The sequence below is a fragment of the Onychostoma macrolepis genome, chromosome 15 (assembly GCF_012432095.1).
Source record: "Onychostoma macrolepis isolate SWU-2019 chromosome 15, ASM1243209v1, whole genome shotgun sequence".
In the NCBI taxonomy this organism is placed as follows: domain Eukaryota; kingdom Metazoa; phylum Chordata; class Actinopteri; order Cypriniformes; family Cyprinidae; genus Onychostoma; species Onychostoma macrolepis.
This window is the reverse complement of record NC_081169.1, coordinates 21,775,832-21,847,920: the sequence shown is the minus strand read 5'-3', so window position 1 is coordinate 21,847,920 and position 72,089 is coordinate 21,775,832. Positions and strand designations below refer to the sequence as shown.

The 72,089-nt window shown below is 36.6% G+C and overlaps 1 protein-coding gene and 3 long non-coding RNA genes across 10 annotated transcripts; 2 read left to right on the top strand and 2 right to left on the bottom strand.

Moving 5' to 3' along the window:
* Positions 1-12,385: 12,385 nt before the first annotated feature.
* Positions 12,386-32,615, bottom strand: LOC131520445 (NXPE family member 3-like). 4 transcript variants are annotated; one of them, XM_058744686.1, is made up of 9 exons: positions 32,474-32,609; positions 28,873-28,943; positions 24,991-25,061; positions 16,352-16,756; positions 15,828-16,243; positions 15,662-15,738; positions 15,293-15,496; positions 13,257-13,594; positions 12,386-13,163 (listed from the first exon to the last, which is right to left on the bottom strand). In XM_058744686.1, the coding sequence occupies exons 2-9, from the start codon at positions 28,925-28,927 to the stop codon at positions 12,969-12,971; spliced, it is 1,761 nt and encodes a 586-aa protein (XP_058600669.1). In that variant the 5' UTR covers positions 28,928-28,943; positions 32,474-32,609; the 3' UTR covers positions 12,386-12,968. The 4 variants fall into 4 exon arrangements, with proteins under 4 accessions (XP_058600669.1, XP_058600668.1, XP_058600670.1 ...); XM_058744685.1 differs by lacking the exon at positions 32,474-32,609 and adding an exon at positions 29,478-29,615; XM_058744687.1 differs by lacking the exons at positions 24,991-25,061; positions 28,873-28,943 and having other exon boundaries at positions 32,474-32,615.
* A 12,628-nt stretch (positions 32,616-45,243) lies between these two features.
* Positions 45,244-46,281, top strand: LOC131520447 (uncharacterized). Its single transcript, XR_009266063.1, has 3 exons — positions 45,244-45,340; positions 45,461-45,511; positions 46,129-46,281. It is a non-coding gene; the product is annotated as an uncharacterized LOC131520447 (long non-coding RNA).
* A 2,402-nt stretch (positions 46,282-48,683) lies between these two features.
* On the bottom strand, positions 48,684-56,792 carry LOC131520446 (uncharacterized). Of its 4 annotated transcripts, XR_009266061.1 has the most exons (6): positions 56,681-56,740; positions 56,116-56,148; positions 55,863-56,015; positions 55,635-55,777; positions 53,128-53,209; positions 48,684-49,694 (listed from the first exon to the last, which is right to left on the bottom strand). It is a non-coding gene; the product is annotated as an uncharacterized LOC131520446 (long non-coding RNA). The 4 variants fall into 4 exon arrangements; XR_009266062.1 differs by lacking the exon at positions 56,116-56,148 and having other exon boundaries at positions 56,681-56,792; XR_009266060.1 differs by lacking the exon at positions 56,681-56,740 and having other exon boundaries at positions 55,635-55,794; positions 56,116-56,384.
* An 11,529-nt stretch (positions 56,793-68,321) lies between these two features.
* Positions 68,322-71,206, top strand: LOC131520449 (uncharacterized). The gene is made up of 3 exons (XR_009266064.1): positions 68,322-68,357; positions 70,701-70,810; positions 71,138-71,206. It is a non-coding gene; the product is annotated as an uncharacterized LOC131520449 (long non-coding RNA).
* Positions 71,207-72,089: the final 883 nt, after the last annotated feature.

Here is a 72,089-nt window from a genome sequence, read left to right as displayed (position 1 = left end):
TTCATTCAGCTTTGCCCCTCCTATTATTTTTGCCAGCAACGCTTTAATGTCTCCCGCAGCCAAAAGTTTATCAGTTGTTTCTTCCTCAAACACCTTAATCCATTTACCAGCCCCCTCGTTAATTTCTGGAAGGCGTGTCACCAGTCCTTCGAGGTCTTGAGAAGCCTAAGGAACATATTTTCCCTGCGCACCCTTAATTAAAATCGGAAGTTGAGCAGCCAGTGGTCTAAGTGTTCCTTTTTCTCTTCCCTGTTGCCATTTTCTTGTATCAAATATCTCTCCTTCAACATTAATTAACTCATTGCTGTCGAACAGCTTACTTCTCTGTCTCTCCATCTCATTTTCCTTTTGAATTTTTTTGCCTGATTCCCTAATTTTCTGCCCCAACTCTTGTTCAATCATTTCTACTTGTGCTTTAATTTCACGATCTTTTCTCCTTAATCTTTCTAACACTTCGTCATATCGTGTTTTATCTTCCTGGTCTGATTTCATCTGGTTTAAAGCTATATGGCTTGTTTATAACAATCCATGAGTAAATACCCCTCCCTTTCCTTTTTCTGTTCTCTGCTCTCTGTATTTACATCTGGTTCAAATTCAACTTGACCTTTCATCTCCATCTCGCCCATCAGTTATACCCTTCCCTGGAGAATCGGTAATTGTTTTTCTCCTGACGGATAAGGAGGGGGTTGAGAAAATAGCATCTCTTTTTTGCATGTTTCTCTGTCTGCCTCCTTCAAAATCTTCCTGGCCTGCTTTATATTTTTTAACGTGTTCTCACCTTCCTTCTTAAACATAGCCAACACTTCTTGTTCTTTCTCTCTCTTACTCTCTCTTTTCACGCATTTTACTGACACATTTTGGTTTGTAGTTTTTTATCAAAGTTTCCATTTCCTCACACAACTTCTTTATTGACCCTATTCTCCTAGAAACATTCATATCACTAAGTCCCTTTATTTTTATTTACCTTTTATTTATTTATTAAGGGCTCATAAATTCATACAGCATCCTTTTATTTATAAGGATTTCCTTGCATAAATTATCCCTTTATTTTATTAGGGCTTATCAATCATTCATCCCTTTTGGGTGTGTCAAGAGCTGCGGCCCCTCTCCACTTGGGAAAAAGGCACACTTCTCTCCCCAAACCCAATCGGAATTTATTCGCTTTCTCATTCACTCTCAGTCTTTCACACCCACACGCATTCGGACACGGACACAGTTTCAAACATTCTCCAAAACAAAACAACAAAACAAAGCCTTTTTTCTCTCGAGTATTCACCTGCTCCAGAACACTGGCTCTCTCACTGTAACCCCTCCTTTCTCTTTCTCTAAATGAAAGAACAAGGCTCTTTTTCATGCCTACCAAAGCTGACCGTTGTAACCTTACAATTTTTATTTATTTTTTTTTGCAAACAACACAATATTATATAAGCAAAAATGCTTACCTGATTAAAAGGTGGCCACCCTTTCACGTGTTGTTCGTCAAAATCTGTTCAAAACGGTGGTCCACTCTGTGGCTCTTTTCCAGATCCTGTTCGTGACGCCAAATGAAGTGTCAACCCTACAGCTCAAAGAACGAGACGCAGACTTGGAATTTTGATGCCAGAAAAAAATAGATTTTACTCAACAGGAATAAAATTGAAGCTCTCTCTGCAGAAAAGAGCCTCCTGAATGTCCTTTGTTTCTGGTATATATACAAGATTTTAAGGCGGGTTCTATACATTATGCCATATGTATACAATCCTACCTTTCTCTTGCGTATGTAATTCTATCTGTCCCAGAGGAGAAGAGACCATCTAGACTTTGTTATGGTATAAGGGAGAAAGCCCACTCTTAATTTTTTCCAGATGTGTCTGCCACGTATACATTTTGACACAAAGGCCTTAGGATATAATGATAGATTCAATAGATATATTTTTGGCAAAATTCACCTTGATTATGTCTAATTAATTTTGATTAATATCAATAAAAATCTTCTACAAACTCAGCCGCCTGAGAGAAAGATTTAGCAGTTAATCCTGAGGAGATTTCGGTGGGCACAGTTCTCAAGAGGAATACTTCAGCTGCAAAAAGGTAAGTTAAGTTATTTAATGATCAATCTAGTGTTGTTTGATGTTTAAATGCCACGAAGAGTATAGTTTTTAGATGGTTTCTGTTAGGTTTGCAATGATAACATAGCGTCAGAAAAACCGTTCGGTCCCGGATATATTGAGTGTTGATGAGTAACGTTAGGCCTAACTGTCAGGCGCGGTCTCTTTAGGAAAACAATATGTAATTTTTTAATATGAAAAACCGATGAGCTGTATCCAGTGCACGATAATGTTAGGTAATTAAATTTTAATGAGTTAAATTCTATTTTGTTTGCTAGAATTCATTCGATTTGTCTTTTTCAACGAGTGATTGCTATTGAATCAAAGGAGTCGGACTGCGCTGGTGGCGCCATAAACATCTATACGAGTGACTCTGTCTGATTCTATTCACTTAACCATTCAAATGAGTCATTTGTTTGTGAATCAAACTGAGCACGCTGTTGTAGCATTACACCTGCTAAGACAATTCAATATGTGCAATCTGAATTTAATAATAATATTTATTTTGTGGTAACACTGCCGTGTGGGAAGCTCTGACAGAGAAAAACACTATAGATACGTAAGAGAGAGCCGTAAAATGTAAGTGCATCATCCTTTGTGCTTGAATGGAGGCCTAATCTGTCTGCTTGACACACACTGCATGAAAGGTCATTTTCAAAAATCCATAATAGGGGCAATTTAATTTACATTTAATTTAGTGATTCCTCTGCGTACCACTAGTGGCGCTCGTACCACACTTTGAGAACCACTGCTCTACCGTGAAGTGCTGCACACAGTTTAAGCATGCTATGCAATGGGGAATAAAGAACTGGCTCTTTAATCTATAATAACATGAAATTATGTCCAAATGACACACAAAAACTATTTGAATACGTTCTTTTCAGAGAACTGGAAAAACTGGCCCTCAAATAAATATTTGTTTCATGATTCAGTGGAATTGAACTGGAAACACAATGAGCAAACAGCATTAAAAAAATAGACAACTGAAAAGACTGACTTATTAAACTGTAATTCTGATAAGTGCTGTAAAAGGCCATTCACATTGAATGCTGGTTTTGCAGTGTCTAGTAACCTATGCTGTCAAGTTACTATCTGTAACGGGGCAAACAAGATGTGAGACATGCGGATCCATTTGCAGGCTTTTATTAGACAGAGACCTGGTCATAACAGGCATAGTTCAAACAGTGGCAAACAGATATGTTGAGGACAAGACACAAGAGAATTCCGAGGGCATGCGTGGGTCGTAGATCAGCGAACAATATCCAAAGGGTTTAGACAAGAGGGGTAATCCGAGAACACGAGCAATAGTCCAAGCAGGGGCGAACAGAGTCCAAACGGAAAGACGAAGGGTTAATCCAATATACACAGGCAGGAGTCAACCGACACAGCCGACGCATCTGATCGAAATCATAACGTCTGATACAGGTGATACAGAGTGGAACAGGCCTGTAACTGTACCCGGGTAACTAAAATAGATTTTTATTCATTATTTTATATTTATCCGTCTGTCTAAATATTAGCTGAAGATGAAAGTTTTAAAAACAATGAATGACAAAACATTTTAACCTTTTGAGCGGTACGGTCCCACATATGGGATTTTCATTTCTGTGCCACTGGGAGTACGGTCCCACATATGGGATTTAGAACGTTCGGTGACGTGGCATAACTGCCAAATTCAAACTGCGTTTTCGCGCTTTGTCTGACGCTGAGATGCAGCTGCAGTTGTCATATAATCGCATCTATGCAGTGTTTTTAACCACATAATGTTTATTTTATGCTTTAGACATTTAAATACACATAAGTACTAGTAAAACAATACATTAGAGTTCGTAAAATACACTCAGATGTTTATGGAAGCAGCAATAGGCTTTCCTGTAGCTCAAATAGTAGAGCATGGCGCTAGCAACGCCGAGATCATGGGTTCAATTCCCAGGGAAAGCAAGAGCTGATAAAATGTAAAAACTGTAACTTGAATGCAATGTAAGTCGCTTTGGATAAAAGCGTCTGCTAAATGCATAAATGTAAATGTAAATGTAAATCAATAACAATCCATTCAAATATAATTTTCAGACGTGTTTTATTAAGATCAAATACACATAGTGTAAGTAACTATAAAGTTATCTCTATTCTTCTCCCATCTCACCCGCCACTTACTTGCATGTATTTTGCGAGAAATTGATGAATTTACGTGATGTAAATCCGACTGACAGGACTCTGAACTGCAGCGCGAACAAACATGGCGGCGCCCTTCTCACATTACAGATCACGATCAAGATCATTTAGAACTGTTTTTAAACGATAAAACACACTCATTTGCACATATTTGTGAATCGGAATATCAGATAGTTGATTATATGGTAAGCAAGTTTATGAATATTTTGAATAAAAAAGGAAAAACGAAATAAAAGCGATACATTTGTCATACAGTGTTATTGTGGGCGCGGTGTGTCACGTGACAATCATGACGCGTCGCCATGGAAACATTAAGGGGAAACGTTCTAAAATAACGGTCGCCTAAAAAAAACTCACTCTGGGGGGACTGCTGGAATATTTTAAACTCACCACTGAAAAGGTTAACTCAAGCTTTGTCGAATGTTTTGTTATTTTTTTCTGCAGACATTTTTTACACCGCTGGCATACAGGCTATATGCTATACTCTATAAATTATAAAAATGAATTTCTTTTTCCTTATTTTTGTCTAAATATTTTTCTTCATTACACCTCTTGTTTGGTTTTATTTCATATAGGCTAATTGCACGTTAAAAATAATTTACTTTGTTATGCAGACACAAAACGTGAAACTGCAGTCTTATTCGTAGCTCTAGGCTATTTATAGCATTTATATAAATATTTGTAAGATATAATCAGCATATTTTCAACCTTTTGTATCTTAATTATTGAATCCATGAATTAAAACAAGTTTTTATAACGACATAATCTTGATCAACAACAACTAATGATAAATTTGTAGCGGCATCGGTCCATTATCATTTTAAAACTAAAATAGCTTCAGTTTTAAGTTATAACTGCATCTGTCTCGGCTGTAGACTGGTGAATTATGTTAATAAACCTATGTTCTTACTGGCCCATATTCAGATGTTTGTGCGGAGTGTGGGATGCATGACAGGGCGCTCGCGTGATCACTTGCATTTTTTTTTTCTTTCTAATAATGAAACAACATCAGTTCAAAACTCATTATAGGCCCAACTCATATTAATAAATAATTAAAATTATTACTTTTTTTTCCCGACACATTCATAATCATTTGGCGACTTTTTCCTGTGCTTTGTGGCAAACTTTATGCGTGTGCTTGAGCGAGGAATTAAGACTCACTGTGGATTATAAACTTTGGATAAACATGCGATTAGGCCTAGTTGGTTTAAATGAACGACTAGTTAAATTGTTGGGGGCAGCTCTATTCTCCGCTCTTAGAACAGTCAAGTCCGTAACGGAGAGATCACGTTGAGCTACATTGATTTTCCCTCTGAAACACACACACACACAAAAAAATTAAAAAATAAAAATAAAAACCTTTTTTTTTTTAATGAGTAGACAACCTTTCTACATCCGGCAGATATTGCTGCTTATGGCTTGTGCATTGTAAATCGTACAAAATAGCCTATATCTCCCCAAAAACTCGTATATGAACAACTAATATAAAACACGTTTATAGACTGATTCTTTTTTGAAGTCTGGACTCTATTTTCGGGAATTTAGAAAAATATAAAGAGATGGTTCAACACAGGTCTAATGAATAGCCTATTTATATGAGAATTTATGTTTTGACTGCGAATGTCACGTCAATAACGCTGGAATTGCTCTAATGTGATGCTGGTCTTTGAAATACAGGTACTTGCTTTTTTTGTCCAAAGTTGTGATGCTAGTTTTTTAAACACTGCAAAAAAAAAAAAAAAGAAAAGAAAAAAAAAGCACAATTTCCAAATTCTTTTTGTGAACGTTCATAAAATATTGTGCTTCACATTTTCATTCATTTACTGTTTTTTTTTTTTTGTTATTTATTTATTTATTATAAAGAAGAGGGTTAATCTGGCCCTCTTAACTGCCCAAGTTTCTCTTGGACCCTTAGGGAAATTAATTGCCCACCCCTGGTCTACATGCAAGCAGGCTTTCTAATAAAATAAGGTGGTTGAGTGTTCATTAAAAAATAAATAAATAAATAAATATATATAAAAGTGCTGCTTTATCCGACAATAAGGTGCAGGGTGTCATAGAACTACATTTAAATAAATTAAATGTATGATTTAATAATTTAGTTAGATTTAAGTTATTTATTTATGTAATGTTCTAATTTTATATGATTATTTATGTAAATTCTGCGTGACTCCCAGATAGCAAAATTTGTCTGGCCCACCTCTGGGCCACAACCTTGCTTAGCTTCTGGCCCAGTTCCGGCTGGGTCCCCGGCCCAAAACTGGCACACACACTGAAAACCGACTCAAACAATTTCCTCTGGCCCAGATGCAGCCCACGCCTCGTAAAATGACTCTTATTTATTGACGTGGCCCAGATCTGACCCGCATACTGTAGAGTGACTTCTATTATTTTATGTGGCCCAGGTCTGGCCCAGACACTTTAAGCCAGATCTGGCTGAGATTCGGCTCGGTCCCCGGGCCAAATGTGGCCCAGAAACTGCTAAATGTAATTCAGCAGTGAAACACAAATACAACCATTTAAAAACATTAAAAAGGCTTTAATTATAAAATTACCAAATACTTTAATATAAATATATATGAACAAATGCACTACAATATAAACATTCACACTTTTTAAACCACAAAGTAACAAGTAAATTATATTTACTGATATATATATATATATATATATATATGTGTGTGTGAATGAAGCGTTCATTTGCAGAAACAGAACTTCATCTTTAACAATTTTTAAAAATCATGTTTTTTCATTGTGCATTCCAATTAATCTCAATCAAACTGCATTCAGGTTATTTTGATTAGGTAAAGAATAACTAATAAATACTAGCTGACTAACACAATAAAAACATAACAAAAAACATGATTTTTAAAAATATTTAAAAAAAAAGTTTTTGCAAATAAACTCTTCATATATAAAACATTGTGTGTCATAATTCAGTTCTTATCAAATGGTGTCAGTGCAGTCAAGTCAATAATATTGCTGAATATTATGTGTCTTCAACGAAGCAAGACAAAAGGCAACAGTGACAAGGAACCCAAACAAGACCCGGCTCAGTCAGGAAACCGTCTCGTCTGGCCAAACGAATGAACGTGGTGTGATTATTCCAGGCTGTATATAGCAATAGCAATCACAAGTCAGATTGTGGATTGATATCATTCAAAATATTTCATCCAACTTCTTCTGCATGAAGAAACATCACGCTAGCAGGTGAAGCTGGTAAAAAGGGTCTGCGTAGAGGGCTTGTCTGGTTCTCGTAGTCTTTGCTGAGGATCTGTGCTGGGGCCATCAACGAGGTCCTCACAGGGATCTGTCATCTAGCTGACATGGTCTCCACTGACAGTCAGGGATGTGTTGTTGTCGTTCCTGGGTGCAGGTCCACTGTCTGGGCTGGATACCGACTGGATCAGCTGATTACTGTAACCTAGGGATAAGGGTGAGACAGTATATAAGCAACTAATATAAGCATTGATGTCATTCTTCTTACAAATTAACAAGTACATTAGATATTATAGGAAGTGTTGCTGCTTACCCTAATTGGTGCAGCATAAAGATCCTTTAAGAGATTTGAATTATACAAATGTGATAGTGTGTCACGTGTATGGAAGATTAAAGAGATGGGTCTTTTAAACTCACAGTGTGTCTGCCTCCTGAAGTCCTCCCTTCTGATCAGCTGGAGCCACCTTAGTCCCCTTGAACTCCATTTCAGCAGCATTAGCTTGAAAGTTTTTTCCAAATTGCAGCCTTGAAATACGTACAAATATATATTGTAAGGTAATCATTTAATCTTAAGCATTGCAGCTTTTTACAACCATTAGGACCAGACCCAGAATTCACACCTTATGTTTGATGAATGTTCATGCAGCAGCTCAGAATTTCTGTAAAAATAAAAAATAAAAAAAAAGTCAGATTATACATGTATATAGTGTTCAGATTAAATTTTTAAGTTTGTTTGCTCATAATAATCCCCACCAGAGTAAAATAAGTATGATTTTAAATCACATCATATGGCATATATATGCTTCAGATGTTTTCATTCACTCTAAAAACTGAACCTGCTCAAGTGCAGCAGACAGATTAGGCCTCCATTCAAGAACAAAAGATGATGCACTTACGTTTTATGGCTTTCTCTTACGTATCTATAGTGTTTTTCTCTGTCAGAGCTTCCCACACGACAGTGTTACCACAAAATAAATATTATTATTAAATTCAGATTGCACATATTGAATTGTCTTAGCAGGTGTAATGCTACAACAGCGTGCTCAGTTTGATTCACAAACAAATGACTAATTTGAATGGTTAAGTGAATCGAATCAGACAGAGTCACTCGTATGTTTATGGCACCTGCAGCGCAGTCCGACTCCTTTGATTCAATAGCAATCACTCGTTGAAAAAGACGAATCGAATGAATTCAAGCAAACAAAATAGAATTTAACTCATTAAAATTTAATCACCTAACATTATCGTGCACTGGATACAGCTCATCGGTTTTTCATATTAAAACATTACATATTGTTTTCCTAAAGAGCCCGCGCCTGACAGTTAGGCCTAACGTTACTCATCAACACTCAATATAACGTTATCCGGACCGAACGGTTTTTCTGACGCTATGTTATCATCACAAACCTAACAGAAAACATCTAAAAACTATACTCTTCGTGGCATTTAAACATCAAACAACACAAGACTGATCATTAAATAACTTAACTTCTTTTTCCTCTTGAGAACTGTGCCCGCCGAAATCTCCTCAGGATTAACCGCCAAATCTTTCTCTCAGGCGGCTGAGTTCCTTCATTCTAGCAGCGGCAGAGACAAAACCAACTCGGGCCGAAGATAAATTCACGCAACTACACCGAGTGTGGACCTGCCGCACGTACAACAGCTTTCAGCCGAGATCGGCCCAGAGAGAAAAAGCCGTCTGTCAGCCAGAAGTGTTTTGTAGAGTCGGCGCGGCTCTGGCCCATTATCTTCTCACCGACGTCGTGACTGAGCCGACAGTGCCGCTGTTATGGATCAACTGGGGATCGTGTTAACTGGGGATGTGCGCGTGCACGCAAGTATGTTTACCTGGATTTCCAGCAGATGTTAGACGGCGACAGATTCGTCACTGCGATATTCCGCGGGTCATAGATTAAAAAACGTTTTTCACCAGTTGTATACATTGGCATCATGCATAATAAAGCGTTTTGATCCTGCGGTGTCCATACCTGTGTATGTCACGCGGTTTTAGGGAAGTTTACCATGCTCCGATCTCACGCTCACAACCACGCCCACGTTAACACGGGACATTGTTTCAATGGATGATCAAACCCTTCAACGAACTGAAGTAAAAATGTAAGTATTTTCTTTTCAATATTACTGTATCACATTGTGTCTGTAGTGTCCTGTCATGTGTTCTAATTAACAGATATAGATTGTTAAAATTAGCAGTAGCTAGGCTACCTAAAGCAAACATGAATTGCAAAGTCCTTTAATTTTTTATTGACAAGCCTGTTCATTGAGTTTACTATTGTTCTTAATCAAATTATTTATTTTCTGAGTGATTTATTTATATATATATAGAGAGAGAGAGAGAGATCATGAAAAAAACCCAGAGATGGGCTACTTTGGCTTAACTTGAGTTTGTGTGATTTTACTCTGCTAATTTTATTATCTGAGATCTCTTGCTTGTACAGTCAACTCTGGTGACTCTCTATCCTCTTCCCTGGAAATAAAGTTTCATCCTGGATTTATGACTGATATGAAATCAACATTTTGCATTGATTTAGAACAATTCTGTACTCAGTTTCTTATAATCATATAATCAATTAAATTAACTTAATTTCATATATGGTTAATAGTGTGTCTGTACTGTACTGTACATTATGCTCAGTTAGGTGCTTGACTATAAATGTTGTGAATCTGCTGTCTTTCATTGAACATGTAGAGAACACTTTGTCTAAAGTAAATTCTAAGTTCATGACTCCAGCTTTTCATTTTACATATAGGCCTACTGGTCTCTTGCCAGACTACTTGTGTTTCCGACCGTAGAAAACATGTTATGAGCAGTGCATCAAAGTCAAACTCTTTAAGTATGTGTGATGAACACAGGAAGGCATTTGTCCACAATTTGAATGAGCGATATATGTCATATGTATGGCATGTTTATATTTTTAAGGTGACAAAGTGTTTGACAGGTGTTTATTAAAAGTTAGCCATGCTGTAGGATCTTTCTTACTGCCTCATAGCTTCTTTTTCTAGTTTCCATTGTCTTTTTTATGTCCCTGTCAATTTAAGTCCTGTGACAATTACTCAGCACCCACAACTTTTTCATGACTGACATAGGCAGAACATATGATGCTGTGATGATGAATTATTACATATATGGCTAATATTGCAAAAGACAGTATACATCACTAACCTCATTTGACATCTTACACAAATATGATATCTCTCTCCCAAACATTAATTAGAATAGGAAAACCTTCAATATTTACTTTATTGCAGACTTCTTGATCTAAAAATATGACACAAAAGTCTGTCAGTTTCATAAATAATGAGTGTGGGCCTCTTTATATATATATAACTTTGAATTATGCCAGTTATCTTCATTTCAGTCCAAACAACCTCACTAACATTTGGATTCAGCCTTTGTGACGATTTTAGATGACCCTGTGAAGAGATAACAACCCCTGCAAAAAACTTACAATCCCAACTCTGAATCAACATGCAAAACTGCAAAATTATCCTTATATTGTAATCATTATAATCACAATATGTAAATAATTGCCTAAACATGTTTGTGCATAACTGAATGATGTTAACTACCCAGATCCAGCCCGTTTCCAGTCCAGATGGTGGATCAGCACCTAGAGAAGACCACAACAGCTCTGAATGTCAGTGGAGAGGTGGAGACCATGCCAACTAGATGTGCCTACAGACAGATCCCCTGTGAAGATTTTGTCACCTAGACAGCCATCAGCACAACTGAACTGAGTTGGACAATCACATCGCTGCATGAGTTGGACAGTGCATCGCTGCAACGATGAACTGACTTTAACTGAGAAACTGACTGTTTACTGTTGTTCTCATTTTAGAGCTGCTTTACAGTTAAATTGAACTTTGTTTGCATTATTGACACACTATTTCAGTATTTAACACTGTGAAGCTCCTTTGACACATTCTGTATTGTATAAAGCACTATATAAATAAAGGTGACCTCACTTGACTTGACAGACCTCTATTATAAAACTGTACATTTCTGCAGTATGATCATTACATCGACAGTCATTTCTGACAGCAGATTTCTCTTCATAGTAAAAAAAAAAATGCTGCTTTGAAGTTATGTATTGTTAAAAGTGTTTGTATGTGTGTGATTTTGCTTCAACACCTAACTATATACGTTTGTTGCACATTCCCTATTCAGGATAATTCACTGCATCTTATCGGTGTCACTAATTCGAAATTATATGCCTAATGCAAAACTATAGTTTCTTTATCACTCATTCTTTAGCAATATAAAAAAAAAAGAAAGAAAATGAAATGCTTGACATTCCTTTGATCACAGCAATATTGCTGCTCAAATTTATTTACACAAATTAAGTAATATTTTTGACCAGCCTACACAGGTGTTGCAAAGAAACAAAGTAAACACCTTATTTAATGCATTTACAATTGTCATTAGAAAAAAAAAAATCTATTGAAACGAATGTAGCCTAAACAAATTAATCTGGGCGTGGTCTGAGACCCCACATGAAAACGCATTAAAACCTCCCTTAAACCGCCTCAGATACATTGGAACATCGACAGGGGAAACAACAGAGTCTAATAATGATGCAAATATTCACAAATAATGTGGAAAGCTTTGAAATCTGTTCCGTTGAAAATTCCCTGTGACGAATCTGTGGAGGTCTAACATCTGCTGGAAACTCAGGTAAAACTATTAGCGTGCACGCGCACGTCCCCAGTTGATCCATAACACCGCATTTCAGCCAGAATCGGCCCGAGTGTGCTTGCTATCTGGGCTGTGACGTGCTGAACTTTCGAGCCGCGTTCAAACACTGGAGCGGAGGGAATTGCCATGGAAACGGAGCGGCAACACAACGACTGACAAGCAGGAAGCTCCGTTTCTCGCTGCTGTTTTTACTGTTTTCGGTAAGTTTAGTCCCTAAAATCTCACAAATATTAAATACAGCTATTCCTGACACCTCTCTTGCTTGTATTTGACTCGTTTATGGTGAAATTAGTTCATAGAAATGGTTTAGTGTCTTCGAACAAGTCCGTTAGCATCTTAGCCTTTTTCAGAGGACGTAACGATAGGCTAACTCCATAGACAGCAGCTCTTTTTGAAAGTTTGGGATTTTATTCACATCTTTATGTGTAGATGAGAGATTTTGACAGTTCTGTAAAAGTTTTACTGGTAATATTTCAGTGGGTGATTGGACATAGGCTTATTTATTTAACCTAAACATATAGCCTACACTGTACCGTTAATCGGTGACGTCACTTACATCAGCGGGACAATTAACTGAATCTAGCTCAAATGTATTTTGATCTCTCATGGTAAACAAATATTGATAACTGTTCTGTGATTTCAGAAGAAAAACAAAAGCACGGCAAGATGGGAGGCTCCAAGATTTCACAATTTCTGAAGGGAGCCGCAGACGGAGAAGTAAGGAACACAAGTGAACAGGTGAAGCTTCTTAAAATTTTAAGAGGGCTTTGACATCCTTATTTAGGGCAAGTAAAAGAGAGTAAAATGTCAATCTCATTTTTGATGATGACAGGGCCTGGATGAATGTTCTCTTTGCTGTAGTGACAGGCCGTCATTTGCCACACATCCAGAATATAAACACCAACATCCTGAAAAGCCCAACGCAGAATTCTGTCCAACTGTAGAGAATACCAGTCACTGCCAAAGATATCCTATTATATAAACAGAAAAACAATATCAATCTTAAACTCATAAGAACAGAGTGGTATTCTTGTATTTGAACACATGATACTGTATAAGCTTACCTTATAGCCAGTGTTGACAGTCTTGATTATAATGGTAGTATCAGGCGCCCGCTGTAACAATGCTAGAACAGCTTTGCGGATCCTCAAAACTCTATGGGTGTAGAAATTCAGAGGGTACGTGGTGAAATGGGGTCCCAGATTGAATATAATGACTGTGTGGGGTCCTCCAGCCTGGTCATCGATCTCATTACTGATGTAGTGCAAATCAGCAACTGCTGTTTTTCGAGTGCGCAGAGGAATGCCGTGAGCCCTCCAGTGTAAGTCAATGTTGTTCTTAACATCCACTGCTATGAGCGGCCCTGACTGATATTGGACATGCAGGTTCATCTGCTCCAGGGCTGAAAAACATTGAGCACGTTTACATGCACACTTAAGCTGATTATGCTTAAGCCGAAAACGCACTTGGTCATGTAAATGTGGTAACCAGTTTTCTTTTGTTGGAGTAAGGTCATAAACGGCGTAAGCATAAACTGGTCACAACAGGTAGTTTTTTTGCCTCTGATTTTGCGCGGCATGTAAACGCATTAACCCGCTTTCTGTCGGCTTACTGAAGTACGCATGTGTGATACATGACAGGAACGCATTGGTAGTGCAGATTTAAGAGCATCTAGACAGAGCAAACGTCTGGCAGTAAAGAAAGAAGGAAATATAGGCCATCACAAAAGCAGACACTTTCATGACTCAGAAAATGATAAAAATGTGTTCTCATCTCGTGCAGCAGAAGTAGAAGTGCTTCAGTCACAATGCTGCATTTATAAATGCATGAGAGGGTAATATGAGCTGTAAGTTTCCCACTGACATGTTGCAAGCTTAATTTAACATCACAACTGACAAATGTATGGAACACTCAGAGTCAGATACGCAAATGATTGTATTTTGACGTCACTACAGGCAAATAACCTGATTTATTAATGAAGTCATGTTTACACAGGTTACTTGCGTTGTGAGGTTACTGATGTGCATGTAAACCGGGAAAACTGGTTATTTTAATAAGCTGATATTTGAGAGTTATCAGCTTACTGGTGTGCATGTAAATGTGCTCAGTGAACCCAAGGAAGCTGATTACTCCCAAATATCAGCTTATTAAAATAACCAATTTTCCCTGTTTACATGCACATCAGTAACCTGACAATGCAAGTAGGCCACTTTTACACAACTTTATTAATAAATCAGGATATTTCCCTGTAGTGACTTCAAAATATAATTATTTGCGTATCTGACTCGTACTCGGTTACTAACATAACCTCGGTTCCCTGAGATACGGGAACGAGTACTGTGTCTGCTTAAGATGCTATGGGGAAAAAACTCCTTTTTCTAACTGAAGCCTTTTCAATAACGCAGTGTAACTGAACGGTAATTGGTTCATGCAGTGAATTAAAAGCAAACCAATGGAGCTGCATGAACCTATGGCGACAAAGCCCACCAGAGCCTGCCAGAATGGGTGGGGCCATCTGCCTATATAAGTGGGCATTTTGCCATAGGATCCTTCGACTTCGGTTACTGATGCTGATGCAAGTATCGATAGGGAACTTACAGCTCACACTGTATATTATCCTCTCATGCAGTTACAAATGCAGTGTTTTGACTGAACCACTTCCTACATCTAATGCACAATAAGAGAACACATTTTTATCATTTTCTGAATCATGAAAGAGTCTATGTTTGTGATATATTTCCTTTCTTTAATGCAAAATGTTTGCTCTGTCTAGATTCACTTAAATCTGCACTAACGATGCATTGTCGTCACGCATCACACATGCGCACTTCAATAAGCAGACAGAAAGTGTTTACATGCTGCGCGAAATCAGGATAAGGGGCAAAAAAAACTACCCGTGTCGACCAGTTTGTGCTTACGCCATTTTTGACCTTACTCCGATAAAAGAAAACGGGTTACCATGTTTACATGACATATTGAGCATAATCGGCTTAAGAACGTGCATGTAAATACACTCATTGAGTGAGAGCAAAAAATATGATCCCACAATTACACTGGATATATAATATATAATTAACCAGTAAGCAGCTTCCTATCTCACTTGGTACTGCTTTCACAAAGAACTCAAACCACTGTCTCATAGTAGAGTCTCCCATCATGTAGATGTGTTTGTTTTTCAGGCACTCTGTTGTCTTTTGTGTTGTAAAATGTTGGGTGCTACAGACAAAAGACGTCCACACATCATTCAGGTAAAAGCCGGCTGGAACTGGAGTGTGTAAACCAGGACGACACTTCTCTGTTACATCTGGAAGATGAGAAAATGGAGACTGCAACATCTTTAAGAAAGTTTTCCAAAATTTGCCTAAACTGTAGTTATTTTTATTTTGAAATTAATTCCTTTTTTTGCATCACATTTCCCAACATCTCTGTACTGTACTATTCCTCTGGGTTCAACTATTGACCAACATACCAATAGTTTCATTTCCATGGAAATAAAACACTTTGATGATGCTCTTATCTCCATTGATACCTTTGTTAGTTTGTGTCCTGCCAAAGAGAACATGTTTATCTGTCATACTGTCTTCCATCAATGCATTAAATAAATTAATAAATTAAATAAGTACATTTAATCTCACATGAACATCTTCTCTTTATTTGTCAGACGGTTTCTATAACCGCCCATAGAGTGGTACACAAGGGCACTGCATGGCAGTGATTTGGGTCTCTGGCAGCGCCATGTTTCTCCGGTACGGGGATCGTTGTATTCACAGCAACAGTCTCCGGTTCCCATACTCTCTAGTCCATTCTTGTCCCACTTCACATTACACATCACCGTTTCACTCAACCTGGTCTTATTTGGTCCTGGTCCCTCATAATATCCATTAAAGTACACTCTGTCAGAGTCAGTATCTCTGTGACGCTTCAGGACCTGCACAGCTTCACTGGAGTGAATTAGACGTACAGCAACCTGAGCCTCACCGACCCACGGCAGGAGGAAAGGCACAGAGTAGGAGCCATTGAGCAGGTCCACCACCTCCCCAAACACACTGGCCTGTGACAGAGGAACATTCTCAGTACAACTCTCTCTCTCGGACCCAGGTGCAGAGTTTAAATACAACAACTAAGTAGTTCTAGTAAATTAATGTGTACAATCACTGACCTTAGTTTTAGACCAGAACAGCTTGGCTTGAAAAAAGTCACCCCCGTAATGTTTGGATTTATTATCAAAATCCTTTGCATGCACCGTAACAAAAAGCTCCTCTCCAATTTGGTAGCTCTCTTTCAGGTTCTCTATGATGAATGTGGTGTGAGCTGGACTAGTACTCATGGACACACTTGTGATTGATCTGTCAGGCTCTGCCCAGTAAACAGCCTGCTGTAACCTGGAGTAGGCATCTAAACTGATTCCAAATTCAGAGTAAAATGAGCTTATAATTGACTCATCTGAACTGAGTGCTGAAGGAGAAGTAGAGTTTGGAGAGTAAGAGAGTCCTGCAAAGTGCTGAGACAAAAAGTTTGGTGGAGGGTGTTTCGTCCTTTCATTACCCATATACGACCATACAACCTACAAATACATAATAAATTATTATTAATCAAAAGTTCTGTCTGTGTGGGAATCATGCAGATTAGTCAGTTCAGTTCACTATGGACACTAAATAGTAGAAGGTATAATTTGTACAGAGTAATATACCACAAGGCTGTTAAATGCTTGAATTTAAAGTGCCCCTATTATGGGTTATGAAAGGTTCATATTTTGGTTTTGGGAGTCCCCAACAACAGGTTGACATCCATGCAAAGTCAAAAAAAAAAAAACTTTCATTGTCTTAAAATATGCATTTATTTTTTTCCTTTTCCTTTTTTTACTCCCAAACGGTTCCTTCAACGATTCATTTTTCCAAACCCCTCCTTTGCGTGACGCTAATCTGCGGTGATTGGTCCGATGACCCAATCTGTTGTGATTGGTCTTCTGTGTGCAGCGCATGTGAAAAACGGAATGCCCATCGCCACTTAGCCTACAGCTCGGTGGTAAACAAGCAAACAGCCATGGTATATGCGTTAGCCCAATGCAGAAACAAATTGATAAAGCACTGCAGTATGTACACCAACATATTGCTCTATTCTTTATCAGAACTCCAAATAATAACAACGACAAACATTGACCATTCATCGACACATTTCTAGACAATTGCGAGCGAGCAGATATTGCTGTTAGACGGAGACCTACAAGCTGCACGAAGCGAACACAACACACACAACTAAATGCATATCTTGCATGCTACAGTACAGAGTACATGACAGCAACAGTTTTTAAAAGAATTGCTTCACTTTCATAATAAAAATTTCCTGATAATTTACTCACCCCCATGTCATCGAAGATGTTCATGTCTCCCTTTCTCCAGTCGCAAATAATTTATCAGTCACAACTTATCTAGCGAAATCATCTGTAATTTTCTTTCAAAAAAAAATAAAAAAGTGTTTATACACTTTTTAACCACAAATGCTCGTCTTGTCTAGCTCTGAGAGGCGCATGCGTACTTTGTCTGTGTACAACGGTTCAAGACAGTATGTCTAAAAACTCCCAGCACTTTTCACCTCCAACTTCAAAATCGTACTACATCGTTGTTTTACCAATTACTTTTTATTTATTTTTTGTAAAGGGTGTTTAGCCCTCCTTGCACGTTCACTTTGTAAACATTGCTTCGGTGCTTCTACGGGGATGTAGGATGGTTTTGAAGTTGGAGGAGAAAATGAGTTGGGAGTTTTTCGACATACCCTAACTGTACCCTAACGGATTTACCCTCCCAGTGCAGAGCACAGCGTCTTCTCCACAGGAATCCGTTACAGTGTTTGAGGGAGGGGACGTTCAGGTTTCCCCGGGTCTGCGTGCACAACAAGTGGGCGGGCATAAATATGCTAATGTTTCATGTTGACATCACCTTGAAACAGCTAAAGATTCGTTTTAAAAACGACTCTTTCTTTTGAAAGACAATAACTTCATACACGGTGCAGTTTTAGATTTAAAACTTTGCAGGATGTTTTCATTCATTTCATTTAGCTGTGTTACACACTGCATGAAAGGTAATTTTCAAAAATCCATAATAGGGGCACTTTAAATTTCCATTAAAAGCATAACTGTGAAGTAGTTCCAGGTCTTGTCAATTACAGTTCCGTAACACTTCACCAAAATATTTCAGTTATTTCAAAGGTCCTTACAGCCAACAGCAAATGAACCAAAACCCACAAAGACACCAAGCAAAATATGAATTATTTAATATTTAAGCTTAGCATTCAGATTCTTGAGAAAGGATTGTGATGACGGTTCGGATCGGGGACCAGTGAGTAACCAGGTATTACTCAGATTATACAAAACAAAAATAATAAAATTATGTATTTATATTATAATTGTTTTAAACCAGAAACCATGTGATGTCCATTCTAATGAACACAGGTCTGGAGAGGCTTATTATAACAGGGTGGACATTAAAAGAGTGGATGATCTGAGCAGGGCTGGACTGGGTCAAAAAATCGGCCCTGGCATTTTTTGGTCCTGGTGGCCCACCACTATATATATATATATATATATATAATATGATATACACTACCATTCAAAAGTTTTTGAAAAGTAAGATTTTTCATTATTTTTTTTGAAAGAAGTCTCTTCTGCTAACCAAGTCTGAATACAGCAAAAACAGTAATATTGTGAAATATTTTTACTATTTAAAATAACTGTTTTCTATTTGAATATATTTTAAAATGTAATTTATTCCTGTGATCAAAGCTGAATTTTCAGCATCATTACTCCAGTCTTCAGTGTCACATGATTCTTCAGAAATCATTCTAATATTCTGATTTGCTGCTCAAAATACATTTATTATTATGTTGAAAACAGCTGAGTATAATGTTTTTTCAGGTTTCTTTGATGAATAGAACGTTCAGAAGAACAGCATTTATCTGAAATAGAAATCCTTTGTCTTTATCATCATTTTTGATCAATTTAAAGCATCCTTGCTAAATAAAAGTATTAATTTCCATAATTTCTTTCCCAAAAACAAAACAAAATTATACTGACTCCAATCTTTTGAATGGTGTATTAATGTTACAAAAGCTTTATTTCAGATAAATGCTGATCTTTGGATCTTTCTATTCATCAAAGAATCCATTAATAATAATAAATATTTCTTGAGCAGCAAATCAGCATATTAGAATGATTTCTGAAGGATTATGTGACACTGAAGACTGGAGTAATGATGCTGAAAATTCAGCTTTGATCACAGGAATAAATTACGTTTTAAAATATATTCAAATAGAAAGCAGTTATTTTAAATAGTAAAAATATTTCACAATATTACTGCTTTTGCTGTATTTTGGATAAAATAAATGCAGGCCTGGTGAGCAGAAGAGAATTCTTTAAAAAAAAACATTCAAAATCTTACTGTTCAATAACTTTTGACTGGTAGTGTAGATATGTATCATTGCATCGAGTTGTTTTGGATAATAAAAAAACGTCAGGTCTGACAATATCGTGTCTTTTCGAATTTAAATCTAGATTTATTCGCATTGGCCCATGGAAACCTCTATGAACACACTTGACATGACTTGGCCAGAAAATCGCGGTGGACGAATTTACGTTTTATTAAAAAGTGTTTGTGTATTCTGCGCTAATGGCGCGCGTACACAGGATAGATGCCTGACTCCGTTGCGAGTCCCGATCAAGCCGATTCAACTGCTCTCCCCTCCTCCTCCTGCTGGCTCTTTACGCCGCATCACTCACCGCAGGGCAAGCCTGTTCTTGATAAAGCTGCTGTGAAAACGTGGGAAAAGCCGACGAGGAAGAAGTTGGGGTGAAGCGTTCTTTATATAAGCGGAGCAAAACACTTCGTGGCTCCGTCTATAGCGCATTGTCATTGGGTGGATTACGCTGTCAATAGAGGAGACAAACCAATGGGCCACTGGCTGCTCGTGATGGTCCTTGGCAACAACAACAAAAAAAAATTCTGTCGGCCCCCTCAGTGCGTCGGCCCACCGGGAAAATGCCCGGTATGCCAGATTACCAGTCCAGCCCTGGATCTGAGCTAAAGTCAGTTTTATCAAATAAAGAATGGCATGGTTTTTAACATTTTAATTTTAAAAATATGAATTTCTGCTGACTTTCTATTTCCCATAACAGAGTGGAATATATTGATGTTGACCGGAAGGATAAAATAAATAAAATAAGACAATTTAAATAACAGAGGACTCGCATTACAAAGTTATTTTCCTTCCAAGGAAGTGATGTCAGCTATACGATTTAATGGTTTAATTTTGCCAGCTTTGATTTGAGGATATTCAAAATAACAGAGTGGACAATAACTTAAGGTACACACTAAAACATTTATAATTTTTAAATTAAATGTAGTAATTGACACACACACACACCTTTTCTTTCTTGGTGGTTTAAAATGCTGAACAATATATGTTTCAAATTATTATTATTATTATTATTATTATTATTATCATCATCATCATCATCAATTTCTGTATGCCTAAAGTTCAAATGGTTTTGAGTATGTCTTTTTTAGGCGGCTTTCAAATTTACGCTGTTCAGCGTTTTAAGGCATATTTTCTTATCTACTGGGCAGGGGCATAAATTTCATCTAACAGTAAGGGGGGACAATAAACGTAAAATTTCTCAAGAGCAATTTTTGAAGGGGACACAAATAATACAGCAAAAATTGTACTTGTAAGGATAATATGAGTTCCATGGTTCACCACGCCGGTCATATTATAATTATTATTTTGCCTCATCCATATTTTAGGTTTCGTCTGAAACCTACGTCTCTTTCGCATCAATTCAACCGCATTAAACCCACTGATCTGCCACTTAACATAATATTGAACGAAACCCAACAGGTCTACAATATTAGCCTAATATCAGTTCACACACAGGTTTATCATGTCAGTTGTAGTGGGTGACAAGCTACGGTATTAAGCTTGTTAACCTTATAATCGCTCATAGAAAATACATCGGATGTCATAATTTTTTGTCATGACTAATTTATTAATAATCCAGCATCATCTGTATTAAAGAGAAATAATAATTTCACCCGATGTTTAAAAAGAATAAAATAGCCTTGACAGCCTAACCCTACTAACAATTCTTGGTTCCCAGAACGTTAGTTATTGGTTCCCAGAACGTTATTTTTTATGGTTTGTTTTTGGTTAGCCAGGAAAGTTTTCTTAACGGAAATAGAACGTTCCCATAACGTTATCCTAACGTTCCCAGAGCGTTAGTTTTTTTGTTTGTATAACGTTATTATAACGTTTCCCTAACCTGTTTACTCCATCACTCCACTGTAGGTCAGTAATCATTCAGCACACACGACCCAGTGTAACAAATTGCATGGAAATTATCCGTATGGACGCCTAATCAGCATTATAAAGCCATATCTTGTTTTTATCTATTGTTTAATTAATAAAAAATAATCTGAGCACATCAACTATCATATGTAAGATTAAATATGACCATTACGGGGTAGCTAAGTTACCAATATTTTATTTCTTCAGCACCAAATAAAAATTACTTCACACAATGTATGGTTTATAAAATATGACGTTTATTCACAGATATTAAACAAATAAGAAAAAATTACTTGACTTAAAGTAGGATATCAGTACATTCATTTCTTACCGCTAGTATACAGTTTGTACAGCGGGACACTCCTCTTTTGATCCATAAACAAAAAAATTCTCGCTTAACATCATGTTCTCTTCCGTTAGGCATGTCAGATCCCTCCGAAATCATATTTACTGTCATAACTCATAACTATATTCATTTTAAGTAATCATTCAATAAATAGATCGATAATCGAGCGAGTACGAGTAAACAAGTAAAATGAAATGACCGTTAATTTTTAAATTACTCGAGCGCTCGGCTCTCTTCAGATGAAAGCGCGTCATGGAGCAGCGCGTGGCCGCGTGCGGATCAGAGGCGCGCACGTAGTATATGAAGATGAAACAAACGAAGTTATGATTTCTGTTATCACTCCCTGCTTAATCCTGGCTTAATATTGTAAATTAAAACTTGTTTTAATTGATATAATTTCTGTATTTTAATAAATGCTGCCTTAAACGAATTTCAGGGCTCTGTATAGGTCATTACACAAAAAACATCTGAAACGTTTTCATTGGAAAGATAGTTTTACAGGGTTATAAAAATAACCTAAAACTAACCATTGATCTCTATAAGTTATTTTTGTTTTAAGTTATTTTAAAAATAACCACCCTGCAACGTTCTGGGAACGTTATTTTATGGTTGCAAAAAAATAACCTAAAACTAACCATTAGGGAACGTTCTCCCCAAGTTATTTTCAGGTTATTTTAAAAATAACCACCCTGCAAACGTTCTGGGAACGTTATTTTATGGTTGCAAAAAAATAACCTAAAACTAACCATTAGGGAACGTTCTCCCCAAGTTATTTTCAGGTTATTTAAAAAATAACCACCCTGCAACGTTCTGGGAACGTTATTTTATGGTTACCAAAAAAAACCTAAAAATAACGTTTCCCTAACGTTAGTATTTGGTTCCCAAAAAAATAACCAAACGGGAACCAAAAACTAACGTTAGGGGAACGTTCTGTGTTTGCTGGGAAGTTACTTACACATAACTTGCTCTCTCCCACCGGGACTCGTGTGTGTGTGTGTGTGTGTGTGTATCGGTAAAGAAGGAAAGCAGGCAGTGGACCAAACCACTGTGAGGAAAGGGAGGGGGGAATCAAAACATTTCTGAATTTAAAACGGTTTTTTGCGTTTGTTTTACTCACACAATTATTTTAAGTATATGTCCATTATGTTATTTTCAATACACAGAGTCGCTTGTAATTATATTTTTAGGGGGGACAAGCCTCAGATGAGGGGGATCCTGTCCCCCCGTCCCCCCCGGGATTTACGCCTATGCTACTGGGGACATACCGAATAGAATGTCATTTTTACTAGATGTTGCAACGATCGTCTCTGCTGTATTTCTATTTATCTTTACAAATGTCACATGAAGGCATTATTTCGTTTGGAATGCAGTCAACGCCTATAGCCTATTCAATACGCGACACTCATTGTCAGACAGGCACTTGTGTTCCTTCTGAAGAGAGCTCGCGCTACTGCGCTAGAATTGTATTGGCAATAGGTAGACTTAGTACATTTGAGACATGTGTACAGTTGAAACACCTTAAATATCTTGCGTACACAAGAATCCCGAGCCGTGCTTTTTTGCTCCACACGTGTATTAGTGTTCTCTTTGATCGTGGGAAATCTGAAATGTGTGCGTCTTTCCACTCTGAAGATATCTGCAAAAGTTTTTTTTTTTTCCCCCAAGGTGAGATTTTCATTTCACCATGTCCCTTCCACAATGAATAGCTTATTATTATTTTATGATCGTTAACATTAACATATATCATAGCAAACGTTACTCTGTGCTCTAAAAATAGACATATTTATGACATTGTGCCATGCAAGTTCTTTTCATAATCTGGAGAAACGTGCAAGCATGTCAGTGGGGTACGGTTGAGACACAGTGTATCAACTGTACCCGGATTGGTGTCCTATTGCTTCACATGCTGTTTAGTTGTACAGTGTTGTGATAACAGGATAACAGTTGAAATATCACAAATATAATTTTTTAACAGAATTTGCGTAGCATATGTGTAAATGTGACTTAAGAGTCACATTTACACATATGCTACGCAAATTCTGTTAAAAAAATTATATTTGTGATATTTCAACTGTCTATTATTAATGGACACAGTTTCTAATATGAATGTTAAAAGGTTTACATAGCATTTTAAGAAATATACTAGGTGGTAAAGTGGGTACAGTTGATACACCCCTTATAGGTCGCTATGTATGCAGTAACAGTTCAGTCATATAAAATAAAATGCATATTCAGAGGCTGTGTGTGTTTGTGTACTGGTATTACCTACGTTATGGGGACCAAATGTCACCGTAAGTATAATACCAGTAAATTCTAAGCTTATGGGAATATTTTTTAGGTCCCCATGATAAAACAAGCTTATAAATCATACATAATGATTGAAAATGTAAAAATGCAGAAAGTTTCGAGTGATGCGTAGGTTTAGGTGTAGGGTTATAGAATATACAGGTGTGTATTATTATTTTTACTAGTTTACATTTGTACTGTGTGCCATATCTTTTCTAGTGTTAAATATTTGTTCTTATTTTGTTTAAATGAATCTGAATTAAAGCAAACAAATACATTTATTTTTAAACTGTAATTTTGTAATTTATTACATTTGCAATAACTGGTTAGCCAGCTTTAGAGCATTAAGAATGGGTGTCTCAACTGTACCATGGTATTGTTTCAACTGTACACCATATGGGTACAGTTGAAACAAAAATGCACCTTATGTTTATGAGCTAATTGTGGAAACACCTTATGTTTATGAGCTACTTATAAAATCTGCAGAATATATAACAAGACGCTAAAAAAGCAAATTGTGAAGGATCTGAGACAAACAAGTAGCTATCTTTCTAATATCTGCGACTACAAATATATTATAGACAACACTGAGAAGTTCAAAATGAGCTACAGTACAATAACTTACACACTAGTGCATGTAGCGCAATGGATGCTTGTTGTTGTCAAATTATTTACACAATTTTACATTAGCAATATGATATTTTGTAGCCTACATCTCATTTAATTTGATTAATGTATTGCATTATTAATTTCTTAATGAGATTTATAGAACAAAATACAGCCATATTAAAAGATACAGATATGACGAACATTTCTTTTAATGAACTTACCAGAAAACACGTGATTACCAGTAGACACAGGCCAGTAAAAAACCTCCGTAAACATGATCTTTCCCTGTGAACTGTAAAAGCAGTATGTTGTCATTTTTATATTTAATTACACACAATTAAATTTATATGGTTGTGAACAAATTAGCATACTCAAGACGGGGACTTTTGTATTTCAGTAAAAATCAATGCTGAATTGGAGAAAAAAAAAAAGTGAACAAATGAACAACAAAATTATTATTTTTTTTCTTGTTCTGTTTCTTCCTTTTTTCCTTTCTTTCCTTCTTTTGCTGAGACTATTAAAGGTTAAAACGGCTCATGTGTTCTGATCCGATTATTTGCTTTCTGCAATTGTTTTCATATGTCATCTGAAACGTTTTCATTGGAAAGATAGTTTTACAGGGTTATAAAAATAACCTAAAACTAACCATTGATCTCTATAAGTTATTTTTGTTTTAAGTTATTTTAAAAATAACCACCCTGCAACGTTCTGGGAACGTTATTTTATGGTTGCAAAAAAATAACCTAAAACTAACCATTGATCTCTATAAGTTATTTTTGTTTTAAGTTATTTTAAAAATAACCACCCTGCAACGTTCTGGGAACGTTATTTTATGGTTGCAAAAAAATAACCTAAAACTAACCATTAGGGAACGTTCTCCCCAAGTTATTTTCAGGTTATTTTAAAAATAACCACCCTGCAAACGTTCTGGGAACGTTATTTTATGGTTACCAAAAAAACCCTAAAAATAACGTTTCCCTAACGTTAGTATTTGGTTCCCAAAAAAATAACCAAACGGGAACCAAAAACTAACGTTAGGGGAACGTTCTGTGTTTGCTGGGAAGTTACTTACACATAACTTGCTCTCTCCCACCGGGACTCGTGTGTGTGTGTGTGTTTTTGTGTGTGTGTGTGTGTGTGTGTGTGTGTGTATCGGTAAAGAAGGAAAGCAGGCAGTGGACCAAACCACTGTGAGGAAAGGGAGGGGGGAATCAAAACATTTCTGAATTTAAAACGTTTTTTTGCGTTTGTTTTACTCACACAATTATTTTAAGTATATGTCCATTATGTTATTTTCAATACACAGAGTCGCTTGTAATTATATTTTTAGGGGGGACAAGCCTCAGATGGGGGGATCCTGTCCCCCCGTCCCCCCCGGGATTTACGCCTATGCTACTGGGGACATACCGAATAGAATGTCATTTTTACTAGATGTTGCAACGATCGTCTCCGCTGTATTTCTATTTATCTTTACAAATGTCACATGAAGGCATTATTTCGTTTGGAATGCAGTCAACGCCTATAGCCTATTCAATACGCGACACTCATTGTCAGACAGGCACTTGTGTTCCTTCTGAAGAGAGCTCGCTACTGCGCTAAATTGTATTGGCAATAGGTAGACTTAGTACATTTGAGACATGTGTACAGTTGAAACACCTTAAATATCTTGCGTACACAAGAACCCCGAGCCGTGATTTTTTGCTCCACACGTGTATTAGTGTTCTCTTTGATCGTGGGAAATCTGAAATGTGTGCGTCTTTCCACTCTGAAGATATCTGCAAAAGTTTTTTTTTTTTCCCCCCCAAGGTGAGATTTTCATTTCACCATGTCCCTTCCACAATGAATAGCTTATTATTATTTTATGATCGTTAACATTAACCTTTTGAGCGGTACGGTCCCACATATGGGATTTTCATTTCCGTGCCGCTGGGAGTACGGTCCCACATATGGGATTTAGAACGTTCGGTGACGTCGCATAACTGCCAAATTCAAACTGCGTTTTCGCGCGTTGACTGACGCTGAGATGCAGCTGCACTTGTCATATAATCGCATCTATGCAGTGTTTTTAACCACATGTTTATTTTATGCTTTAGACATTTAAATACACATAAGTACTAGTAAAACAATACATTTAGAGTTCGTAAAATACACTCAGATGTTTATGGAAGCAGCAATAACAATCCATTCAAATATAATTTTCAGATATGTTTTATTAATATCAAATACACATAGTGTAAGTAACTATAAAGTTCACTGTATTCTCCTCCCATCTCACCCGCCACTTACTTGCATGTATTTCGCGAGAAATTGATGAATTTATGTGATGTAAATCGACTGACCGGACTCTCTGAACTGCCGCGCGAACAAACATGGCGGCGCCCATATCTCACATTACAGATCACGATCAAGATCATTTAGAACTGTTTTTAAACGATAAAACACACTCATTTGCACATATTTGTGAATCGGAATATCAGATAGTTGATTATATGGTAAGCAAGTTTATGAATATTTTGAATAAGAAAGGAAAAACGAAATAAAAGCGATCCATCTGTCATACAGTGTTATTGTGGCCGCGGTGTGTCACGTGACAATCATGACGCGTCGCCATGGAAACATTAAGGGAAAACGTTCTAAAATAACGGTCGCCTAAAAAAAACTCACTCTGGGGGGACCGCTGGAATATTTTAAACTCACCACTGAAAAGGTTAACATATATCATAGCAAACGTTACTCTGTGCTCTAAAAATAGACATATTTATGACATTGTGCCATGCAAGTTCTTTTCATAATCTGGAGAAACGTGCAAGCATGTCAGTGGGGTACGGTTGAGACACAGTGTATCAACTGTACCCGGATTGGTGTCCTATTGCTTCACATGCTGTTTAGTTGTACAGTGTTGTGATAACAGGATAACAGTTGAAATATCACAAATATAATTTTTTTAACAGAATTTGCGTAGCATATGTGTAAATGTGACTCTTAAGTCACATTTACACATATGCTACGCAAATTCTGTTAAAAAATTATATTTGTGATATTTCAACTGTCTATTATTAATGGACACAGTTTCTAATATGAATGTTAAAAGGTTTACATAGCATTTTAAGAAATATACTAGGTGGTAAAGTGGGTACAGTTGATACACCCCTTATAGGTCGCTATGTATGCAGTAACAGTTCAGTCATATAAAATAAAATGCATATTCAGAGGCTGTGTGTGTTTGTGTACTGGTATTACCTACGTTATGGGGACCAAATGTCACCGTAAGTATAATACCAGTAAATTCTAAGCTTATGGGAATATTTTTTAGGTCCCCATGATAAAACAAGCTTATAAATCATACATAATGATTGAAAATGTAAAAATGCAGAAAGTTTCGAGTGATGCGTAGGTTTAGGTGTAGGGTTATAGAATATACAGGTGTGTATTATTATTTTTACTAGTTTACATTTGTACTGTGTGCCATATCTTTTCTAGTGTTAAATATTTGTTCTTATTTTGTTTAAATGAATCTGAATTAAAGCAAACAAATACATTTATTTTTAAACTGTAATTTTTTAAACTGTAATTTTGTAATTTATTACATTTGCAATAACTGGTTAGCCAGCTTTAGAGCATTAAGAATGGGTGTCTCAACTGTACCATGGTATTGTTTCAACTGTACACCATATGGGTACAGTTGAAACAAAAATGCACCTTATGTTTATGAGCTAATTGTGGAAACACCTTATGTTTATGAGCTAATCATAAAATCTGCAGAATATATAACAAGACGCTAAAAAAGCAAATTGTGAAGGATCTGAGACAAACAAGTAGCTATCTTTCTAATATCTGCGACTACAAATATATTAAAGACAACACTGAGAAGTTCAAAATGAGCTACAGTACAATAACTTACACACTAGTGCATGTAGCGCAATGGACGCTTGTTGTCAAATTATTTACACAATTTTACATTAGCAATATGATATTTTGTAGCCTACATCTCATTTAATTTGATTAATGTATTGCATTATTAATTTCTTAATGAGATTTATAGAACAAAATACAGCCATATTAAAAGATACAGATATGACGAACATTTCTTTTAATGAACTTACCAGAAAACACGTGATTACCAGTAGACACAGGCCAGTAAAAAACCTCCGTAAACATGATCTTTCCCTGTGAACTGTAAAAGCAGTATGTTGTCGTTTTTATATTTAATTACACACAATTAAATTTATATGGTTGTTAACAAATTAGCATACTCAAGACGGGGACTTTTGTATTTCAGTAAAAATCAATGCTGAATTGGAGAAAAAAAAAAAGTGAACAAATGAACAACAAAATAAAAAAAATTTTTTCTTGTTCTGTTTCTTCCTTTTTTCCTTTCTTTCCTTCTTTCTTTCTTTCTTTTGCTGAGACTATTAAAGGTTAAAACGGCTCATGTGTTCTGATCCGATTATTTGCTTTCTGCGATCGTTTCCATATGTCCTATTTAGGCAAATATTTTGTGGGACCTAGACTATACTTGAATATTTGAGGAAAAAATGTGCCCTTCTGTCATTTAAAATGGGCTATTTTAGTTTTATAAACCTTTTACAAATAATTTAGCCGGCCAAATAAATGAATAAATATATAATATTAAATTAATAAATTAACGTTATATGCATTTATATTATGTCCATAGCAAAATGGCTTAAAGTATTCAGAAATAACTTACAGTTTTGTTGCCGAGTTTCAAGCTCCGTTTTATTTTTTGAAGGCATACTTTTGAGGACACCTAACTGTAAAAGTAATATTCCAAGGGCGTTTTCATTTAATGGTAGGCTAAATGTTTTTAATGTGAAGTCTGTGTCTCAGCCTGTCAGTGTTTATCTGATCCTTATCTGAGCCTTGGCTCATGAATATTAATTAGTTACATGACTTCTCTGATTTGCTGAAAGAAGGAAATGGTTCATCCTATAATGCTCATGAAGCTCTGGCTTTCCTCAAACCAGGTACAGTCTCGAAGTATAGACAACAATGCCACCTGCTGTTGCATAACATTTACAATAGCCATTGAAAATGGGCTACGTGTCCTTAACTGAAAATATGGAAGATTATATCTCACAAGAGTCATCCTGTTTCATCCGGTTTATAGAGATTATATTATATAGATCTGCGTAGCCAACACACTTGTAACTCATTAGGAGAGGTTACACAACAAAATTACAATTTAGCTTTCTGTAACTCATGTTAAATTATCTGAAGACATACTTTCATACCTAAAAAAACGAAATTCAGGGATTGACATATCGACTTAGGTCAGTGTACTGTAAATACAGTCTAAATAATGTAATATAACAGGCAGGGTATTACTACAGTGTTTTTCAGATTTAAAAAAAACTAATTGGACAAAGATCTCTACATACCATTCAGGAAAAAGCCGGCTGGAACTGGAGTGTGTAAGTTATGTAACAAAGCTATGAGTTTGCTAAACTGTGGAGATTTTATTTGACTTCATTGTCTTAAGGTCTGAAAATAATTCCTCCGTTTTTGTGCAACACATTTCCAAGCATATTTGCATCCCTATACTGTACTATTCCTCTGGGTTAAACTGTTGACTAACAGTTTCATTTCCATGGGAATTAAAAATTTTGATGATGCTCTTATCTCCATTTATATTAATACATGTTTATTAGTACATAATAAATAAATTACTTTGCTTCCTGCCAAGAGAACATGTTTGTCTGTCATACAGCCTTGCATCAGTGCATTAAATAAATCAAGTATTCAGTTAATCAAATAATTTTTCTGGTACGGGAATCATTGTATTCACAGCAACAGTCTCCAGTTCCCGTAATCTCTAGTAGTCTATTCTTGTCCCACTTCACATTACACTTCACTTCACTGTTTCACTCAACCTGGTCTTATTTGGTCCTGGTCCCTCATAATATCCATAAAAGTACACTCTGTCAGTGTCGGTATCTCTATGATTCTTCAGGACCTGCACAGCTTCAAACACACTGGCCTGTGAGAGAGGAACATTCTCAGTACAGCTCTCTCTCTCTCACCCAAGTACAAAGTTTAAATACAGCAGCTAAGTAGTTCTAGTAAAATAATGTGTACAATCACTGACCTTAGTTTTAGAGCAGAACAGCTTGGCATGAAGAAAACATTTGAAAAGCATCTGCGACTAGAAAAATTATTATAGACAACACTGGGAGGTTCAGAATGAGCTACAATACAATAATCTATACGCCTGTCAGTGTACGTATTTAAGAGGGGGAAAATGTTGCCCAAATGAACAACAAAATGAAAAGATTTATTTTTATAATTTTTTTTTTTTGTTTCTTACTTTTATTTTGTGAGATTTATTAAAGGTTAAAGCAGCCCATGTGTTATGATCTGATTATGTGCTCTCTATGTCCTATTAGTATTTTGTGGGACATTGTAATTGTCACGAATCTGGTCTGTACTTCCATTCACTCACCACCAGAGGTCACTCACTCACCATCATCCATCGCACAGATCACACAGCTGTCACATATTACAATTGCACTGATTGCACACACAGCTCTCACTAATCACACACTCTATTTCAACCCTGGACTTTCCTTCCGTCACTGCCGAGTATTGTATGCATTATCGCTGCCCTACAGAGCCCCGTTAGTTTCCCTAGTCTTGCCTTGCCTTTGTCGGATTGTGTTTTCCCCTGCCTGGACTATCGCTCACGTTTTTGGATTACCTCTCCTGTCTCGCCCCTTTGGATACTGTTAACCGATCGTCGACCCACACTTGTCTCCGTTTACTCTGTCTCGCCCATGTTATACCTGTTTGCCACTGTTTGACCCTGCCTGTTATGACCACGTCTCTTGTCAATAAAAGTCTGCAGATGGATCCGCACGTCTCACGTCTCGTCAGCCCCGTAACAGTAATGTGTTTTGCATTACCTAGCCTATAGACATTGAGGCTATAGATGTTTGATCATAAAGGAATGTCGTTTGAAATCGACAAGTGGACAATATTAATTTTATAAATAATTTGGCTGGCCAAATGTATTAAAGTATATTTTAATTATATTATCTTAATAAATGAATGGCAAGAAGTAGAAATAACTTTAGTGTTGTTCTTGAATTTCAATCTTCATTTCATTTTTTGAAGGCATACACTTGAAGACATGTAACTGAGAAAGTAATAGTCCAAGGGAGGTTTACCATATCATTTAATGGTAAAAGTGTCCAATGTGAAGTCGGTCTGTGTTCATCATGTTGTTCCACCTCCTAAATTCAGATTTTAATATTCCTATCCCACAGTCTAAAGTCTTTATTTATAGATAAGGTAGCCAACACACTCGTAACTCATTAAGAGAGATTTTAATAGCCTATCATTTTGTCCAATAAACAATTACTGTAATGGTATTTGGCTCTAGAAAACAGTTAAAATCAATACGTAAATAACTAAATTGAAGTGTTCGGGTGCCAGACAAGAGTAGGCCTGTCAATATTTAAAATATCCCAGATAAGCTCTAAAAGCCACCTGTTACAAACCAAAATAAGTTTGCACTCTTTACAACCACAAAATAAATAAATGCACAAGAAAATGAGGGTTTTACTTCAGAGTGCTATTATATTTTCACATACGCAAAGTACAATTGTCCAACAAAAATCAGTACATCACTGGTACACCTTTACACCTTGTCAAAGAGAGAAAGAGGAGAGAGAAAAAAAACTCAACTGTTGCAGATATCGGGAGATGCCGCATTTGAAGTCGCTTTCGAATTACGGCAGCCTTGGTCGCGCTGCGGTGACGCAATCGGCCTTGGAATGCGGAGTGTGTATACTTCACATTGGGACAGCCTTTGTAGTGTCGTGTGACGCAATCGCACTTCAAATCCGGTCTGGGAAGGGCGCGCACTCACAGGCTTCTCCACAGGAATCGAGATCAGGAATCCACTACGTGTTTGAAGGAGGGTAGGTTCAAGTTTTCCCGGGTCTGCGCGCGCAACAAGTGGGCGGGTATAAATATGCTAATGTTTCATGTTGACGTCACCTTGAAACAGCTAAAGATTCGTTTTAAAAACGACTCCTTTTCATGACTCGGAGTCGACTCTTTCTTTTGAAAGACAATAACTTTATACACGGTGCACTTTTAGATTTAAAACTTTGCAGGATGTTTTCATTCACTTAAAGCTGTGTTACACACTGCATGAAAGGTAATTTTCAAAAATCCATAATAGGGGCACTTTAAATTTCCATTAAAAGCACAACTGTGAAGTACATAGTTCCAGGTCTGTCAATTACAGTTCCGTAACACTTCACCAAAATATTTCAGTTATTTCAAAAGTCCTTACAGCCAACAGCAAATGAACCAAAATCCACAAAGACACCAAGCAAAATATTAATTATTTAATATTTAAGCTTAGCATTCAGATCCTTGAGAAAGGATTGTGATGACGGTTCGGATCGGAGACCAGTGAGTAACCAGGTATTACTCAGATTATAACAAAAAAAATAAAAATAAAAAATTATATATATATATATATACACATACACACACACACACACACACACACACACAGGTGCTGGTCATATAATTAGAATATCATCAAAAAGTTGATTTATTTCACTAATTCCATTCAAAAAGTGAAACTTGTATATTATATTCATTCATTACACACAGACTGATATATTTCAAATGTTTATTTCTTTTAATTTTGATGATTATAACTGACAACTAAGGAAAATCCCAAATTCAGTATCTCAGAAAATTAGAATATAACTTAAGACCAATACAAAGAAAGGATTTTTAGAAATCTTGGCCAACTGAAAAGTATGAACATGTACAGCACTCAATACTTAGTTGGGGCTCCTTTTGCCTGAATTACTGCAGCAATGCGGCGTGGCATGGAGTCGATCAGTCTGTGGCACTGCTCAGGTGTTATGAGAGCCCAGGTTGCTCTGATAGTGGCCTTCAGCTCTTCTGCATTGTTGGGTCTGGCATATCGCATCTTCCTCTTCACAATACCCCATCGATTTTCTATGGGGTTCAGGTCAGGCGAGTTTGCTGGCTAATCAAGCACAGTAACACTATGGTCATTGAACCAGCTTTTGGTACCTTTGGCAGTGTGGGCAGGTGCCAAGTCCTGTTGGAAAATGAAATCTGCATCTCCATAAAGTTGGTCAGCAGCAGGAAGTATGAAGTGCTCTAAAATTTCCTGGTAGATGGCTGCGTTGACTGTGGACTTCAGAAAACACAGTGGACCAACACCAGCAGATGACATGGCAGCCCAAATCATCACAGACTGTGGAAACTTCACACTGGACTTCAAGCAACATGGATTCTGTGCCTCTCCACTCTTCCTCCAGACTCTGGGACCTTGATTTCCAAATGAAATGCAAAATTTACTTTCATCTGAAAAGAGGACTTTGGACCACTGAGCAACAATCCAGTTCTTTTTCTCCACAGCCCAGGTAAGACACTTCTGACGTTGTCTCTGGTTCAGAAGTGGCTTGGTAGCCCTTTTCCTGAAGACGTCTGAGCGTGGTGACTCTTGATGCACTGACTCCAGCTTCAGTTCTCTCCTTGTGAAGCTCTCACAAGTGTTTGAATAGGCTTTGCTTGACTGTATTCTCAAGCTTGCGGTCATCCCTGTTGCTTGTGCACCTTTTCCTACCCAAATTATTCCTTCCAGTCAACTTTGCATTTAATAAGCTTTGATACAGCACTCTGTAAACAGCCACACCTTTCAGTAATGACCCTCTGTGACTTACCCTCTTTGTGGAGGGTGTCAATGTTCGTCTTCTGGATCATTGCCAAGTCAGCAGTCTTCCCCATTATTGTGGTTTCAAAGAACAAGAGTTACCCAGAATTTATACTGTAGGGATGGTCATTTATTCAAACTCAAATGTAAATATTCTAATATTTTGAGATACTGATTTTTGACTTTCATGAGCTGTAAGCTCTAATCATTAAAATTAAAAGAAATAAATATTTGAAATATATCAGTCTGTGTGTAATGAATGAATCTAATATACAAGTTTCACTTTTTGAATGGAATTAGTGAAATAAATCAACTTTTTGATGATATTCTAATTATATGACCAGCACCTGTATATATAAAATAATTGTTTTAAGCCAGAAACCATTTGATGTCCATTCTAATGAATACAGGTCTGGAGAGGCTTATTATAACAGGGTGGACATTAAGAGTGTGGATGACCTGAGCTAAAGTCAGTTTTATCAAATAAAGAATGGCATGGCTTTTAACATTTTAATTAGAAAAATATGAATTTCTGCTGACTTTCTATTTCCCATAACAGAGTGGAATATATTGATGTTGACCGGAAAGATAAAATAAATAAAATAAGACAATTTAAATAACAGAGGATCTTACTCACATTACAAAGTTGTTTTCCTTCCAAGGAAGTGATGTCAGCTATAAGATTTAATTGTTTAATTTTGCCAGCTTTCATTTGAGGGTATTCAAAATAACAGAGTGTACAATAACTTAAGGTACACACTAAAACATTTATAATTGTTAAATTAAATGTAATAATAAAAAAACTATACATTAGAGATTATACTTATACCCATGTAGAATTAATCTCTAATTCATCTGATATGCGATTCCCTGACCAATCCTCTAACAGGAACGTGAAGAAAATAACAGATAAAATAGAAGTTGATTTTGATGATTTTTTAGTTCAAGGGATACAAAGAGACTGGAGTAGGGAGGTCAAGAAACAGGAGAAGGAGCATCGCAGACGGGCCCAAGAGAGAGCGAGAGGACCAGAAGATCATCTTCAAAATGAAGGCAATATTGAGACTGATGAGAAAACAGGAAACGACAAATAAGAGAATAATGAAATTGATAAAGGAGATGATTGAGTTATGTGATTTTTCAGCCGAACTGCAAAAATTAACAAATGATTTAGAGACAGTGAAACTCTAGACTCCTGTTATAAAAATATGAGTGTTGAAACCATTGACGATGATAACCTTGTAGGTCTAACGGTTATGTAGTTGCTATGCTTATTTTGTAACATAACGGTTAAAAGCAAGAGGATGCATTTTGCAATGATATGCAAGATGGAGTTTCTAGCAAACCGTGGCATAAGATGCTCTTAACACCTGCTAGAGGTGTTATATTGTGGTTTAGACATATAGGCTTATGTGTTGCTTATGTTTTAAAAAGATGTCATAATTTTTTTCCTATAGTTTAAAATAGAACTAGACACGCTTGCTATCTAGAGATGTTGTAATATTTCCTTTTGAACTTTTGACATTACTTTGTGCAGACTCTGACATAAAAAGTCATGCTTCCTGTCTGAGAGGAAGGAGGCAGTTACAAGCAGTAACAGAAAGAATGGTTATGGGAGGTTTTAATGAGATCAATGCAAATGATATGCAAGAACTATATAAATGCTTGTTAGACTATTTGTCAGGGCAGACTTTTCGTGGTGAAGACTCCCTGCTGGAAAAACCAGCATAGACCAGCATAATTCCCATGCTGGTTTATGCTGGTCTATGCTGGTATATGCTGGTTTGGTGCTGGTCTATGCTGGTATATGCTGGTTTGGTGCTGGTTTAGCTGGTCTACCAGCATGGTCTTGCTGGTGATGCTGGTCTACCAGCATGGTCTTGCTGGTGATGCTGGTCAACCAGCATGGTCTTGCTGGTGATGCTGGTCTACTGGTTTTGCTGGTGATGCTGGTCAACCAGCCTGGTCTTGCTGGTGGTGCTGGTCAACCAGCATGGTCTTGCTGGTGATGCTGGTCAACCAGCATAGTCTTGCTGGTGATGCTGGTCTACTGGTCTTGCTGGTGATGCTGGTCAACCAGCATGGTCTTGCTGGTGATGCTGGTCTACTGGTCTTGCTGCTGATGCTGGTCAACCAGCATGGTCTTGCTGGTGATGCTGGTCAACCAGCATGGTCTTGCTGGTGATGCTGGTCTACTGGTCTTGCTGGTGATGCTGGTCAACCAGCATGGTCTTGCTGGTGATGCTGGTCAACCAGCATGGTCTTGCTGGTGATGCTGGTCTACTGGTGATGCTGGTCAACCAGCATGGTCTTGCTGGTGATGCTGGTCTACCAGCCTGGTCTTGCTGTTGATGCTGGTCACCAGCATCCCATGCTGGTCACCAGCATCCCAGCTAGCCAGTGGAATCAGGCCGAATGCGGCTGAGTGTCGGCTCACTCGGCTGTGTGCTGGCAGCGGCTTGCCAGAATTGAGCCAGGTCCGACCTGGCCCAGTAATGGTTGCCAGATTTGGCTTGGTTTTGGATCTGTGGATCTGGCCCGATTCTGGTTGAGAAACGGCACATTTAGCCACATTCAGCCCGACTGTGGGCCAGAAGTCTCAGTCTTAAAATGTCAAAAATTCAGGTTTTACTCCTTATTTGCTCCTTATCTGAATATTTGGTCCCCACAATTAAAAATTAAAAAAATTAAACCTGTACACACACAATCAATCAATTAGGCTGAATTATAAAATTACAAAATATATATTTTTAAACAAAATACTTTAGAGTTGTAAACCTTTTGCCTGTCAAAGTTATTTATTCAATTTTATTATTATTTTAATTAATATTTCTATACATTTTTAGGCTGACCTCAAATGGACTTTGGTTATAATTTAAAAATGTTCCCTTAATCTAAATTGACATTTTCTGACTGTGTGTGATTGCAAAAACTGATACCTCAGTAAGAAGTGGTAAACTTTTACAAAATATGATTTCAGATGTTATAATAGTGATTTTATTATGTCCAAATAAAAGTACCACAGCAAAACTTAGGCTAGTGGGTAGAATGAGCCAATAAGTGATTCTCTGCTGCCATCTTCTGAAATCAGTGAGTGAAACTTTATTATTAATAACTGTAACACACATATATATATATATATATATATATATATATATATATATATATATATATGTGTGTGTGTGTGTGTGTGTGTGTGTGTGTGTATGCATGCGCCTTTGTTCTGCAGTGAGGGGCTACCGCATTTTTGTGACAAATCAGGACATAGATTTGTATAATGACAAGGGTATGACAGGTATTACCAGGAGAAGGTGACTTTTCAGGACATTACCCCATGTCCCCACTTTTCAAAACTCTTATAAACCACACAGAATGGAGTGTATTGAAAATCTGAAATAGCAGAAAGTTTCCTGTAAGGGGTAGGTTTAGGTGTAGGGTAGGTGTAGGACAATAGCACGTACAGTTTGTACAGTATAAAAACCATTACGCCTATGGGATGTCCCCACTTTTCACAAAAACAAACATGCGTGTGTGCGTGTGTGTAATTTATTTTATTTTTTATTTTTATTTTTATTTTTTTGCCAGGAAAAATAACATGAGGTGATTTAAATGTAGCCTACATCTTAGATTATTAAAAAAAAAAAAAAAAAAAATCATTCAATAGATATAAATGTAACTTTGACTATTTGACACCTCACGTGCAAAGCCCGCGAAAGAACCAGAGGTTATATAAGCTGCGGTCGTCACATCACGCGCACAGCCGGACTCTGAGTGGACCGCCTGACGGGAGAGCTTTCACGAGGTAAAGTATTTTTTGTGTACATAAGTATAAAATCGACGGCCTGTCATTTAAATGTACCATGAGCTATGGAATTAGATTTGTGCCAAATAAAATGAATGTAATTTTTAAAGAAACGTATGAAAATATCAAGTGAAACTGAATAAAATGTCTTTGAAACTAAAAAATAAATAAATTACAGGCAAAATCTTTGACCTCGTTTTTAATACACTGCAGGTTTTGCAACTGTTTTCTCATCTTTCATTCGTTGATCTGTACTTACAAATGCACTTCCAGAGTTTTCATTTACCCTTCTAAAGTTTTCGTTTACGATTCTGAAGATTTCATTTACGCTTCTGAAGTTTTCGTTCGCCATTCTGGCACAAAGCTCTCGTGGGGGCGGGGTTAACAGCGGTGTGTTCTCATTGGCTACTGAGTTTTTGATTGACAGCTTCTTGACCTGGAAGTGAAGGCGTCAGTATCGTTGCGCCTGTGTAGATGTGAGCGTCTGTTAGCTGCTTCCTATTTCATTTTAATGATATAAAATGATATATAAAGATTTTTTATTATTATTTTATCAGTATTTTTCTGCTGCTACACTACATTGATGAGATGATTTCTTAGGAATAGCACAGATGAATGATATAATCATCATGATCATCAATCATCGTTGTTATCAGGATACTCACAGTAAGTGTTCTTGATTTAGTCCAATCACAGGACCTGGTTATCTACACACAGTTACAGTCTTCAATTAGATCATATTTGCTTCGATTAGTTCATATTTTCCCCCAGCACATAGAGTGTACAGTTCTAAATTTACTGTATCTGACAATAACCAATGCTATTTTACAAGCCCGCTGTCAATCACTGCGTTGTCAACTTTAGCAATGTAAGCCTTTTACAAACAAACAAACAAACTTTGACAAATAATGCCTAAATATATATCCAAATGCAAAACCTAATACATGCAAATAATTATGACTGAAAACAGTTTTCAGCAACTAGGGTATACACAGTCATGATTATATAGGGCTATACAGAGCCATCTAATGGTTACACAGCGGTATTACAGATGATTAATGGTACATAACTTTGAGGTATTTTAGTACCAAGTTAATACTAATATATATATTAAATAATTATATTGTGTATTTATTTGTTAGAAATATTTTAAGTTTGAAATGTGCCATGGGAGTTCAAAGCAGTTTGTATTGTTAGACTATGATACATGTCCTTTCTCTGTTTCCAGAGAGAAGAGCAACTCTTCCATAAACTTCTGATGCTGACCCAGAGGATGTAGTGATAGTACCAGAGAGCCCTCATCAGACAAGAGTCTTATTGTGTTCAGACACATCACCTTTGAATGACTGGGATCTTGATCTTCAGGCACCTGATATTATGCAAATATTTTTACTTCTTTGGAGCTCTAGATAAAACAAACACTGTTCACAAGTACACAAGAGGTTGCACTTTATTCTTATTAGTCTATGCTGATCTTGAATTGGCATACCAACAGCATGTGATTGTTAAGGGGATAGTTCAAAAATAAAAAAATATATATTTTGAATTTTACTCACCCTCATGCTGTCTCAAATGCATATTACTGTACTTTCTTTCTACTGGACAGGAAAACACAAGTTAAGATTTTTAGGCAAATAATTAATCTCTGTGAGTCCTAAAGATGCTTTAAAAAGCACACACAGCGACCATGACCGTAATCCATCTGACCTTAGTTTTTAAATCAGTATCTTTTGAAGTGAAACAACAGATAAGAAAAACACTAATAATATAAACTTTTGACTATTAATAATCGCTTCCACTCAACTGTCAAATGTGCATGGGTTACAGTTCACTTGTGTTATGTGGATTCTTAGAAATGGATTATTTTCTTAAAAATCTTTGTGTCAAGAAAGAAAGTTATATACATCTGGAATAGCATGAAGGTGAGTAAATGAAAGAATTTTCTTTTTTTGGCGTGGACTATCCCCGTAAAGACTGATATTGCACTCTCATTACATACTCATTCACTGTTTTGTAACTTATACTGTAACAGGAACTGTTGAAAGGATCATTGCAGTGTTTAAAACATGAATTTTAAACATTCTGTATGTTGTGTTCTTGTGCATGTTGTGTGGTAATGTAAATTATAATAATACTGTGCATTATGTATATATGCAGTTAGTGTTTTGTGGATTCTGGTCTTTCCTGTCACAACATAATTGCATCCAAGACTTTCACTTTGATACTTGTGTATATGCTATAGTGACAATAAAGAATGTCAATTTATTTGAATTAATTCATATTTTCATTTACATTCATTCAACTGGTTTATAAAAGTCACACTTGAAAGAGTTGATGATTGTTAAAAATGTATTTCCAATTTTAAATGTTAGATGATGTTAACTAAATAAAATAACTAAACAAAATGATCAGCATGATAAAAACAATTGGCAGCAAGAACATTCTTTGTGTGGGATATGTAATAAAATGAGTTTGATTGCCTGGTTGGAGTGAGACTTTCTTGATGTCTGAATATCACAGTATAGTATTGTATTTCAAATGTAACAGCTCAACCTAATTAGACCCTATAATGCAAAAGAATCAAGAGCAATAAACACATATAATAAGAGAACACTGGACATTATACGATATTTCCAGTATTACAGTACTTTAATAATTAAACCTCAATATGACCTTTTTCTCTCGCGTTTTCTCATGCTCCTAAAAGCTTATGTTGACAGAGTAGTAGCAACAGATGAATACAGATTGAATTCAAAAACAAAACTCATAACTTTATATCATTAAAATGAAATAGGAAGCTGCTAACAGACGCTCACATCCACACAGGCGCAACGATACTGACGCCTTCACTTCCAGGTCAAGAAGCTGTCAATCAAAAACTCAGTAGCCAATGAGAACACACCGCTGTTAACCCCGCCCCCACGAGAGCTTTGTGCCAGAATGGCGAACGAAAACTTTAGAAGGGTAAATGAAAACTCTGGAAGTGCATTTGTAAGTACAGATCAACGAATGAAAGATGAGAAAACAGTTGCAAAACCTGCAGTGTATTAAAAACGAGGTCAAAGATTTTGCCTGTAATTTATTTATTTTTTAGTTTCAAAGACATTTTATTCAGTTTCACTTGATATTTTCATAAGTTTCTTGAAAAATTACATTCATTTTATTTGGCACAAATCTAATTCCATAATGAGCCTACTGTTCACATAAACGAGCCTTTCCGTCTTTATTTTGTACGGCCCGCTCTTCAGCACCGTTAATTACCGTTAATGCAGTTATATCTGTGTGACGTCATTTGCGCAGATCTGCTAGAACTAAGAAAACCTCCTTTCGTTTCAAATTCATGTCGGTCAAGGTAACGTTATTTTAAAAAAAATGTAGCCTATATATTCATTTTACAATTAATATTTTCACATTTAAGCAGTGTTGTCTCACAGATTTGTCTGAGTGAAGGGGCTTTCACACAGGACGCGGCATGAGCTGCGCCTGCCGCTGGGTTCAGCGCAGCCCTTCAGATACAAGGCGATTTGCGCTATGCTCGCCAGAGCGAAGTAGGCGGAGTTTTCAAAATTTTTAGCGGGAGTTCTATACGTCTAGTCATTGGATTGTTGTTCCACCTTTCGGTCAGCAGCAAAACATGTATCTGTCCCGTGCTAACTTTAAACACACCTGACATGCCAACTTGAATAGAGATGTGTCTCCATGACACAGCTTTTCTCCCGATGTCCCTATACGACCGCAAACTTGTATCGTATAGCTCTGGAAATTCAGACACAGAGAATCAGCTGTTCATCCATTTTGAGTTTGGCGCTTGTTTGGATGCCCCGTTTCTATTGGCTGCGCGGGGAAACGTCACAGAGCGCAGCGGCAAAAGTTGAACTATTTTGAACTTTGACCGCGGCGCGCGCGCAAGCTCGCCGCTGGTGCGCTCCGCTGCGCGTGCGCTTTGGTCGGCGCAGCAACTGACCGCCTTCGCGCCGCGCAAGCCATTGAAATGAATGGGTTTCATAGCGCAGCGCAGCTCATTCCGCGTCCTGTGTGAAAGGGCCTTGAGAGCGCGCGCGACACTGACGCACACTGAACGCGCGCTCTCTCTCTCTCATCGTGTGTGATCGAGCGAGCGAGAAACAGAAGACTCACACAAGCCAATGTAGCCTATCCTTATGAGATAGTAATAGTAAAAATAATAAGGATATCGGGTGGTGTGGCTACCTTGTGGCACAAAAAGTTGGACTCGGTGATAAATATCATTAAGGTTGATGTCGATTGGTGTTTTGCTGTACGGATAAGTTGCTCTAGTAAAGAGTTAGTTATCCTTAATGTATATGCACCATATGAATGTCAACAAAATGAGGATGAATATTTAAATAGATTTGCTTTTATTTGCTCTTTTATTAATGAAAATAATTTTGCAAGTGTTTTGGTGGTTGGGGACTTGAATGCAGATCTTACTGACAAATCTTCTATGTTTGCTAAGCATATGCTGCATTTTGTGTTGATAATAATTTTAAGTTATCTAGTAAATTGTTGTTACCTATGGACAGTTATACTTATATAAGTGAAGCCTGGCATACAACTTCATGGCTTGATCATTGTATTAGTACAGCTGAGGCTCATGATACCATACAGTCAATGACAATTTTATATGGGGAATCTATATCTGATCATGTACCATTCTTAATGCTTGTTGATTTTGAAAGTTTGCCCGAAATGAAATATGACTGTAAGAGGGCTGCTTTGGGAAAATTAGATTGGTCTAAACTTACTGATGAAGATATTAAAACATATTATGTGAAAACGGACACTCTGTTGAACAAGGTGGTATTACCCAGAGATGCAATCATGTGTACAGATGTGAATTGTAATGTCACTTCCCATGGTACAGCCTTTTGTGATATGTATGATGATATTGTGAGAATTGTGCAAGAGGCTAGTAGAACATATCTTATTTGTCCTGAAAAGAAATATCATAGTAAGCCAGGGTGGAAAAAGTATGTATCAGCATACCATAAAAAAGCAAAGGAGGCATTTAAGGCATGGGATTTAGTTGGTAGGCCCAGACAAGGTTCACTTTTGGACCAGAAAAGTTAACTAATGCCAAGTATAAATATGCAGTTCGTTATATTTGTAAACATGAACAAGTGATGAGAGCTGATTCAATGGCAGAAAATCTACTTTGTAATAATGTGAATGCTTTCTGGAAGGATGTAAGAGCAATAAATCGGAGTAATGTGACATTACCAAGCTCTATTGAGGGTGTCACGGGAGCTGAGAATATAGCAGAGTTGTGGAGACAACATTATTCTACTCTGTTTAATTGTGTAAAGAGTGAGCGACGTAAAGTGGAAGTTGTCTCTATGGATACCGGGAGTATTACAACAAATGAGGTTTATCAAGCAATAATTCAGCTTAAAGACAGGAAAACTGGTGGTTTAGATAAAATAACTGCTGAACACCTAAAATTTGCGAGCCCTAGACTTCTGGTTCTTCTCGCAATTTGTTTTACTGGTTTTATGATACATGGGCGGCTGCCAGAGTCTATGTTGTCAGTCACCTTGTTGCCGGTTATTAAGGATAAGGCTGGCAAGGTAGGTAGTTTGGATAACTATAGACCAATTGCTTTAGTAAGTGTTGTGTCAAAGGTTTTGGAAAGAATTATATTAGATCGATTAGGTGTTTATCTTGATACCACTGATAATCAGTTTGGTTTTAAGGCTCACCATAGTACTGATTTGTGTATATATGCTCTGAAGGAAGTAGTAGAACTGTATAAAAGACAAAATTCCACTGTTATAATCGGCTTCATTGATGCTTCTAAAGCTTTCGATAGAGTTAATCATCAAAAGTTGTTCAGTAAACTAAGACAAAGGGGTGTACCTAATAGCATATTAAGAATTTTGACATATTGGTACACTAATCAAAGTATGCAGATAAAGTGGGATAATTGTGTCTCAAATTCATTTAGAGTAAGTAATGGAGTGCGGCAAGGAGGTTTACTCTCACCAGCTCTTTTTAATGTTTATATGAATGAACTGTCAGAAGAATTAAGTGACTGTAGGACTGGATGTATGCTTGGTAATACCACAGTCAATCACTATATGTATGCTGACGATTTAGTTGTTTTTTCCCCAAGTAGTGTTGGTTTTCAACAGTTGCTTAATATTTGTTCTGATTATGGGATTAGATATGATGTGCAATACAATACAAAAAAGAGTGTTGCCATGATATGTAGAACCAAAGAACATAGAGATTTGAATTTCCCAGAATTTTATTTATCAGGGCAAGTTTTAAATGTATGTACTACAGTAAAATATTTAGGACATATCATTAATAATGAAATGAGTGATGATGATGATATGTATAGGCAACGTCGTAAGTTATATGCTCAAGCAAATATGTTGGTGAGAAAATTTTATATGTGTTCAGATCAGGTAAAGATAAACCTTTTTAGAGCATATTGTACTTCTTTGTATACTGCTCCTTTGTGGGTTAAGTTTAAGAAAGAGAGTCTATGTAAGCTTCAGGTTGCATACAATGATTGTATGAGGATTCTGCTGAAAAAACCAAGATGGAGCAGTGCAAGTGAACTATTATGTAAGGCAAGAGTACAGTCATTCCCTGCTTTAAGGAGAAAATTGATGTATAAATTTATTTGTCGCCTGGATGTTTCACATAATAATATTATAATGTTGTTGTCAAATCCTGGGCTTACTGATGTGCGATATCAGTCCTCCATGAGGACCTATTGGGATAACTGTCTTTTTTAATGTGTAATTGTTTTGGGTTGTAGTGTGTGTTTCTTGCTAATGGACCTTGAGTCTGGAAATAAAGTTGTAATAATAATAATAATAATAATAATAATAATAATAATAATATTTCTGCTTTTTAATAACAAATAATTACAATAAAAGTAAAACATGTATGCATGTGTATACACCAGGGAAGAAATAAAAGTCATATTCAAGTAAAATTTAAATATTTTCATTATTGAAAATAATTATTTCTTTTTTTCTTTCTTTTTTCAGATTTTCATCCGATTGTTGTAAGTGATCAGTCTAGCAGTCATCCTGCATCTTGGATTTGCCATGTTCAGTTTGTACAAACATTATCTGATATTGAGTGATGCTTTTTCTTTTTCTCCCCTTTGTTTGTGTGTCAGTAGCTGCTGCACCCCAAAGCCTCCACAGCACAGCACAGCACAGTCTTTGGCTTTGTAAGTATATATTTTTTAAGCTGACTGTCAAACATTTTCTCAATTTTTTTATTTAGGTTCATTAAATATATGTCATGCAGCAGTTATTTATTTATTTATGTAACAGGCTTGCATTATCTGATCTGTTTTAAAAGTTATGTATTTTGTAGTTTGTTAGTGAATTTTAATTATTTATTTACACAACATATTATGTGAATAGTGTAATAATGTTCCTGCTACATTTCTTCTAATATTTTTGTGATTAGGAAAACCAGCTTCATGTTTAAATAGGCAAACTTGTGCCACATATACCAGGCTGACACACACACACACACACACACACACACACACACACACACACACACACACATATATATATATATATATATATATATATATATATATATACCAGGACAGCCAGGCACAAGAACAGTTTCTTTCCCCAGGCAATCTACAGAATTTAACTACTTTTTATTGTCTGTGTGTCGTTGTTGTCTCTGTGAACTGGAAGCTTTTGACACTAAAATAAATTCATGTATATGCAAGCATACTTGGCAATAAAAGCTCTTTCTGATTCTGATTTATATTTTTTATAAATATTAAATATATATTTATTTATTTTTCTGCAAATACTGCAGTGTGCTGGATGGAGAAACTGAGAAGTTTATAAACAGAAGGCATGGAAGAAGAGAGCAGGTCCTACAACAAAGAAATTCTTCTTAAGGTATATGCTCCAAATTTACCATTTACCATTGAGTTCACTGAGATCTGACTAACTATGTGTCTATATGTGTCCCCTTTATCTCTCTCTCCTTTTTTTCTGTCCTCTTTTAGGATAAACTTGAGGTCTTGGGAGTTCTTAGATGTTCTAAAGTGTTTATGCATTTGTTGATGTCAAATTTTCAATAATAAATTCAAATAAATTCTCATAATTTATATGGTGTCATTCCAACTGGGGGGTTTGAAGGGGGACTGCACGTGTGTGTGTGTGTGTGTGTGTGTGTGTTATTTGTGGAAACAACATTGTAAAAAAAAATACTGACTTTAATAATACATTTTTTGTAGTTTTTAGAGAACCAATTAATTACATGAACAGTTTTTTTCCATGTAGGCTATATATATATATATATATATATATATATATATATAATATTGTTTTGGTAAATTTTGTTGTTGTTATTAATTAAATTAATATTGGTTTGTATTTCATATACATTTGCATTTGGTATCCAGACTCGGGCCAGTACCGGCTAATTGTATAATCTATGCTGGCATGATTGTGGCCCGATGCCGGCAGTGTCGGCTCAGTTTCAGCAACCGGACTCGGACCAGCGTACTCGGGCCGATTCTAGCGCGTCATTAATTCACAAGAGTCCGGCAACTGCATCCGGGCCGAGCTATTTCTTCCGGCTTGCCGGATTTGGGCTGTTATCGGGCCGGATCATTTTGGCTACCTGGGATACCACCAGCGTCCCAGCAGCATCCCATGCTGGTCACCAGCGTCCCAGCAGCATCCCATGCTGGTCACCAGCGTCCCAGCAGCATCCCATGCTGGTCACCAGCGTACCACCAGCATCCCATGCTGGTCACCAGCGTCCCAGCAGCATCCCATGCTGGTCACCAGCGTACCACCAGCATCCCATGCTGGTCACCAGCATACCAGCACCAAAACACAACATATGCTGGTTTTTCCAGCAGGGCGGTTGGGTCAAAATAACCCAACCCAGGTGTTCAGTGGTGAAAGAACCCCTTGCAGTCATTTGACCCAGCACTAACAACCCAACTATGTGTTTACAGTACCGCAAACAACCCAGAATTATGACCCAGCACAATTAACCCAACAATGTGTTTACAGAAATAACCCAGCACTTTTAAGAGTGTAATGTCCAAATGTCCCCACAAGTATAATACCAGTAAATTCTAACCTTATGGGAATATTTTTTAGGTCCCCATGATAAAACAAGCTTATAAATCATACAGAATGATTGAAAATGTAAAAATGCATAAAGTTGAGTGATGCACAGGTTTAGGTGTAGGGTTATAGAATATACAGGTGTGTATTATTATTTTTACTAGTTTACATTTGTACTGTTTGCCATATCTTTTTGTAGTGTTAAATATTTGTTCTTATTTTGTTGAACTGAATCTGAATTAAATAAAGCAAACAAATACATTTATTTTTAAACTGTAAATTTTAAAACTGTAATTTTGTAATTTATTACATTTGCAATAACTGGTTAGCCAGCTTTAGAGCATTAAGAATGGGTGTCTCAACTCATATGGGTGTCTCAACCATATGGGTACAGTTGAAACAAAAATGCACCTTATGTTTATGAGCTAATTGTGGAAAATATAAACTACTTATGGCTATGGATATTTTAGTACACAAGCAAAAGAAATATCATGTAAAAAAATCGCTTCATTTCAGTTTTTTTCAGTCTAGTTTTTGTATACTGGTGAAAAAAGCAGAAAGTGTCTACTGTACTCAATCTACTCTACATACTGTTGTTTAAGTTATTCATTTGTAATCATATTTTTATATAATAATAAAAATACTTTTAGACAATATCTACCAGGAGAATAAACGTAAACTCAAACATAAAATCTGCAGAATATATAACAAGATGCTAAAAAAGCAAATTGTGAAGGATCTGAGACAAACAAGTAGCTATCTTCCCAGCTAACACAGTTACGTCGTGACGACGTAACTGGACCGGACCATATACGTCGCAGCGACGTACCAAATAACGTTCCTGCGACGTAACTTTGTGATTCCCATATTCGTCGTGGCGACGTTATTTGTTACGTCGCTGGAACGTGCTGAGAACGTCCCAAGGACCAAACCGGCACGTTGTGAGGACGTCACAGTACCGGATCATATTGGTCGCAGCAACGTACCAAGTATGTCCTATAGGACTAAAATACCACGTTAATTTTTATTTTTAATATTTACACCTCACCTTTAGTCCGGGTCCTGAGAATGTGTTCCGACCATTACCTTGAAATACATATAGAACTAATAAACTCATCTTTGGTGCAAAAAAGAAACCTTATAAAAATCTAACAGTAATTTAATTATAGGGGATTTATAGTAAATACATTCATTACATACATGCAGTGCAAACCAATTCAAAAACATTAAATTCTAATAGAAAATAGACAAAAACACAATGCATTCATTCATGAATCCACATTTATTCAGTGCTACTTTCCACAAATACTAAACCAAAACATTCTGAACATTACACCTGTTCTTTAACCATGCAAAGTGTTACCAAGTCATGAGCACAGAAAACTGACCACATCAATTCATAGATTGCTATGCCATATAATCAACTGAAAAAGTTTGTGTCTCATTAAGGGTGGGCATAGTTAAATAATGCTGTTATCAGTGAAAATTATCAATAATTATCAGTACTCTTATTGATACAACTCCCTTAATTTGGTGCAAAAAAATAAAGACATGATAAAAAGATATGAAACAATTCAGTAGATACTTCATTAATATCTGGTGCTGATGTGCTTTAATACAGCTTCACTATCAGAAGATAAACCTAAACAATGTTACAATTACCAAAGAACCATAGTTCTTGGGCTTCTCAGAAGATAAAATAAATAAAGAAAATAACATTCATAAAGAGTAAAGATATGTAAAATGAACAATATAAAGATTTCTAGCATCACTCCTGTATAATTTGGCCCACCCCAAAAACAAACAGTTTTTGTTTAGGAAAATGAGCATGTTGACTTTCTCAGGAGAATCTGTGATCTCTGATTACTGACTGTGGAGAAGACTCTTTCAGACAGTGCTGAGGAGGCAGAGTTAGGTGCTGGACGGCTGTGAGAGAAGAGGAAGAGTGTCGTTCTTACCCCAGCAGCAGAAGACAGGCTCTTCTGAGGGAAGGACAGGAGGGAGACTCTTCACTCTTCATCTTGTCATGGAGGGTTGATGCAGTGTTTTGCTGTAAAACAAGGCTCCTCCTCAGCACTTGGTCTTCCTCAGCAAAGAGCTCCTTTAGTGCAGAGTCAGAGACTCCAGATTCCTTGCAAACTGGAATCTTTTAATAAAATTTACCATATTATTGTAGTCAGGTTTATTGTTTTTATTATAACACATGACAAAGGTATGAGAAAATTATGTTAAAGGTGTTCTTCCTTCTCTTCGCCGTCCTGAGCCTGCACTGTCAATATCCTTCTCTGGCAGCTGAAAGGGAGGATATCATCATGTTAATTTTGCTAATGTATGAACACAACCAGTCAAAAATCTGGAATCTTTTTTTTTTTTTTATGTTTTTCAAAATAAATCTCTTCTGCAATATTAATTTGACCAAATTTACAGTACAAAACATTAATATTGTAAAATATATATATTTTTTAAATTTAAAATAACAGTTTTCATACCCTTTTTCTAATACACTTTAAAATGTATTTCATTCATGTGAGGCAAAGCTGAATTTTTCAGTAGCCTTTACTCCAGTCTTCAGTGTCACATGATCATTCTCATATACTGATTTGCTGCTTAAGAAACATTTCTGATTATTATCAATCAGTGCATTTCCATGCACCTAATCACATTATTGCCTCTCTGACCAAAGTGTGCATGTGCTCGTGACGTACATGAATGACGTGACACGCACCTGCAGGGGTGCGTTTCCCAAAAGCATCGATAGCTAACTATGGTCATTAGTTCCACTGAACTCTATTGGTAAGTATGGAACTTGTGACCATAGTTGCTTTTGGGAAACGCACCTCAGATTAGAAATGATGGGGAAGAAAGCTTTGCATTTCTGGAGAGCCGAATCACTAAACTCTGTCAGCACACCAGTCTCTGCTCCTCACCCTCATCCAGTGCAGGCAAACCCAGCTGAAGTGACACTGCCATCACTTTGCTATGGTGGCGAAAATGTATGGAATACAAACATACAAACATGTTTTGCATTAGACAAATTAAAACAGCGGCCAGTAACACACCTACTCAGTAACACACCTATTTGTACTGAGCAGTGGGGTTATGTCATGTGAATAATGGCGGTAAAAAAATAACCACAACTCAAATAATACGAATAATGGAAATTGCATATAAACGGGAGTGAAGAGCTTTGCTCTTGACATGTAAACATCATAATGTGATTAAGTCCTTACTCTGATTATTGGAAATAATCACATTATTTGTGCACATGTAAATGTAGTCTAGAAACAGTTGTGCTCCTTAATATTTGTGTAAATCGTGATATTTTTCTTTATGATTCTTTTACAATATAAGTAAGTTCAAAACATTAAAAAAAAATAAAAAACAAAGTAAAAAAAAAATTAAATCAAATCTTTTGTAATATAATAAGTATTTTCTATAACTTTAATTCAATTTTATGCATCCTTGCTATTAATGTCTTCCCAAAGAAAAAAAAAGAAAAAATCTTAGTCACTCCAACCTTTTGAACCGTCGTGTAGACCAGTGTTTCCCAACCAGTGTGCCGTGACAGGTCAGGTGTGCCATGGAAGATTATCAAAAACTTCCTTCTCTATTATATTTTGTTGTTATTATTTTAAATCAGTGCAATTGGTCATCGTTATCATTAACAACAAGAGAAACTGAGTGCCCATATATCTACAATAAACTTTATAACCTGCAAACTGATGAAAACGCTAAGCTATTAATTTACTGCCTCAGATGCGGCCGTTCTAATGATGGAGAAAACACAGATCTCTGTCAATCGCTCGTCAAAAACCTTGTTAACTCCATTTGAGTATGATTTTCAGAAATTAAGTGCAAGTGTCTGATCATATATAAAGCCAAAATACCAACTCTGATGACTAGGGTTGCGCGATAATGCCCATTTTCATATCGTCCTATCGTCAGCCTGATACACGATAGTATCGGGGGGAGGGGCAATTTTTTGCTTATTTATGTATTTGTTTGCTTATTTATAAGATCATTTATTTACTTATTAGTCTACATTTTTTATTTTATTTACACTTTTATTTAAATATTAACGTAATTATTAATTATCACGCGGAATGACACATGGGAAATGAGGACCGTCTATCATTCTGACAAGGAGGATGGAGTTGGTGGGAAAGAAAAATGCCACATCGCCTATTTGGCAATATTTCGGGTTTACACCAGATGAAAAAGGTGACCCCACTGATGTCACGCAGGCAGTTTGCAGACTTTGCTCGAAGGTTGAAATCACGTCTTACTTACAAGAGGAAGTAATTGATGGTGATGACAAGCCACTGGACTGGTGGAAAGAAAATAGATGCCGTTTTCCTTTAATGGCAAACCTGGCAAAAAAATACCTGTGTTACCGCAACTAGCACCCCTTCAGAGCGTGTGTTTAGCGCAGCCGGCAACATAATTACTCCCCTTCGCAGCCTACTCAAACCAGAAAAAGTTAACCAGCTTGTTTTTTTGGCAAAAAATCTGTAGACAGAAGCATTACTCTTGCATCGTAAACAGTCATATTGTTTTAAATCTGTAAGCAATGTAACTAAAAATAAATTATTTATTTTTTGCATTGTTTTAGTTCTTGGTTATTTAATTTTTTATTTATTTTTTGCTTTTTGTTTATTGAAACGTGTTTGGCTATTAGCGACAAGATAAACACTCTTTTATGTTAAATATGTTAAACAAGTTGGAGTTTGAAATAAACCTGCTTTTCATTTTCATAGCCGACTGATTATTGTGCATTTATTCTGAATACGCATCATACATTTGCGGCTTGCAAGGAATGCTTATGACGATTTTTAAAAGAGAATCACTCCTTTTTGAAAACGTATTACAAGCGACTTTAAAACTAAATTTCCTTCATTCACAAATTATGTCAAGCCTGCTTGTTATAAAGAGACATCATTTTTGTACAGCTGTTATTTTAGCCATGTTAAAAAAAACGGCAAAACCGCATGATTTTCGTTTTGTTTTAGTTGCATAAAGTGTAAACAACAACAAAAATAACATAACTACACAATAACAAAAATGTTATATTATTACATAATTTTGTATATTAACACTGATAAATTTATGTATGATTTTTTTTATATATTCCTCTGCGTCGGTCTGGTGGGTGAAGGTTACTGTGATGATGTCAGTGTGAAACTATGCAAGGGCCAATGAATTGTACTTTGATAATAATAATTGCCTAATAATAATAAAAAAACAAGAACTAGAAAATAAGCCGTATTATCGTCATTTTTATTAGCTATCGTCCATATGGCTGACTATCGTCGATAGACGATACAACCCTACTGATGACACAATGTTTAATTATTGAGAAAAAAAAAAACCTTTTCCCCTTTCTGTTTTTTTATTTTTATAATACTTAGTGGTGTGCCGCAGGATTTTTTTACAGGTCAAAACTGTGCAGCGGCAAAAATAAGGTTGGGAAACACTGGTGTAGACAAAAATATTGGGCAGCATAACTGTTTTCAACATTGAAAATAATCATAAATGTTTCTTGATCTCTGAAGGATCATGTGACACTGAAGACTGGAGTAATGATGCTGGAAATCCAGCTTTGATCACAGAAATAAATTATATTTTACAATATATTTCAATATTTTGACCAGCTGTGTACATTGCTACATTTAAATGAAAACACAACTTGTAATAAACAATACACACACATTCTCAAAGAACTTACATTGTGATGATTACTTCCTTCCCTTGCTGCGGTCTTCTTCAGTCATTCCCAGACTTCCTTATTTTTCATCTTTCCCTTGAATCTTCACAAAAATAAACAAATAAAAATAATTAAACAAATAATTTTATAGACAATTTGGATTAAGTCACCCGAGACTTTTTTTGATGGTGGCCACAAACTGTGAATCTTTTTGAAATCTTAAGTGGTTCTCTAGCTTCAAGGAAAGGCAGATTCTGGGGCCATTTTCACAGCAAATTTTATCTTACTACTAGGTGTCCTAGCTAGGAGATTTAGCTTAAAACCTATTAATAAAACTCTTAAGGGTCTACAGTAACTAAAAAGAGGGTTGAGTCATTGCATTGACTTTTTTCTTTGTTAAGTTTCCACGCTGAGCATGCATTGAAGCTCTTAATATTGAACTCTCAAAGTGAACCAGATAGACGAATGTAACTTTAAAGTTTACATAATTTCTTAAATGAGACCATGCCCCCAGATCCCTCAGACAGAACAAGCAAAGTGATGTGGTTGTGTAAGGTTTAGGAATAGGGGAGAGTCTTTACATTGGTCAAATTTAGGCCAACTCCAATATTTTTTAAACATTTAAAAATGACTAGGAGCTCAGGAGGTGCTCATAAAGGCAGTGGTTTACAATTGTGGTCCTGGGGACCCATAGCACTGCACACTTCGTATATCTCTCGTTAAACACACTTGATTCAGATAATCAACTCCTTAGGAAAGAGCTCCATGAACTAAACTAAGCTTGTGTCAGTGAAGAGAGATGTATAAAATGTGCAGTGCTGTGTGTCCCCAGGTCCAGAATTGAAAACCACTATCATAAGGTACTCTGCTCAGTTCGTAATTCTTCTCATAACAAGACCATATGAACATCAACGATTTAAACAAAATTCCTCCTGACTGGGGAAAAACAAAATCTCTCAAAGGCTCTGGAATTAGACTATTAATTGATATCTATCTAGCTATGAGTAACTGAATTGTGAAATCCAACTAGTGAAGTGAAGTGAAGTGAAGTGACATACGGCCAACTCTCTAACCATTAGGCCACAACTTCCCCTAGAGATGCATCTATCCGATACTCAGGATCGGTATCGTCTCCGATACTGGCATTTTCTGCCGGATCGGGTATCGGTCAGAGAACAATCCAAATCCGTTATTGTGCGTATACTATTCCGTGTTATTTAAATGCACACATTTAAAACAAGATCTGTTTTCATCTTCTGCCGTCTCACTATATGATGACATTAACACACTGCTGCTCAGAGTCATTTCATTAACATTTTACAGTTTAATTTGAGAAAACTACAGTCATATCACATGATACACAGCAGCTGCAAATTCCTCACGGCAACCTATCAAAATAAAAGTTTAGTTTAACATTAAGAGCAGTCTTAAGACTCAATGCTTCTACTACTAATAAATATTAATTAATCTTTATTTTTAAAGGAATAATCCCATTTGTTTTCTTTTTAATTTTAACAGTAAACCTCTGTTGTGCAGCACTTTGTTTGCCAAAAAATAAAAGGGTTTAATTTTCATTTGATTAGGATAAATTAAATTAATGGCAAGGCAAGGCAAGTTTATTTATGTAGCACATTTCATACACAGTGGTAATTCAAAGTGCTTTACATAAAAGGAAGTGTAATGTTTTATGCCTTCATCTGATTACCAGACAAATTAAGAACATTTTATAGGGCCCTATTATTGTTTAAGGACCCTATACAAAAAAAGAATAGGTTTAAAATACAGGCCTGTGGGTCTTAATTTCTTATTAATTCAATATTTGTAAACTGCATTTACTGTTCATTTTTTAGAAATATCAATAGCTTTTGTCTTAAAACTATATTTAAAAAATCGAGAATCCAATCAAATCGAGAGCTTGCGAATCGAAATCGAATCGAATCGGGACATCTGAATCAATACCCAGCCCTAAAACAGAGCATGTGTGAAACAGGCGTTACAAAGTACTTGCCTTTGAAGTACATCAGAACATCGAAATCCAAAATCATTCCAAACATATGATGTGCTTTTTACTGTTGGTACATTTTACCAGTATTTACCATACTTTCAAAACAAAAATTAAAATAGGAAAAATATGCAATATGAAAATAATTTAAGAAAAAATGTTTTACAGAGAGAGAGAGAGAGAGAGAAAGAGGGGAAAAAACAAGCCTTTTCCAAAAGGTACATCTGGAAAAAGGGGGGTCGTCTTATAATCAGGGTCGTCTTATATTCGGGTCAATACGGTATATATTTTTATACATTTGTTATTTTTCATTAAAATGAAGTTGTCTAATTAGCAGAATGTGTTTAACACACAAATGAGCGATGATCAGGTCAACACACAGAAGTATAGAAATTCTACATTGATTTTTTTTTTTTAAACTGCACTGGTATCGGATCGGAATCGGCAGATACTCTGAATTTTTGGTATCGGATCGGTTCTGAAAAATTGGTTTAGTTGAATCCCTAAATCCAACCCTGTGGATTACCTGTCTCTCCTCCAGAGCCTTTAGTCGTGTGGGTCCAGGAAGGGTGCTTATATGTCTGGATACCGCTGCACAAATCTTTCAGCCATGAGAAATGCAGTTCCAGCATGTCTTCAAATCCAGGACAACAGAATGGTCAGGATGATCTGAAACATATAACCAACTGAAATCAATTTAAATGTATTTTGTCTTGCCTGAGTGATGCTGAAACAACCAGGTTTAGTTTTTCACCAAGGATTCACTGCTTCCTATTGAACAGTCTTCATGATGAATGATCTCTTGATCCTGGATCCTTGCATCTTATTGCACCTTGCACCTGGATCTTGAAACCCATCTCTACTCATAATAGTTGTCTTGTTGTTGCTGCCCAGATTGTCTCTCCACCTGATGATTAAAAAAAAACAACTTAGTTTTACAGCAATGAATAAAACATTTATAATACTATGTTGTAACAAAGGAGCATCTTTTCTAATAAGCAACTCACTGAATCATTGACTCAACTGGTGGCAGTCAGGACCTAAAAAAAGTGAACCATTTGTTTATTAAAGATTTGTTGAAACTAAAGTATCAGATCTATTTGAGGATTAAACTAGCATAAAAAGCATGCATGTAAAAAACACCATTAACGAGCAGATGACACAATTTACAGGCCTGTCACTTGAGGGGAAAAGGCGGAAATTATTAATCCCACACACTGAACATGATTTCGGCAGCCTCGGTCTAATTAAACTTCATACAGCGGTTTATATTCAAGTTTACAGTATGGCTAACATGAGCATCATCGACTAGCGCGAACGGCAGGAAGTCAAACAAACTAATTAACTTTACTACGGTTAAAGTTGAAAGAAAGGTATAAAATTGTATCTCAAGGTTTTAACGGTTAACGTACCTCAGACCGCCTCATGAGACTGCTCGTGAGCTAATTAAACGAACAGGGCATTTATTTATTAAATTAAATCGGAAAACCTACAAAAATACAAAACACTCATCTTTGGTGACATCTATAAATCAGTAAAAACGATGAATACAAGTAGATTTATAGCGCTTACCTTTTCCTCCGAGCCCGTCTGCTGGAAGTTGACCGTTAATGACGGGCACGCGCACTCTCGCGCAGCAGTACAGTGACGCGCCGCGCGCTGCTGGTTTAAAAGTTAATTTGTCCCTTGCCCTCTTTCAATAGATCTCATTCTCAGTCATTCACAAACATGTAATTAACAATGATCACCATTTGCTAAGCAAACTATTTGGTTTTTGTTTTGTCCTTAATTTGATGACACATACATTTAAATATAATAATTCATGCCATCTTTTAAAATTTTCCAAAATATAGGCTATCCAAATGGTATCTTAACATGATAATACATGTAGTGCAATAATATGAAAAGTTATCATGAGACCAGATGACCACGTCGCTACAACGTTCTTCGTGGGACTAACAAGCGACGTCTTTTGAGGACGTGCCCACGACGTTTATGGAACGTTAGCCAGTGTTGCCAATTTGGGGATTTTGTCGCCAAATTTAGCAACTTTCTCATTGTTGCTGCGACTTGTATTGATTTTTTGCGACAAGGAGCTATTTTAGCTATATTTAAATAAAAATAGCGATTTTTTTGGAGATTTTTAATTTTTTACTTGGCCACACTAGGCCTCTCACGTTTGCTCTCAATCATGCCAATAGGTGCGTTCGACTTTAAGCGGCGCTGCACAGAATGGTCAGTGTCATCAAAGTACCGCGAGAGCGATTTGAATGCATAGGATCCGTCTGCTCTCTTATCGCTCTCGCGGTACTTTGATGTCATACACTGACCATTCTGTGCAGCGCCGCTTAAAGTCGAACGCACCTAATGAGTCTGCGTGCGCAGTGAACACACATCAGTACATCTGCCATTCAGACAGTGGCGGTTTTAGGCATGGGCGAACGGGGCAGCCGCCCGGGGCGGCATTTTTTCATGACACGTGAGGGGCGGCACAAGCACTTGGAAAAAAAATAATAATCTGCGACGCTAAGCGGTTTTCTATTATCTATCATATTATCTATCATATAACTGTGCGGGGAATTGGCAAATTGGCGCCCCTGCTTGTTGAGAAGGTACCGAGCACAGAAGCTGTGTGAGAAGTGGAAAAGGGAGGAAAACTCTCAAATTAGTGGGACAAGTGGGCTAAAGTCACACCCAGGGGCGCGGGAAGTGTTTTTTTCATGTGGGCAACTGTTTAATTGTTGGGAATATAAAAAAATAAATAAAATCGGAGTGTCTATTTAAGTGCAAATAGCTATGTTGCTGGCAGAGGCTATTTAGATTAACTCCACCCACAAATGTATGATTGGGATAGTCAAATATGCAAAAGACTAGTTGTCAGATTCAGTGGTGCAGATGGTAAAATTTGCGTTACACTTCTTTCGACACGATCGACCAGGGTTCGAATCTGCCTTTTGGCGAACTTTTTTTCTCCCTTTTTAAATTTCAAATCACATCTACGGAGCCCCTAAAGGGACATTGGCAAAAAAAAAAGATACTAACGCGTGCGCACGAGATACTAACGCGTGCGCACGAGAAACTATCGCGTGCGCACGAGATACTAAGGCGTGCGCACGAGAAAACTATCGCGTGCGCACGAGAAACTAACGCGTGCGCACGAGATACTATCGCGTGGGCACGAGAAACTATCGCGTGCGCACGAGATACCTATCGCGTGCGCACGAGAAACTATCGCGTGCGCAAGAGATACTATAGTTACAGTTTCCGGTTGCATCACTTCTGCCATCTTACACAGAAGAAAACAAGAGCATGCATGTGCATGAATTAGCCTAATTGAGATCTATTTTGGCCTTCAATACTAAAACATTGTGTCTGTTCTTGCATTCGGACACAGATAAATCATCACTGAACAGCATAAGAACGGCTTTTTCTCTCAGGCTATATTCCACCTGAGCAATAACTAACATCTCAGGACTGTCCATCTGTACATAACTTCTCAAAACTTTTCATCTGTAAAATAGCACATTCATAATTCTTTCTATTTTCTCTATAGGCCTATGTTGTACATAACCTAAAACATCTGCACATTCATAATTCTATTTTATCTATAGTTTTATTACCATAGTTATTGTTTTTTAATGCATTGTCTATTCTGTTTATTATTAGCCTTATATTTCACTCTATTACCTTAAATTATATGCATGACTACACTCTCTCTGTACTTTCTCCACTGGATGCTCCTGTCACCAAGACGAATTTCTTGTGTTTTTGTGCGTGTAAACACACTTGACAATAAAGCTCTTTCTGATTCTGACATTTAAAACGCATTTTGAGGTCTGGAAGGATTGGTAGCTACAGTATAAAAGCTCAAATTTTAGATTTCGATATGGCAATAGCCTATTGTCCCACATAAAACTTTAATAGCCAGTCAAATATGTATATAATCGAAAGCGATTAATTTATTTTTGATAATTATTACTTTACTTCAGTTTGGTTTTCAATAACTGCTGTTAGTTTCGTTTCATTTTCGTTTTTTATTTCTTTGACATTTCTTTGACATTTCTTTCTTTCTTGATAAATAAATGCCTTTATTTTCGTTAAATACAGTTCCTAATATAACATGTCTTAAGATTTTCAAACATATGCTGACGAAAACAATACGATCGCGCTGACATTTGCAAAGCGAGTGCCTTTCCTCGAGTGCGCGATCTCCCTTATAAAGTACAATTATTGCGTATTGATCTATGCATTACAGTAGGTCTTAATATAGATCTGTCTCAATATTAATCATACATAAAAAGAAAATGTGGAATCACTTGCATGCTCTTGATTAAACTACCGTTTATTTGCATATTTGTTCTTATATTGAATAACAAAGATAAAAAAAATAGCTATATTGTGATTGATAAATATATAGTCATTATTATTAAGAAAAGAATTGGAGGAAAATATGCAACGTTGCTTGGTGATTTTGCTTTGTAATCTTTAACTCGATTTTTCTCAAAATCAGATCTGCTGCCCGCCTCTATTGCCTTCAAACGGCTGTAGCTCAGTCATTTTTTGTCTGATTCCAACAAGTCATATATAATTTTTTTATATTATATATATTTTATTTTTTATATCATTTTACTCATTTTAGAATGTTCGTCACATTCATTTTTTAGAATTATTACTTTATTGTAGTTATAGGCTTTCAATAACTGTTTCATTTTAGTTTTTCATTTATTTTGAGATTTCTTTCTTTCTTTATTTGCCTGCATGCCTTTATTTCCGTTAAATACAGTTCTTAATACAACATATTTTACTGTTTAAACATGAATACAATATTTATTACATTTAAACTCGTTTAACAAGCATTTTAGAAGTAAATGAAATATCGTATACATATTTAAACGGTAAAATGTTATATTAGGAACTGTATTTAACGAAAATAAAGGCATTTATTTATCAAGAAAGAAAGAAAAATGTCAAAGAAATGTCAAAGAAATAAAAAACGAAAATGAAACGAAACTAACAGCAGTTATTGAAAACCAAACTGAAGTAAAGTAATAATTATCAAAAATAAATTAATCGCTTTCGATTATATACATATTTGACTGGCTATTAAAGTTTTATGTGGGACAATAGGCTATTGCCATATCGAAATCTAAAATTTGAGCTTTTATACTGTAGCTACCAATCCTTCCAGACCTCAAAATGCGTTTTAAATGTCAGAATCAGAAAGAGCTTTATTGTCAAGTGTGTTTACACGCACAAAAACACAAGAAATTCGTCTTGGTGACAGGAGCATCCAGTGGAGAAAGTACAGAGAGAGTGTAGTCATGCATATAATTTAAGGTAATAGAGTGAAATATAAGGCTAATAATAAACAGAATAGACAATGCATTAAAAAACAATAACTATGGTAATAAAACTATAGATAAAATAGAATTATGAATGTGCAGATGTTTTAGGTTATGTACAACATAGGCCTATAGAGAAAATAGAAAGAATTATGAATGTGCTATTTTACAGATGAAAAGTTTTGAGAAGTTATGTACAGATGGACAGTCCTGAGATGTTAGTTATTGCTCAGGTGGAATATAGCCTGAGAGAAAAAGCCGTTCTTATGCTGTTCAGTGATGATTTATCTGTGTCCGAATGCAAGAACAGACACAATGTTTTAGTATTGAAGGCCAAAATAGATCTCAATTAGGCTAATTCATGCACATGCATGCTCTTGTTTTCTTCTGTGTAAGATGGCAGAAGTGATGCAACCGGAAACTGTAACTATAGGTATCTCGTGCGCACGCGAAAGTTTCTCGTGCGCACGCGATAGTATCTCATGCGCACGCGATAGTTTTCTCGTGCGCACGCGTTAGTATCTCGTGCGCACGCGTTAGTATCTCGTGCGCACGCGATAGGTTTCTCGTGCGCACGCGATAGTTTCTCGTGCGCACGCGATAGGTATCTTTTTTTTTTTTTTTGCCAATGTCCCTTTAGGGGCTCCGTACACATCACATCAGAAAAGCATTTATTTTTTTAATAAAAATGAAGGAAATAATCAAAGAGTTGAACAAAGTATCGGGTAGGGTTAGGGTAGGTGTAGAGAGGGCTTTTGTCCCAATAAGGTGGCATCCATTTAATAATTAGAAATAAAATAAAAAAATTACACTCAATAAGTTATTGCATACTATTTTATAATGTATTACAATGCAGAAGTGCAGATAATTACCACTATTTTTGCAATAAGTAATGTTTTTCTCTAATAATGTTTTTCGCCATGTTTTTATTTTATTTTAACATAGAATAAATAGAATCTAAAGCTATTTGCACTGTGTAAATAACATATCACTAAAGAATACTGCTATTTTGACTTTGTGGTCTAGTCTTGACTTCTGGTCGTGAGTTTTCTCGAATGGGGGATGGGCGCTCAGAGGGGGTCTCGCCCGGGGAGTAATTCAATGTAGAACCGCCACTGCATTCAGACATGATGACACACACCACCATTTCATTATAAACATCAAGATGGTGGAGAAAAATATGATTAGATCAGTGCATGAACATCTTGTTTTAACCACAGACACAAAAGTTATGCCACAATTCATGCACAATCATGTCAGCCAGATACTGAGAGACACAGTGCATCATCGTGTCATGTGTGCTGGGATGCAGTATTTTGCACTTACTTTGTAGTAATAGTAATAGTAAAAGAAGAAAGAAAGAAAAGAAAGTGACCCATACTTGGAATTTGTGATTCAGAATTTACTGATTCAAATGTGTCCTGTAGAGTTACAAGTAGGCCTAAGCATTTCCTAATTTCACTTCAGATTTTTTTGTTATAGGCCTACATCTTTTGTTATATTTTTTATACTGTCATTATTTGTAAAGTAGATATATTTACTTTCCTTTACCTTTACCAAATTTACCTGTATTTACTTTCTTTTCATATTTGGCGACTTTTTTTGAAAAATGGAGACTTTTGAGGGTGGTTCTAGAGATTTTCTGAGGGAGGGGTTTGGCAACACTGAGGTTAGCCAAGATTCTAAAAAATGGAACTTTACCACGACGTCCTCACAACGTCGCCATAAAGTAATGTCGCGCTGACCAAAGGACGACGAACTGGCGACGTCGTCACAACGTTCTGTGTTTAATGGGTCCGTGTACCTTCGGATAATTCGTTTTTTGATTTAATATTGAAATCTGAAAATGAAAAAACGCCACCTTTTCGTTTTCATTTGTTCAAACAAAGCGAAAAATCAAGAATTCGGCTTCATTTTTCGTTTTTACTTTCAGGGACAGAAAAGGGATAAACTACTTGAATATTCGATCTCTACAAGTGGGCGGAGTGAAACGCCCCTCTCCGCTGATTGGTCTACCAAACATTACAACATAATAATAGTCATAAAAACATAATAAAAGTCCTCCGCTACTATGTATTCTTAAAGTGTTTATTTCTACTACATTTGATCTCTTTCTCTTCAACAAACAGCCAGATTAAGGAATGGCTTGACACAAACAATACCGAGGCAGAGCCTAGACAGAGATTTCTTTTGTGTAGGCTTAAATTCTGCAACCTACCCCTGAAATCTCATAAATATTAATTTAATTCGTACCTGCACACACAACTACCTACTAGCCTACATCTTTGGCACGGCCGCCTGATTTATTATAGCTAACCACCCTGCTGAAAAAAACAATAGAACCCTGCCCAAAACACAATAGAAAATGTAATGGATTTAATGGTTATGATGGGAATTGTATTGGTGTTAATGGAAACTATAGTGGTGTCTACTGGTATGTGATAGATTCTATTGGTGGGATGTTAAATCCTATTGGAAAAATGCCCAAAACACACTACAAAAAGGAATTTTGTAATGGTTTTACTGGAAAAAGCTAATGGTTCATAATGGTATTTTAATGTAAACCACTGGAATTTCTGTGATGGTTTCTAATGGGCTTCTATTGTTTTTTTTTTTTAGTAGGGCACCTATTAAAATCTGTGTGGCAAAACTGCGCAACGTATGGGAAGCCAAACAACCCAAAAGTGGGAGAAACAGTGCGATATTAAAGAGTTTGCGCGCTGTCCTGTCATAGGCTCAATGGACCGAGCGGCACGACCGACTCTACAGCGCAGGGAGGACGTGTTTGCTAGCGCCACCGAACTGACAGCGCAGCGCGAACATAAGAAGTTCGTATTTTTCCCTGCACGTTAACATAATGAAGATCAGTATTAAGTTAATAACCCTAAAATAAATGCAGTGCAAAATTCAAAATACATCATATTGAATTTACATACAATTTACAATTTTGAAAAGAGTTTGTTTTTAAATCAATTAATTAAATTTTATTTATTTATTTATTTAATATGTAGCGTAGATAAAAGCCTGACAAACGTAGCCATTATATAAAATTGCACTGTTAAAGTTAAAGAACATTACCTTGGATGTTCCCTGGTCTTTAGAGACCAAAAAAAAAAAAAAAAAAAAAAATTCCCTGGACCACAAAAAGCAAGGGTATGTTTGCAGCAATAGCCAACATTGTATGGGTCAAAATTGTCAATTTTTTCTTTTATTCCAAAAATCATTAGGATATTACTGTAAGTAAAGATCATCCATGAAGATATTTTGTAAATCCCCAAATAAATCAAAACTTAATTTTTGATTAGTAATATATGCTAAGAACTTCATTTGGACAAAAGCGATTTTCTCAATATTTAGATTTTTTTTTTTTTTTTTGCACCATCAGATTCCAGATTTTCAAATTCAAATTTTTTTGGTTGTTTGGCTTCCCATACAACGCACTGCAGCGCGGGAGATTGTATTAGCGCAGACCACTATAAATGTATTTATTCGTGTTAAAACCATGGCTAATTTTCGTAAGGGAACATGGAAACTCAGAGAGAATATTAGATGCGTTGATGGTGGTGAAATTATTACCGACATTAAAACACGTTATTAACATCAACAGCCGGAGTGCTGATGTCTTTTCAGGGCATAGCTGTCCGTCAATTATGATAATTTGCATTTAGCCGCAAACATGAGGTGTGAGCACCGAGTTCACCTTCAAATCATGACGTCAAATTCACATTTCACTAAAACAGCACCATGGAGGAACAAATAGTCCCATGCCAGTGGGATAACAATATGATTTGCTATAAAGTGCTCTGTGAATAAAACTCAAAATAGAAAAATAGCTAATAGATGTGATGTGAAGGTAAATTACACAAAGTCATATCTTGTCATATCTGTCATATTATTTAGGTTCCTCCATTGTCCAAAACGTAGCGTATTGTCTAAAACAAAAGTTATGACTCTGTGTACGTTCACATACATTGATACTGGTCTGCGCTTCACTACAATACATTTTCCCGCGCTGCAGTGCGTCGCGCGGCTTTGCCACACAAATTTTGATAGGTGGCTATATAATAAAACAGGCGGTGTGCCAGAGGACTGAAAGGTTCTGCCTCGATGCGGTTTGTGTCAAGCCATTGGTTAATCTGGCTGTTTGATGAAGAGAAAGAGACCAAATGTAGCAGAAATAAACATGTTAAGAATCTGTAGAAGCAGAGGACTATTATTATTATTTTTAAGGACTATTATTATGTTGTAATGTTTGGTTGACCAATCAGCGGAGAGGGGCGTTTCACTCCGCCCACTTGTAGAGATCGAATATTCAAGTAGTTTATCCCTTTTCTGTCCCTGAACGTAAAAACGAAAACTGAAGCCGAATTCTTGATTTTTCGTTTTGTTTGAACAAATGAAAAACGAAAAATGTGGCGTTTTTTTCATTTTTCAGATTTCAATATTAAATAAAAAAACGAATTATCCGAAGGTACACGGACCTTAATGGAAGATAAAACTGTAAAACTCAATTAATTAGACAGGCATTTCGGTCCGTGTACGTTGCGTTCATTCGTTTTTTGATTTAAAATTGAAAAAAGAAACACGAGAAAACCGCACCATTTTCGTTTTTCGTTTTTTCAAAAAAAAGAAAAAACAAGAAATTGCCTTGATTTGCCGTTCTTACATTCAGGGGTAGAAAATGGATAAACAGCTTGAATGTTCGATTTCCACGTGTGGGCGGAAATGAAAAGCCCCTTTCCACTGATTGGTCAAGCAAGGATCAAATGGTGCCGTCATCATGTCGTCTTCAGTTTTGTGCAACAGAATAAAAGTGTTTATTGCAACTCCTACGTTCATCTCCCTCTCATCAAACAACCAGACTAACAAATGGCTTGACACAAACCATACTGGGGTAGCGCCTAGACAGGGCTTACTCCTGTGTAGGCATAGATTCTATACGTATGTATGTATGTATCTCAGATCTACAGCCACGTTACCCTTTTAGTCTATTTCTTTGGCGCACCGCACATTTTATTTAGCCGTCCAGTTTTCAAAATCTGTGTGGCAAAGCTGCGTGACATTTACATTATAGTGAAGTGCAGACCAGTATCGATTTTAGTGTGAATCGATTTTAGTGTATCTTATCGTTTTGATTATTATTTTGATTTATTTATTTATTTTTCATAGAGAAGTTTATACGATACTGTCATATAAATGCATTAACACAGCAATTTCATTATGGAATTAGGTTCATGTTTTAAACAAAAACATTTTGAATAGCCTACAGAAATATGGAATGAGTGACAAAATGAAACAATTGGATACTTGAATTATGAAGGTTACATCGCCAGTAGGTGGCGGCAAGTCATTGTGTTGATGAATGAGTCATAGAGTCATCAATTCAACCGATTCGTTCAAAAAGCAAATGGGTCATTGAACCACTCGCTCAAACGATTCATTCAAAGACTCGGATTCATTCAAGAATGAAACGCCTGTGTTTTGTGTCTAAAATGAAATCAATTTATACTCATTATTAATGAAACTGTACTGTCTAAATTAAAAGTTATGACTGCTGGATATACTAAAATCAATACTGCTCTGCGCTTCACAATGTAAATGCATTCGCCCCGTGTTGTCCAGTGCGTCACGCAGCATTGCTACACAGATTTTGATAACTGGACAGCTAAATAAAATGTGCGGTGCGCCAAAGAAATAGACTAAAAGGGTAATGTGGCTGCAGATCCAAGGTACATACATATTTCTGCAATAAGCACCTAATAATTGCCATAGAGAATCTATGACTACACAGAAGTAAACCCCGTTCATTTGTTAGTCTCGTTTGATGAGAGAGAGATGCAGGAGTTGCAATAAACGCTTTAACAGCGGGTGTCGTGATGAGCTACAGCCAATGAAAGAGCAAGGCAGACCGTTCGCAAAACCCGCCCACCCTAGTTACTGTTGCCATGACCGACAAATAATGCAGCTCTCACACTACACACGTGTTCTCACGCAGTGAAAAATACATCGCAGATCAAAGAGGAAACTGACAACACACTGACAGAGAAGACAGAGCAGGTTACTTCTGATATGAAACAAGATCTCAGGACTCTCAGCTTTTAAATTGAGTTATTTTTAAAGAAATTCAAACAATAAATACTGTTTTGTGGCTTTTCAATGTGTTGGGATGACATGAAGCTTCGCGGTTAACCTGCATTGAAAACAGATGAGCGCACATGTGCATATAAAGCTCCTATTCAGGGCGAAGTTCATGGGATTTTGTCCACAGAATGATAAGAGCACACGTTTAAACATATTATTTTATTATTTCTCACTCAGTATTTATCCATGCATACAGTGCCGGTCATGACAGATTTTCTGGTGCGCAAAACAAGTATTGCCGTTACCATGGCAGCCAACAACAGCACAGCTCAACCCTCCTCACATATTTATATTTAGTTATATTGAAAAAGTTTCAATTCAGTCAATCTTTTTTACCCCGTTTTAACATGCATTTCTATGAAGACAGGCAGCAGTGGCTGCACATAATATAAGCCTTCTGATTGGTCAGATCTCATGTCAATCAAGCTCTTTGCTAACGGTCAATTCTCGCGTGTTTTCATGACAAAATGTGGTTTAGGGACCGAATCCAGTCCTTGGGTGACAGAGTTGTTGTCAGCTGGTGTAGTGTGTAACCCCTGGTTGCAGATCATTTACACAGAGTCACGTAGTGTGAACACCACAACGACAAGACAGACAATCAAGTCATGTAGTCTGAACAGCACAGCGATCTCCGGCGTGTAAAGTGGTGTAGTGTGAACTAGGCTTTACTTTCATTTTAGACATAACCAACTGAGTCTATACATAAACATTGTGTGTTTTGACAGTATTAGCACAAAACATAACTTAATTCAGTAATCAGGCACTGTTTGACCGGCTTTTTAGAGCACGCGCTTTGGGTGTATGTGCTCAGAAAAGGTGCTCTTCAGAACAGCACACCAGTGAATTGTTTAACCAGTAATGTTAAGTCTGTGAAGCAGATGCAGATAATGTACTATTGTGATTGCGAATAAGTGCAGTGTCCCGTGAGAGTAACTCTACCGCTGAGTTAACACTGATGTGAATGTATGTGGCGTTGTACAGTATATAGAGACGGCGACGCCAGAACTGCAGCTGATAGAATGCGCGCTGAAGTACGATTTCTTCCAAAAAGCAAATCGTGGAGACATTTTTATAGTCCACGATCAAAAATAGTCATAACACCCCTACCCTCGGCAGAAATCGCAGACTGGGGGCACCGGACCGCAAGGGCACTCAAAGGGGCAGGGGCTCGAGCCCCCCTGGCCCCCTCCCCCCTCCCTTGTGCACGCCACTGGCTCAGCTGACAAGTAGCAAAAAAAACTCCTTCTCTCACTGTTGTTTTTACTGCTTTCAGGTACGTTAAATTAAATTACTAAAATTATACAAATAATACATACAACTGTTCCTGACACTTTCTTATATGTAATTGACACGCTTCTGTTGAATTACAGAAATGGTTCATCGGGGAAAAGTCCGTTAGCATCACAACCGTGAGCTAACTATAGAGGCTAACTATAAGAGGTAAGCTAGCTATAGCTTTGAGCTCTTATTTATGAAAGTTTGGGATTTTAATGACATATTATGTGTAGATGAGTGATTTTTATAGCTTAGGTAAATGTTTTGCTGGCAATTTGTTAATGGATTAAATGAAATAAGCTAATTAATTTAACCTAAAAGTATGCACTGTACTGTTAATCGTGAACTAAAATGGGTGGAAACTATTCCAAACACGTTTTTATCTTTCATTGTAGACAAATATTGATAAAAATTGTACTGTGATTTCAGGAGTGTCAGGAGAAAAAAAAAAACTCTAATGGGAGCTGATGACAGAGATATAGGAAACACAGGTGATCTGAGAAAGCTTATTAATGTACTACAAACACTTCTTTTTTTTCTTTTCTTTTTTTCTTTTTTATCACATATAAGGCAAAATAGTTTCTGTACTGTAATAAATGCTTTGTCAAGTAGCACTGAATTGTTCATATACTTTATTTATTACCTGGAGATGATTGAAAAAAAGCACAAATAAACCATATATTGTGGCAATCGTGTTTCGGAAAAACCGTTTCCAAAGGTTTCTGCCTTTTATTCAGATAACACAGTGATAGCTGGATGCTTTTGTCCATATTAGGGATTTCCTGGTAAGTTGTAAGTTATTACTTCTATATGAGTCCGTCTTGCACTTTCTGCACCCTCCGGCTTTGTGTATGACTATACAGGTGCATCTCAATAAATTAGAATGTCGTGGAAAAGTTCATTTATTTCAGTAATTCAACTCAAATTTGTAAACTCGTGTATTAAATAAATTCAATGCACACAGACTGAAGTAGTTTAAGTCTTTGGTTCTTTTAATTGTGATAATTTTGACATTTAACAAAAACCCACCAATTCACTATCTCAACAAATTGGTGACATGCCAATCAGCTAATCAACTCAAAACACCTGCAGAGGTTTCCTGAGCCTTCAAAATGGTCTCTCAGTTTGGTTCACTACGCTACACAATAATGGGGAAGACTGCTGATCTGACAGTTGTCCAGAAGACAATCATTGACACCCTTCACAAGGAGGGTAAGCCACAAACATTCATTGCCAAAGAAGCTGGCTGTTCACAGAGTGCTGTATACAAGCATGTTAACAGAAAGTTGAGTGGAAGGAAAAAGTGTGGAAGAAAAAGATGCACAACCAACCGAGAGAACCGCAGCTTTATGAGGATTGTCAAGCAAAATCGATTCAAGAATTTGGGTGAACTTCACAAGGAATGGACTGAGGCTGGGGTCAAGGCATCAAGAGCCAGCACACACAGACGTCAAGGAATTTGGCTACAGTTATCGTATTCCTCTTGTTAAGCCACTCCTGAACCACAGACAATGTCAGAGGTGTCTTACCTGGGAGACGAAGAGGAGAAGAAGAACTGGACTGTTGCCCAGTGGTCCAAAGTCCTCTTTTGAGATGAGAGCAAGTTTTGTATTTCATTTGGAAACCAAGGCCCTAGAGTCTGGAGGAAGGGTGGAGAAGCTCATAGCCCAAGTTGCTTGAAGTCCAGTGTTAAGTTTTCACAGTCTGTGATGATTTGGGGTGTAATGTCATCTGCTGGTGTTGGTCCATTGTGTTTTTTGAAAACCAAAGTCACTGCACCCGTTTAACGAGAAATTTTGGAGCACTTTATGCTTCCTTCTGCTGACCAGCTTTTTAAAGATGCTGATTTCATTTTCCAGCAGGATTTGGCACCTGCCCACACTGCCAAAAGCACCAAAAGTTGGTTAAATGACCATGGTGTTGGTGTGCTTGACTGGCCAGCAAACTCACCAGACCTGAACCTTGTCAAGAAGAAAATGAGAAACAAGAGACCAAAAAATGCAGATGAGCTGGAGAGGCCACTGTCAAAGAAACCTGGGCTTCCATACCACCTCAGCAGTGTCACAAACTGACCACCTCCATGCCACGCCAAATTGAGGCAGTAATTAAAGCAAAAGGAGCCCCTACCAAGTATTGAGTACATATACAGTAAATGAACATACTTTCCAGAAGGCCAAAAATTCACTAAAAATGTTTTTTTTAATTGGTCTTATGAAGTATTCTAATTTGTTGAGATAGTGAATTGGTGGGTTTTTCTTAAATGTGAGCAAAAATCATCACAATTAAAAGAACCAAAGACTTAAACTACTTCAGTCTGTGTGCATTGAATTTATTTAATACACAAGTTTCACAATTTGAGTTGAATTACTGAAATAAATGAACTTTTCCATGACATTCTAATTTATTGAGATGCACCTGTATATATATATATACACACACACACACACACATACATATCTAACCTTACTGTTGTCACATTTCCCTGGTTAAACATTACATTAAAAAGGCCAAATACAATTATATTTTCTATTTTTACACTGTGTAATATTCTGTTTATCAAAACCAATAAATCTCATCAAGTTAGTGTTTTTATGTATTTTTACATTTATTCCAAAATAATAACAAAAGGCAGTAACAATACAAACATATTTTATTTGTCAATTGATGTTCAGCTGTTCTTTTTAACTTTACCAGCTGGTGTCGCTGTTGGACAGAATTACTTTATAAAAACTAGTGACTTTTACACTTTTGAATGTCACATTTTGCAATACTTGCATTGATTTATTTTTGTAATATCGATAATTTTCTCATCCATTTTTTTTTTTTCTCTAAAGAGACTGCCTCCCTTGCCTTGACTGATGGCAAGCAAAGCCGTAAAACACACAAACATCAGAAATTCAGTAATCTTATCCTTGAGGCTTTGAGGTTATGTAAATTTTGGCAGGTAATTTTACATTCATTTCATGCATGCAAATTAATAAAGTGATGAATGAAAATTGGGCAGTTCAATTAAGTATAGAATCTTTGTAATAGCTACAAAAATGAAAAAACCATGTGAAATTTTCGTAAGTTTTGTTGCAAACCATTTTTACTGTTATTTTATAATGAAAAACAGTAGTAATACATTTATAATATTTATAGAAAGCATTCATTGCTAGAAAACATCATTTATGTCATGTACTGTAAATGCTCTAGGCCTACAAGTCTGAGGCATTAATTGTAACATTATTATATACACCAAATATTTTGACCATACTTTCTTCTTTCACAGCAGGAAAACATTTTTTGAGAGACACCAGGACTGCAGCTGACTGGTGCAGTAACAGAAATTGAAACTGATTTTTTTTATATATATATATATATAGAACTGAACTGAAACTGCATGGGCGACGTGCTAGTTCTCAGGTACCAAAAAAAAACATTGCGTCTTACAGCTGAGGCCTGAGCTGCATGCAATGCATCTGCAAGATAAAATGTCGAAGAAGGCCAAGTGTGACGTTTTCCGTTATCGAGGTCAGCACGACCCCTTCGGTTCTCTAGACAATCACAGAACATGCATGCAACAACTACTCACAAAATAAGCACAAGCTATTATCTTCAGCAAAGCGGTAACCACAAAAACGTCATCGTAACTGATGTTTCTGTACTTCAGAGAACTGAAACTGCATGGGCGACGTGCTAGTTCTCAGGTATCAAAAAAAAACATTGCGTCTTACAGCTGAGGCCTGAGCTGCATGCAATGTATCTGCAAGATAAAATGTCGAAGAAGGCCAAGTGTGACGTTTTCCGTTATCGAGGTCAGCACGACCCCTTCGGTTCTCTAGAAAAAGTAAATAACACCAATCAAACATGATGTAAATGAAAATGGAAATAAATATTTATCAGGAAACTAAATTATTTTAAGATGAATATGTTAAATGCATGTAATAATAAAAGAAAATACCTTGTATGTTTATTTTGTATGTTCTCATTTATCAGGCATCTTATTGCCCACTTTTAGAGCCTGGCCTGGCCTGGCTGAGAAACATAATTATGGAAGACTGTTTCTGCCATGTAAAAAAAAGAAATCATGTGTTGGTAAATTAGAGTTATGACTTTAAATGTCCTAGTTATGACACGCTAAACTGTGATTAAAATTTGAAATTATAACATAAAAGGTTGAAATTATGACATACAACATAGTCATAGGAGGGTGAACCAACTTCGAGGTAAGGCTATTTCGA

Bases quoted from the DNA above. Each gene is read 5' to 3' on its own strand.
- LOC131520445 (XM_058744686.1), bottom strand. From the start codon at position 28,927: ATGTTTACGGAGGTTTTTTACTGGCCTGTGTCTACTGGTAATCACGTG. The intron at 16,244-16,351 runs GTCAGTGATTGT...CCTCTGTCACAG, and splicing joins TGTTCTGGTCTAAAACTAAG to GCCAGTGTGTTTGGGGAGGT. The intron at 15,739-15,827 runs GTGAGATTAAAT...TCTCTTTGGCAG, and splicing joins AATAAAGAGAAGATGTTCAT to GACACAAACTAACAAAGGTA.